Source organism: Amphiura filiformis, chromosome 5 (genome assembly GCF_039555335.1).
Source record: "Amphiura filiformis chromosome 5, Afil_fr2py, whole genome shotgun sequence".
Classification (NCBI taxonomy): Eukaryota; Metazoa; Echinodermata; class Ophiuroidea; order Amphilepidida; family Amphiuridae; genus Amphiura; species Amphiura filiformis.
The window spans coordinates 8123976-8196064 of NC_092632.1; the positions used below are offsets into that span (position 1 = coordinate 8123976).

The 72089-nt window shown below is 36.2% G+C and overlaps 4 protein-coding genes across 4 annotated transcripts; 2 read left to right on the forward strand and 2 right to left on the reverse strand.

The window, feature by feature from the left end:
- Positions 1 to 7799: 7799 nt before the first annotated feature.
- Positions 7800 to 13382, reverse strand: LOC140151796 (E3 ubiquitin-protein ligase TRIM56-like). Its single transcript, XM_072174133.1, has 4 exons — positions 13219 to 13382; positions 10545 to 11471; positions 9937 to 9978; positions 7800 to 9183 (listed from the first exon to the last, which is right to left on the reverse strand). The coding sequence occupies exons 2-4, from the start codon at positions 11451 to 11453 to the stop codon at positions 9001 to 9003; spliced, it is 1134 nt and encodes a 377-aa protein (XP_072030234.1). The 5' UTR covers positions 11454 to 11471; positions 13219 to 13382; the 3' UTR covers positions 7800 to 9000.
- A 9938-nt stretch (positions 13383 to 23320) lies between these two features.
- LOC140151768 (uncharacterized) lies at positions 23321 to 24469 on the reverse strand. The gene has a single exon (XM_072174105.1). The coding sequence runs from the start codon at positions 24467 to 24469 to the stop codon at positions 23321 to 23323; it is 1149 nt and encodes a 382-aa protein (XP_072030206.1).
- A 1391-nt stretch (positions 24470 to 25860) lies between these two features.
- On the forward strand, positions 25861 to 33831 carry LOC140151769 (BTB/POZ domain-containing protein KCTD1-like). Its single transcript, XM_072174106.1, is given in 4 exon segments — positions 25861 to 25949; positions 31814 to 32222; positions 32225 to 32247; positions 32302 to 33831. Coding segments are annotated over 3 exon segments (852 nt in total). The 5' UTR covers positions 25861 to 25949; positions 31814 to 31999; the 3' UTR covers positions 32908 to 33831.
- A 22665-nt stretch (positions 33832 to 56496) lies between these two features.
- Positions 56497 to 61212, forward strand: LOC140151770 (cAMP-regulated D2 protein-like). Its single transcript, XM_072174107.1, has 4 exons — positions 56497 to 56802; positions 58163 to 58352; positions 59022 to 59158; positions 60103 to 61212. Exons 1-4 carry the CDS (start codon positions 56497 to 56499, stop codon positions 61210 to 61212), a joined length of 1743 nt encoding a protein of 580 aa, XP_072030208.1.
- Positions 61213 to 72089: the final 10877 nt, after the last annotated feature.

A 72089-nucleotide genomic window follows, 5' to 3' on the forward strand; every position in this document is an offset into this window, starting at 1 on the left:
AGGCCAAAATTCACACGAATGCACAACACAAATACACTGTTTGATTAAGGGGGTACTACACCCTCGATAAATTTGTGCCTATTTTAGCATTTGTTTCAAAAACTAATAACACAGTGGTAACAAAAGTTATGTATATTATAGGGGCAATGAATCCAATTACTACACTGGAATTTCAGTGACCCAAGACAAGCGGTTCGTTATTTATGATAAGAAATAAGGTACCACCGGGGTGTACCTCATTTCCTATCATATATACTGAACCGCTTGTCTTGAGTCACTGAAATTTCAGTGTAGTAATTGGATTCCTTGCCCCAATAATATACATAAGTTTTGTTACCAGTTTGTTATTAATTTTGAGAAAATGCAAAATTGTCACAAATTACCACAGGTGTAGTACCCCTTTTAAGCTAACAAAATCGAAGTCTTTAATTGAAAGTAAAATATGATTGGTACATATAACAACAATTGCATATACAATGTAATAATCACACAATCACAGTTTTAATTATTCAGTACTTAACCAGCAGTCTTCTTGTTGGTGATCACAGAGTTCTTGCAATGTTCTGGACGCCACGTTCCCGGAACCACCGCTAGGTGGCAGCACACGACTAAAGCTTTGAAGGAACACCTGAATTGCTTTTATATGCTCAGACCTGGTAATGCTCAGAGACGCCCGAGATATCTATGATGTAGCCACAATTTTGACATTGTAGCGCATGGAATGCCTTAGGATGGTTTCCAAAGGGTTGGAAACGCTGATAAATGTACGAAACAGCATAGATCTGGGCCCAAAAAAGTGCATTTAATCAACAGCTCTACTAGACCCGTGACGTCTGCGCGACGTCACGGGTCTAGCTGGGTATAGCCGGGTATAGCCCCTTCACCTGGCCAGACGCCACCAACGGCATCTATCTCTAGTTCCGAAAAACTCTGAGCTACTCTGGATGGCTGTTCCTTATTCACTTGTCCTGCGAAAGTCAGCGAAGTCCATTGTACACTTGCATTTATATCTCCTTGCGTATAAAAATCCTCACACAGAAATGGTGCTGCTCTCTCCAAACACTTAACTCCTTGCGCCGTTCTCCTAACACTTAACTCCTTGCGCAGTTCTCCAAATCTCTTAACTGCTTGCGTAATTCTCCTACTTGACAGACTTTAGAAGCTTTGAATCAGTTATCAGCATGACGACGAAGATTACAATAAATCCCTCCTTTTCGGGATATCTCCACACTATCTTCTCCGTTCAGCGGATAAATACTTAAATATAGCGCCTTCGCTATAATTCCAATGCCGGTTCAATATTCAACTTTGTGAATATTTTGCTGCACCATACACACAGCTCACTGCTTCATAATAATCAAATGTCTGTGTAATAAACTTGTTGACATTTGCTTTTATAGCAACCAAAACCCATATCTATTAATAGCCAACTACTTCATTCACCTCTTCACAACAAGTCGTGCAATCTGGGAAAATCCCAAGAATAATTATACACATTAACCTTTCACATTACATCACTTCCTGGGGGATTTTCCTTTTATGGTGCAATACAGAGAATGTTCTGGAAAAGAAGAGGGGTTTCCCCAAATAATCTAAATTTAGATATGATTCAATTTGTTTTGATCACTTGAAAGGGAATTCCCCTAAAACATATCATGACACACAAACTTTTGCATGATTACTTCCAAGGTGTTTCCCCTTGTCTCATTTCAGCTTGTAAACAAAGTTAAATAATTAAATTAAATTGAATTAAATTACTCAGGGCACATCACAGTATTGTGATGGAAATACTAAGTGCACCTCTCCACAAAATTAACTTGAAATCTAATTTGGTTTCTGGTCCTGTAACCATAGCCAATTAAAGGAGTTTCCATGCTGCCAGATAATGATTTGCCAGGGGTGGTTTTGTTCTGACCCAATAGTCACAGATAAGCCCTGTTTGCAAGATGACAATAGTGAGGAAAAGGAAATATGTTCTGTTACACGAGCAATGAGTAAGAAGGCCTCCTAAGAAACAATTGAGGACAATGAAAACCAAATTGATGATTTAGTCTAGAATTTGGAAGACACATTTGTGTCAAAGTGGAATGAGAAAGGAGATGAACTTCCTTCTCTATAGGGGATAACAAGACCCCTAATAAAAATGACACAGCTTCTGAGCATGAATAAGGTGTTTTTGGTTTTGAGTCATCAACGACTCGTAATAAATGGCCCAAGTATGCTACCTTGAGGAACAGTGGTATCAACAGGATGTTTTGTCAGATAAAGATCCTTTAAATAAATGACACTTTATCGCTTTATAGTAATATCAGTTTTACCAGACCATGTTATTTACTCAACAACATAAGCATGATTGACTGTGTTAAATCCTTTATGCAACTCAATATAAGTCGAACTAGTTATTTTACCTAAATTAGCGAACCTTCTGTTGAATAAAAATAAAAATGACTCAATATTCCTCCTGTAATTGACACGTCCCTGAGTCTGTGAACTTCACAGCGATCCTTAAATAGACCATCTTGGATCGTGTCGCTTTCCAAGTGTGTTCGTTTGTTTTAAATGATCCTCCAGAAGGAACTTAGCAACACCCTGTGTGGGTAATTAGCATCTCCTGGTTTTAAACTAAGACACACTTTGCACATAGCTAAAAAGTCCATGGAAGTCCAAGGAAGCAATCCTAATTTCTTGGTCACGATCAACTTCTTCTGGATCAACTCTGCACTGGATTTATCAAGCGCAAATTCAACTTCGCAAGCAATCAGTTCTTGCATACAGAACTTGTCAAGTACTCACCTACTTGAAACTGGTGTACCGCAGGGTTCAGTATTGAAAAATTTAACACCATCTCCATGATTGAAAACAATATGCTCAAGATTTAAAAAATGGACATTCTTAAGGGGGTACTACACCCCTGTGGTAAATTTGTGACTATTTTTGCATTTTCTCAAAAAATGATAACACACTGGTAACAAAAGTTTTGTATATTATTGGGGCAAGGAATCCAATTACTACACTGAAATTTCAGTGACTCAAGACAAGCAGTTCAGTATATTGATAGGAAACGAGGTACATCCTAGCGGTACCTTATTTCTTATCATAAATAACAAACCGCTTGTCTTGGGTCACTGAAATTCCAGTGTAGTAATTGTATTCCTTGCCCCTATAATATATATATAACTTTTGTTACCACTGTGTTATTAGTTTTTGAGAAAATGCAAAATAGACACAATTTATCGAGGGTGTAACCCCTTAAAGCAAAAAGAAACCCTAATATCACAATAGTTGGTCCTTAGACCAATAATTGTTTTAAAGCGTTATCACAATCGTCAGCTTTAATAAATTCATTACCCTCAATAATAAATTAATAAATTCAATATTAGATTTGCCAAATAAAACAATGACCAATAACATGCATGATATGGATTTGTATGATGTCAGTAAATGTCATGTCAATAAAGCTGTGTCATTAACAGATCATTTTGCTAAAGTGGCAGAATCTTTCATCACAGACTGGTTAATGAATGACATTGAACTGCAAATTGATGAGGGGCAATTTGGGAACCGTAAAGGGAGATCCACAACTCATTATTTAGTCAAACTTATGAATAACATTACAAAGCATGCAGATCAACCAAAAAGCATGTCTCGTATTATTATTACTGATTTCAGTAAAGCGTTCGATCGCGTAGATCATAATATTGCCATCCCTAAGTTGCTAAAAATGGGTGCTAGACCCGCAGTCCTACCATGGATATGCAGTTTTTTGTCTAACAGAGTCCAATGTGTTAGGTATCATAATATATTATCTGAGTGGAGTGAACTCACGGGAGGGGTCCCACAGGGCACTCTGGATGGCCCAACCATTTTTCTTGCCCTGGCAAATGATGCCGCTATAATGAAAGATACCAACAAACTTGCGCTCAAATATGTTGATGACTTGACTATGGTTGAGAATACATTTGTTGGCCAGAACAGTACCATCCAGTGTGACTTGGACAAATTTAATAATTGGGCCACTGACAATCATATGAATTTGAACGCGTCTAAGTGCATGTTTATGGATGTCACCTTTGTGGCAATCCCACCAGTGCTACTCCCACTTCGTTTGGGTAGCGAGCATTTACAAAGCACTGATGTGGTTAAGATCTTGGAAGAAAAAATTGCTAACAACCTCAAGTGGGACAACCACACTGATGACATCATTAAACGTGCAAATGGACGCCTTTTCATGCTCAGTACACTCAGGCGTTATGCTCTAAGCATACATGATCTGGTCACAATATATGTCGGTTTTATTCGCCCTCTTCTTGAATACGCCGTGCCTGTATGGCACCCCGGTCTTACTGAGAATCAACATTATGCTTTAGAGCGTATACAGAAGAGGGCGTGTAAGATCATCATGGGTTCTCAATATATTTCTTACCAAGATGCACTTATCACATGTGACATTTCTGAGCTCCGATTACGTCGTGACAAAATCTGTTTGGACTTTGCCAAAACTCTTTATAATTCAAATGAGTTTCGCGATTGGTTGCCAAAGTTAAGATCTGAGCAAGTCAGAAGGACTCTCCGTAATGCTAACACGCTGACTGTGCCAAAAACACGCACTAAAAGATACGCTCAAAGTGCAATTCCTTTCATGATTAAAATGTGGAACGAAAAATGTCACATGTGATGGGTGCCTCAAGAGTCACATTTTCATGAAATGCTTGTAGATATAGTTCTTAATGTGTTTTTGATCATGCTATGAAATTTAAGTTTGGATGGGGGTGTGTGGGTGTGTGTGACGTGTTGGGTGTGTGGTTGTGTGGTTGTGAGGTGAGGAAAGTCAATCTCTTTGCATATATTGTTTGTTGTACTAATTGTGGTAGTTGTAGGTCAATTATTTATTGGTGATATTTGGTGAGTGTGATGGGTGTAATTGGGTGTGAATGTGTGTTGCAGTTGTGTTAATGTGAGTGGCAGCTTGTATGAGCGATCAAGGAAGGTTATTTGCATTTGAAGTGTCTTTGTTTAAAAATATTGTCAATTTATATTTATATGCCATTTATTATTTAGCTTATGTATTTTTATATGTGCAATGTATGTATTTCAGCCTTTGGCTGCGAAGTGCATTTTTTCTAATAAACCTTGAATAAAATAATAATAAGCTGATGAACACATCCAAGAGCAGAAAAATTTACCTTCGTGTTTCCTTGCCAACAGCAGATTATAGTGAAATGAGCGAAATAAGTATAAATATATTGTACCCGCGCAACATTTATCCACAATCGCCTTGTTGGTTCTTATTCAAGGTCACTATTTAGCAACAGAATGCAGACGTCGAATAAAGGATGAGTATCGTATAGTTTCCAAACAATTAGTATTATACCTGCTATTATACATTATATATTCCTGCAAACATTCTATTTCGAGCATTTTTAGCCTAGGATTAAGTTAAATAAGAGTGGGAAATGAAAATGAAAGTGAATTCGTGTTTGTATAACTAGCCACTGTGTCGAAATAACAATTTACCGTTTTGAACAAATGAAGAAACAGAAATTAAAAAAAACGTCACGTCTTCTGTCGAACTGACACCAGGAAAATTTCGAACGATTCTCAATTCTCTACAGGCGCAGCAATGGAGCAGAGGTTGTTTTCGTGAGGTTTGGAACTATAGAGGAATCCAAATACACGCATTCCTACACCTGACTAGCAGCCTTTAGTTGGGTCCCCGTCGGCTACAATGCATCCAAAATGTGAAATGATTCGGCCTTGGCGGAAATTTTAAACTGCATTCCATCACCCGTTTTACACCTTCCGCGAAAACACAGGTAGACAAAAAAAATGATTTAAGTTTACAACACAATACAGTTCCAACAGTTGTGCAAATAAAAGCCGCCTTACACCTAGAGAAGGTCGAGGAGGGTTAATAGAATAATACAATAGAGATAATTCCACAGGTAATCCCTTCGCATCTATTCATAGATGTACAAATGGATGAATAGACGCGACAGGATTACCTCTATTGTATATATTATTCTATTAACCCTCCTCGTCTTTGCATCTTCTCTAGGTGTTAGGCGGCTTTTATTTGCACAAGCGGGCGCTCAAAACCCCAGGTTGGTGCTAGCGGGAAACCAAAGATGGCCGACCAAATCCTGACCATGACTTGGCTCGTTGGATTCGTCTATAGATGAGTTGACATCAACGTTTATCAACAAAGGCAAAAAAATGTGCAAGTGGAAAGCGCCATCTGTGGCAATTAGAAAATATTAGTGTGACATCATGCTTACATCAACGTCACGGGAGCAGTCCTAGCTTTTAAATACCGCTTGTTTCATTCATTTTGGTTTCGGCAATCCAGAGATCTGCTTCACTGAACACAAATGTATGAAAACCCTTTTGTGCCACTTTTCAGAAAATTGACTGCAATGTTATATTATCCAAATACCTGTACAGTACAGTTAATAAAAGATCATTCATTTGTATGATAAGAAATGATTATGTAACAACTGTACAGTATAAATGTATTGAAGCAGGAGGGTGAAAGTGCATAGGAACAATGCCGGAAACTACGTCACGCTATTGTTCGACCTAGGCTACATATTTTTAACGCATGCGTGTTCGTCAATACAGCTTTAGACTCCTCCACCTTCGCAACACGGTACGTGGAGTGACTGGAATCACACTGACGGCGGAGGAGAATACTAGCTGGTCAAACAGTTTAATTCTATCAAGCATATAATACCTAAACAATCATCGTCATTTGATCTATTTACTACAGAATATACTCAAAATATAATTTTAAAATAGTAAACCTGTTAACTTATATATTTGTGTACTAAAATATAAGGACACGTGAATAAAATCATGTCGAAGACAAAATGGCCGCTAATCCGCCTATTGTGAGACCTAGGATACATATTTCGAAAGAGGGCAGCAGACTAGGATGCCTATCCCTTTGTCTATTATTCCTGATTGAAGACGAGGGCAGCAAGATGTGTTGCTACAGGTGACGGTCATGGAAGGGGGCTCTGAGTGACCCATGTACACGAACAATAATGTTTAAGACCAAACTGTAAAATGGACTAAACTATTGATTTCAAGCAATGTCGGATTTAGCTGCTGCACACTCGGAAATGTGCTTATAATTTGATGAAAACCATCAATGGATTTTAAATCTTTAGTGTAAAATTTCAAACATATAATTATGCATTACGCATTATGTGCAATATTTCGTTGACATGATTTTGATTTCACAAATATTTTGTCTGTATTTTAACATGTCTTGAGTGACAAAGAGAACGGTATTTACCATGACAACATCATTGACATGTACATGTATTTAACTTTACAGCAGAATGTGAAATATTTATTTATCTTTTAATCTGTTTTAAGTGGAAAAAGAGAATAATTATACCTGTATCATGATAAAACAGTAAAAACTATTTTGTATTGTTGTATAATCGATGCATTCTTTTGATTTCACGAAGGAACTCTTGATTAACTTGATGCTATCGTTGATTTACATGTACAGCCCTCTTCCCTGGTAAAAGTGGCACAATTGTGATTTTACCCTTTCGTTGTTAACTAGACATATCTCGAGATTAAAACAAGCAAATTGAACAGAACAAACGGCATTAGAGAGCTAAAGCTCCGTCTTTGACGTTGATGTAAGCATCATGTCACAATAGTATTCCCTAATTGCCAATGAGGGCGCTTTTTACTTGCACAATTTTTTTAGACAGGCTGTATCGGCACGGAACAAGACAATGATCAATGACAATTCTTTATTTTCATCATTACTGTACAAACACATTAAACAAAATAGTAACAAACCGATAACTACTGACAAGCTACTGACTTTGTATTCTTGGCCTTTACACTACGTTCAATTTACAATTAGCATCTACTCTGCAGAACTTTTTACTTATATAATCATTTGTCAATAAATATATATAATTTATAAATAGCTTTTTATTCAACTGATTCAATTAGATTTAAACATTTTGATGGCTTTATTGCCAAAAATATTGCAAACACACTTTATGTTGCCCATGAAATCGTTTAATACAAAACATTTACTAATATCATAAAACACTACACTGCATACAAAACAATAAACTATATTATAATATCATATGTATAAACAAATTAATTCGACAGACACTCTTGCTGGTTTCATACTTGCAGGCAGCAGAAAGTATGAAACCAGCATAACTCAAAATATGATCATAACTATTTCAATAATATACACGTGACTCATCATTAATATTCAAAATAACATAGTGCCGCATGACAGCTCCAAAGCGGATGTTGAATTATGTTTGCCCAAATCAACTCTGTGCTATTAACAAAAATAGTGAAACTCAACATAACTGAGGATTTCAGTAATTTGTCAATGTGTTTGATAGCTATTAAACATTTTACGTTATTGGAGGCATGAATTATTGGCAAGCCAAAAGAGGGGGCAAGCAATTATGGGCAGGTCGAAAGGGGACAAGCAATTTTTGGCACACCTTTATGGCACGCCTTTTAAATAAAACGCCCTTAGGAAAACAGTACGGTATCGTTCAAATAAAAAAATATGCACAATTTCCTGCTCGCATTATACTGTGTATCCACATAAAATTTAGAAATTCCGTTCCCAAAATTATCATGCGCAAAGGGCGAAGGATTGTTTGGCAATGCGAGAAGGGGACAAGAATTTTTTGGCATACTGAAAGTTGTGGTAAAAGTAATTGTTGGCACGCCGTTTTGAAATTTTACCCTCCCGGGGGTTATAGTTATTATGGCTATTACACAGACAGTCAGAGATACTTATTGTCTCAAGGTGGGGCACATGTCGTGAGTAAATGTAAAAAAAAGTAATCAACAGGGGTGTGTTGGGGCACACCTTTATCGTGACAACCTATAAGCAAATGCGAGAACCGTCTCAAGCATTGAAGTGAGGTGGAGAATAAGTCCATTTTATATTTTCGTATGGGAATACATAAAGACCAGTCAATGAAAGCACATCTAGACATTACGTATACTTTTTGTATTAAATTCGACGTGAGAGGATATTGGTCTCTTGGTGGAAGATAGTTGTGCAGTATTCTTCTTGGCATCTTTCTCGGTATCATCGTTGAACAGGTGCTGTAAATCTTCAATCCTCACATTGGCATCCCTTTCTATTAATTCTTTCATCCGCACAGTCACCTGTAACAAGGATTCCAAATAATCAGATCAGGAATACACGTAAACAGTTATGTTGTCTGTCAATTTGCTTCAATCATGTATTTTATTTTCTAGAGGAGATCCAAACGAGCAATCAAAATGATTATAGAAGTCAACAATGGTGTCTTGCAATTACTCAATCATTTGGGGGAACGTCTCAAACAACTCTATTATCATGGGTCTTAACAACAAAGGAAATATAGAATTATCTGTTTTACCTGTTCCTGTATTTTTAATTGTACTACTTTTGATTTTAGCCTGTAGAACACACGTCATTCAAGAAACTTTCAATGATAATATCACACCAGAACTGACAGTTTCAAATTTACTATTGCTACAACTTTCTCTCGCCTGTGGGCTGGTCTGCCAAATTAAATTATGAGGAAAGGATCATTTTATCTTAAACATGTTGAATATGGACAAAAAGTCTTGTATTTTGAAAATACACTGACTCTTGGGACGTTTTTTCCATGATATCAACTTGAGTTTATGCTGGGCTCTCTAATTAAGCAAAAAAATTAGTTTGATTCAGAAATAGTATTTATATATGGTCATTTATAGTGATTACCTGCATTTTGGACGCCATCTTGGAAAAACCCACTTGGGGCCAGTTTATATTTTTGGGAACATCCTGATTATATTTTGGAGTCATCTCAGGTACCTAAAAAGTTAGTTTGGTTTATCCTGGGGGATGCACACAGGATGTGCCTCTAGCTCCCCGAGTACTACACTAACCTGTTGCTGAAGATTCAGGTGTTCCTCTGAACCGGAAAACTTGCCCAGCTCAGGGGGGGCCGGCCAAGATTGGCTGAATTTTGACGTTGTCATTGGTTTTACACGTAAACACAAAAATGTCTCAAATTATTCCAAAACTGTACGTATGTTATTAAGCACTATTTTATCAGTCTAAATCCGTTGAGGTTCGCCAGTGAACCTCATTGTAAGTACTGTTTTTTGAATGTTTTGTATGAATAACGCACGATATGTTTATGATATATACCTAATATTTCCCCTATTGTGTATCACGGTTCGCTTGGTCTAATGGTAACGGGTCTCGCCTGCGGTGCATAGGGTCCCGAGATCGAGTCCCGCTCACTCCCGGCTATAATTTTTTTTCTTCACATTTATTTTGAATCCAAAAATATTTATTTTTATGTGAAAATTTATACATTCACTGAGAAATATATTTTGTGCATTTTTTTTCTGTAACGGGGCCAATAGAGCTAAAAACACAACTCAGCACGGGGGGCGTCCAATGTCCAGGCAGTGTTGCCGTCATATTGTCTGTTTTGTTTACGATATTGGCTGTTGCCACAGTGAATAATGTAGTCCACCATCGTCTGGCCCAGCTGTTCAGCAAACTCAATAGCGCCCTCTAATTCAGCACACATGCTTATAACTTGGCTCTTCTGATCTTCCAGATCCCGTTTCCTTGCGTCACATTTTTTCTGTACCTCAGTTTTAACTACCTCGCATTGTTCGTATAATTTGTCTACAAGTGCTTTGAACGTTTCATCGATATCTTTCTCTTTTTCCTCACGGTGAATATCGACTTTCACGATGAGTTCATTTAGCGCTGGCAACGAGGCTTTGTGTGCACGACTTCGTTCTCTGCATTGTTCTGCTACAAGTCCCATCAGTTTGTTGTGATCCTTCTGGTGTCCCTCCTGGTTATCAACAGATACATTTATCCCTGTGTGGATCTTTGCTGAACATTTTGAACATGCTGCCATCTGACTTTTACGAGTAGAATGGAACATTGTTAGGAATCGCCTTTTCTTTGATGAAGTATGCTGGCACTTGTTTCTTAGAGTAAGTTGTTTGTCCAGAAACTCATTCAAATGGTTTTCAACCTCACGAATTCTGGTGATATTTATGAGGTTATGTAACTCAATACAGACTTTACACACATTCATACCCCAATCCTCACAAAATGCAACAGCTTCATTGCAGGAACAGCTTTGACATTTACCTTGATGCCGAGGACTAGGCGCGTCCTCCATATTTTGTAAATAATTCAATACCAGTTCATTGTCAGGGAAGCCGTCTGAGGGCATTTGACGCATAACTTTACAGATCGTACATTTCACTTGAGATTGCTGGTTCACTAGTGTTCTGACACACTGTTCACAAATGGTATGAAGACAATCAAGAAGTTTAGGAAAACGTTCCTTACCATCAAACAACTTCATGCAATTTCGACATGTTAAAATACTGGACACAAAAGCGAGCCTTGATTTCATAGTCGCCATTCGATGTGATAGCCCGATCTGAAAATGAGTAAATGGTTGTGTATTACCAGGGAATAAATAAAGATTGGTATTACCAATGAATCAATTGCAAGCATCATTACTGTTATCAGAGAAGATGAGAAGAGATCTATTCTCATCTTCTTTGCTGTTATACACTCTAAAGGATTAATTCGGGACCAATCAATTTTAGATTTAAAATTAATGTTATAGATTTGATTTAAACCGGTTGTCTATAATTAAATCTAATACTTATGGTCCTTAATCACAATCCAATAAAAATTTAACGAGTGTAGCTGAACTTGAACTTGGGGAATAGCTCAAAGGGGAATTGCAGCCGAGAGATACAGGACTTGGAGTTCAGAAAAAGGCCGGGATGAAATGATGAACTGAAAGAGAGAAATATTTTACAACTAAATTAAAACAAGGGGAAACATGAACTTAATTTTTTATCAATATTCAAATGACACATAATGCAATAATTCCATGATGGTATAAAATGTAATTTACCTTTTGAGTAAATATCAGCTACAACATACAGGCCTACCGTAATGTCATAATGTGTATATATAATGATGAAATTATAATAACCAGAATACTCACAAGTAAAATTGAATAAATTCTCAGAAGTAAAATTGTTTTGAAATGACATAATTATTTTGATACAAAGCTAAACTGGAATTAGTGAATTATGATTCCATCACCGTCAGATAATTTTGACAAGATCGGTTTCAAAGATATTGTGCCAAATAAATTGTTGGGTACATTGTTAGAAATGTTACGTAAATTTTAAGGTAAAATACCTGGCAGCTCTATTGCCAACTTTTTCCCGTAAAAACGATGATTTTACAAGTATTTAACCGTAAAATTAGCATATTTACGATATATTGCCGTAAAATATAGGCCCTACAATATGCGTATTGCCAACGTTTTCCCGTTAAAATTACAGTAGCGTCGTAAATATAGGCCTACACGCTAAATTATATGAAGTAGTCTTTAAACACAATTTGTCAAGACAAATACGGCTATTTCCTATGCAACACATTACAAAATAATCAAGTTTAAATATACTAACATGCCTATTTGTAGAGAAATGGTAATTCAGTTTAGCCGTAAAAAAACGGTGATTTCTAAGAGTGTATGGACAGACAGGACAATACAAGACAGGAGAGGAGAGCCCCAAGTAAAGCAGACAGTTTTTAAAACTTTAAAAAATTTATTAGTTGTGGTGTAAGAGCGCGATTAAGGTTAGCAACTATTTCATACTGTTGCGATTTGGTCGTTCACAGCATCTTGCGAATAGTAGTGAGCTTTGGCAAAAATTGCATTGCTTGTGTCATAGCGAGTGTGTAGAAGAATTCAAATATCACATAATACTTTTGTAGGCCCTGTGGTTCTTGAGTTATGTTGTAAAGAGGGCTGTAACAATAACACTTTGTAAAACGTACATAACTCATTATAACAACAACAAATCAAGCAAGTTTTCAAAGTATATGATTTGTAGAATGAACTTTTGCAAAACAGCAAAATTTATTTTCCAATAATATATTGATTTTGATAATGAAAATCGACAAAACATCGTGTACCCTTAAATAGAGTCAATGTCTGAAAATAGTCAAAATGTGCTGACCGTTTCAAGGATTGATGGAAAGAGTTCTAGGGCACACTGTTTTTGGTTATCATAAAAACGTCTTTCGATCAAGCGTAAGTAAAAGGTTTTGTGCAAAAGAAATTTATTCAGTTTGTTTACTTACTATATGCTACAAACCTGGTGAATCGAAGATGAAGTTTGGTGCTTCAATATTCTTGTTGTGGTACAGTCAGAGTAAATGCACCGTCCTTCTTCGTCACGTCAGATGCAGAATGCGACATACACATGATAGGCTACAGGGTATGATGTATGAGTACGCAATTACTTGAATTTACTACGGTCGTCGAAATACAGCAAGATAATGTAAGATAGTAAATGTAAACCTGTATTTTAGCTAGAGTATCTCGAGCTAACGGTCGTTTTATGTCAACACTTTTATCGGCAAAACAATACAAACCAATAATAAGAGTTTTGGTGAGGTCTGAATTCTTTGATGACCGATCGATGATAAAGCCAGTGATAAAGACAGTTTTCATCAGTGTTATAAACATGCACAACTTTAAATACACGAGCCATTAAGTTCATTGTACTTTTCGTTTTTTCATTGGTTTAATTTTTCTTGGCTGGTGTAATTGTCAATTGTACAGTGTGGTTCAAAAAGAAGTTTACCCAATTTGAAATGTTAATTTATCGGAGTAATAGAGCAGCTATTCTCAATATTGTTTCATATTCTAAATAAATATCATTCTAAGAACATGTGGAGACAAAAATGAGAGAAAAAGAAACTAAAGTAACAAAATGTCAGTAGTTTTAAGTCAGAGGGTTGAAATTCACTTTGTCCACATGTAATTCAACGGGATGTATCCGATTACCAACAGTATTGCGTTATTAGGCATGCATATTGGTAAACACCCTCGGCTCGTCATTCAAAATTGTACATGCATGAATGAATTACAATTTAAGATCTTAATCCTCACTAGTCATGATACCCGAATCAATGTACCCGAAATTAATATAAACATTATCAAATTAATGTAACAATTATTACATTTTTGAATTTGAATTTGTTTTTGTTTTGTGACTACGCAGATTTCTAAACATGATTTCAATTTAGATTGATTTTAAATTACTTGGATCTGCAGTACTTAAAAAGTATTTATTACACCTTTATTTGGCTCAGTGGCGATGGCAGTTGGCCTCCTTATATTGTTTTATATTTCCGTTTTTTGTTATTAGGTTTGGTAGGTTCACTTATTTTGTGGTTTTCGATTTTATGTGTGTATATATTTTAGTGTAAATGGTAAATCAAGATAAATGTGTCGTCTGTCTAAAGAATATGCAAAGAAAGCACATGGTGTTCTCATGTAAATTTTGTAATGGATATGTTCACAAGAAATGTATGAATCTAAGTCGTAAAGCCATATCTGTTTTAAAAACAAACGAATATGTGTGTACTAAATGTTCAAATGTCAATGTCAAAATAAGACTACTGTATATAATGATGATTCAGATGGCGAAGTCATGAGTGACCCTGAAGAAATTACAGATTTAATCTCGAATATCCAAATAGAAAAGTATGATAAAATGATGTTCAATCCTATTAGATTTCAAAATAACAACAAAGATGATGAAACAATAGAAACCATAAATGTACCAACATGTAATTATCTGACTCCGGATGAGTTTAGACAAAAACCATATGTTAATGATGACTTCTCTATTTTAAATGTTAATGTTAGAAGTATCGGGAAAAATTTTGAAAAACTAAAGCAATGCTTAAAGATATTAAATCATGATTTCAGCATTATTGGTCTATCTGAAACCCACTTAAAGGATTCGCCACCTGAATGCTTCAACTTGGATGGATATGATATAGAATACACAAATAGAACAGGAAGAAATAAGGGAGGTGTATGTTTGTATATCGCCAGTTCAATCAAATATAAGTTAAGGACTGATCTTTGTATTTCAAATCCAAACTTTGAATCCTGTTTTATAGAAATAGAAAACAAAGATACACGAAATATGTTAGTTGGCGTTTTTTACCGTGCCCATACAGCCATAGAGCATTTTATTAATGACATTAGTCCAATACTTGACAAAATAACGAACGAAAAAAAGGAATGCTATCTAATGGGAGATTTTAACATAGACTTGTTAAAGGATGATTGCCACAAACAAACTCATGAATATCTAAATCTTGTTTATTCATATTCATTTTTACCAACCATTTACAAACCAACCAGAATAACCGAACACAGTGCTACAATTATTGATAATATTCTTACAAATAACTATAACGATATTGACTCGGAAATAATTGTTACAGATATTAGTGATCATTTACCAACTATATTGATCAAAAAACAGGTAGCAAAGAAAACGCCAACTGAAAAGAGAAACTATTTCTATAAGAGGAATCACAATGAAAGTAATATTAACAACTTAAGACAAAAACTTTCGAATGTAGATTGGAAGGCAGAATTGGATAACGAAGATGTTAACGATAGTTACAATAAATTTATACACACCTTTAGTAAATTATATGATGAATGTATACCTTTAAAGAAACATAAGTGTAATAACAAAAAAGAACCGAAATCTCCGTGGATAAGTAAAGGTCTTCTCACAAGTATTAATGTTAAAAATAAGTTATATAAAAGATATATTCAAAAACCATGTGATGACAGGCTTGCAGCATTCAAAAAATATAGAAATAAGTTGAATGCTTTAATACGAAAATCAAAAAAAGAATATTATCAAAAGAAATTTGAGTCAGTTAAACACAATTTACAAAAGACATGGAAAACAATTAATTCTATAATTGGTCGTAAGAAAAATAGAAATGTACAAGCTCAATTTAAAAATACTCAAGGTGATATTATACTTGATTCTGAGAAGATTTCAAATGAATTTAATGATTTTTTTGTCAATATAGGACCAAAATTAGCCTCCAATATCAAATGTACTGGGAAAAATTATCATGATTATTTAGAAAAACCATTCAGCAGCAGTATGTATATGAAACCAATCGTAAGTGAAGAAATTATAAAAATCATACATAAGTTCAATCAAAATAAGAGTGCTGGTCATGACAACTTTGGTAACTACATTGTTAAAAGAATTGCTAAAGAAATCTCAGATCCATTAACAATAATTTGTAATCTCTCTCTCAGGGAAGGTGTCGTTCCAGATGAATTAAAAATAGCAAAAGTAATTCCTATCTATAAAAAGGAGAATCCTGAATGTTTTTCTAATTATCGTCCTGTTTCAGTTTTGCCATGTTTTTCTAAAATACTTGAAAGACTTGTATTTAACAGATGTATGAATTATATTGACAAATATAACATATTAAATGATAAACAGTTTGGATTTAGATCAAAACATTCTACATATATGGCAATTTTAGAATTTATTGACAAAGTCAGTAATTCAGTTGAAAAAAAAGAAACAACCTTAGGAATATTCCTGGACTTGTCAAAAGCCTTTGATACTATTGATCATAGCATATTATTATATAAATTGGAATACTATGGATTTAGAGGTAATGTCTTAAAATGGTTTGAAGATTATTTATCAAATCGAAAACAGTATGTATATTATAATTCATGCAAATCTCAATATAAAAATATCCAATGTGGAGTACCCCAAGGATCAATCCTGGGCCCATTATTATTTCTTCTGTATGTAAACGATATCACAAACACCTCATCGATTCTTGAATTTGTATTGTTTGCCGACGATACCACCATCACCTATTCACATACAGACATTTTGTCTAAGTATGATCTAGTTAATAAAGAATTACTTGAAGTCAATAATTGGTTTAAGGCGAATAAGCTGTCAGTAAATGCAAGTAAGACAAATTATATGGTACTTGGAACTAACTATAAAACATCACGTATATCAAATAATGTAAAAAAAGATATCATATTGGACGATACTACCCTAGAACGGGTTGACAAGACCAAATTCCTAGGCGTGACAATTGACGAAAATTTGACATGGAAAACTCACATTGATAATATATCAAAGAATATTTCCAGAGGTATTGGAGTAATAAACCAAATTAAGCACTTTGTACCAGAGAAAGTTTTATTTTCACTATATTGCACATTAATTCTTCCTTATATAAATTATGCTATTTTAGCATGGGGAAATACATGTAAGAAATACTTAGAGAAGATTTTTGTACTGCAAAAAAAGGCACTTAGAATCATTTCAAATAGTCATTATTTATGTCACTCTGCTCCTATTTTTAAAAAGTATGAATTACTTAATGTTTATGACACATATCATATGGAATTAAGCATATTTATGTATAAACATTTTTCAAATCAGCTGCCTGTAGTATTCGACAACTATTTCATGCAGCAGATAAATCGACATAAGTATCACACAAGAAATGCCGATGACTATAATATATGTCATACAAAAACAGAATTTGCTCACAAAACAATAAGAGCTGCCGGTCCTAGGAAATGGAATATTACTGATAAATATATAAAGATGGCAAAATCAGTAAACCAGTTTAAGTTACAAATAAAGAAAAGTCTAATAAAAAAATTACATCTAATATTTAGGCATTATTTAATGACCTCCCCCAACCCCAACTATCAATTTCTTGAATGAACTGTGGAATGTCTATTTATTGAAATGTTATAAATATTTATATTGGTTCTTTCTTTGCATGTTCTTCTCCTCTTTCTTTTTTCTTTTATTTGTTAATGTTGTGTTCTTTTACGTTGTTATTTTGGGTAGTGTAATGGGGTGCTCGCTTCAGGCCTTTGGGCCTTTTGAGTATCTCCTCATTCAAATTTTTGTGTCTTTTATATATATTTTGTATGTTGATTTGAATGAAATAAAATGATGATGTATGTATGTATGTATGTATGTGTCAAGATAAGGCAATTTACAACACGAGACAGGACTCTTTGGCAGAAGTATACCTACGAACGGGCAGGTTTATAGATCCAACAGTTTGCCTCACACACCACGAATACCACGAATGACGTTTTAAATTGTTGCATATTTTTGCAGAACATCTGCAGAACATCGTATTCGATCAAAAGGTTAGGCTATTCAAAAATAAATTGGGAATGATTTGTTAATTCCTTATTTGTTTGTAAATTACGGGAGTGAAGTTCGGGTACATACAACAGTTGGTACATACTGTATCTAGCATGAACAGTGAGTATTGAAATCTTGGATTGTAATTCATTCATGCGTGTAAACAGTTATCACTTTTGAATGACAAACCGAGGGTGTTTACCAATTATATGCCTGTAACGCAATGCTGATGGTAATCAAATACATCCCATTGAATTACGTGTGGTCAACGTGATTTTTGACCCTCTGACGTAAAACTGCTGCCATTTTGTTAATTTAGCTTTTTTGTCTCTAATTTTTTCACCACATATTCTTAGAAAGATGTAACAATAATATTTATTGGAATAGCTGCTCTAAACTCTGAGATTATTAAGCTTTCAAAATGAGTTAAGTTCTTTTTGGACCACCTTGTAGTCAAATCTTCTTACTTTGTTTATTGCTATTTATAGCATTTATCTGAGCAGAGATGATCATGTGATTATTGTTTGCCGGGCCGTAAATTATTTTATTTATTTAGTTAGTTACTTCATTTATCTGTCAGTAATAAAACTCCAATTACCAAGAGAAATTAGTTGGATCATAAACCACAGTGATGAAGAATTTGTTACCCTTTTCGCATTTTGCTCACCTGATTTAGCCTTAATGTTGATATTACATAGAAATAAATACATATGAAAAGGTTTGCTACAAAACGATTTTTCTTATCTACGCATAGTTTCCGCTTCGATACACAGCAAGTCTAGTCTCCACGTAGACTCGATCCTCCAGTCCTCGAATACTCACGCACGGCCGCTCCACTGTGTTCGAATAAGGCAACGTGAAGGATTGTGGGTAAAAAAGGCGCCGCCATTAGAGGCCAGAAGGATTCAGGCTAGTCTCCACGCACTCTGTGTGTCGGCCTTCACGGTTGAGTGCATAGCATCGTAAGTGTGAGATCTAGTGGAAAATAGACATCTGTGATTGGTTTTTGTCAAAATCTTAAGTGTTGCCTTCATCCAATCAGATTTTTTTTTATATCAAACGAAAGCTAATACTTCCCCCCTAAAAACACCTTTTTTCATTGCGTCAACAAATAACGCAATTCAATGTTTATAGCATGGCGAATGTGGTAAATCTGTTGAAAACGACCTATCCAAGCACAATTTTTTAAAAGTCAAAACTTCAAGTGTTCCTTGCAATATTTTTTCTGATTTTAGGTCATTAAATGAAAGAGCACACTTATAATTGTCCGGCTTCATTTCAATGAGCAATGGCCGATTCTCTTTAAATTGCAAATCTTGTGCAAAAAGTTACTATTTTCGCCTGTTTTGTCATAAATCAATTATGACTTTGCTAAATTAAGAGCGCTTGATATGTGTATGATGGCTGTTGGCCGAGTAGGCCTATGCATAATGCCTGGATTAGGGTAAGTAGGACAGTGGGACACATACTATATACTATTCTTCATTGCAGCACTAAATCCGCCAATACGATACCGAATATCCCACTTACCCCATTACAAATATGTAGGCCTATGTTATAGTTTCACCGCTCACTGGAGTTTATTTGAGCTGCGGGAGTTGAGACCAGCACTACCTTATTAAAAGGCCCATTCAGTGATTTGCTCATCCGGACGATCGTAAATATTGTAATGATTTACTCAGGGTGTGGTATATGGATGATGCGTGATTTCCTGATAAATAACTCAGAGAACGTAAAACATGGAGCAAAACGACAATGGAATTAGTACAATCACAAAATAACACGATTTATTAATAAAACACGAATCCTAACCATACAGAGACTGCCGCTTATATTGAAAGTCATGTCTCTAAACAAATGGTCAAGCCGTCTTTGCACAGAAACAAATGTACGTGTTAACTCAACAAGCTCCAAATCATAAGTGAAGGTGCATCGGATGACTGGCCCACGCGCACGCTCATGGCACGCTCCTCTCACATGCCAGTCGACCCAGCAACAGCACCAACCAATCAGGGAACGGCGACGTAAACGTGCGAAGCAAAAGTGCGTCGACATAGTCGCCGCATCTCTCCGTCCCCATTGCAGAAATGCGTCTACCTTCCGCTGCATAATGCATACCACAAATGCAGACGCATCCACAATGACGAGGAAGAGAAGTAATGGGACAATTAATATGCAATTAGCGTCAATTAATTAACAAAAGGAATAATTTGGGTTTCATTTATGAAAGTCCGAAAATACGCAAACAATCAGGAATGTGCGCCTTGTGCAGATACAGCAAGTAAACAAGTCAACAAACTCTCCTGGGTCAATGTCCGTTCGTCAGTCGAAGGCGACGCAAAATTACATCGCCAAAGTCATTACATTTGATGAAAGTTTCATACACAAGAAAAAGGTAAAGCCTGAAAAAGATAGGGAGACACCCGTAGGCTCAGGGCATTTCACTCTCCCCACCTATAAAAAAAAGATTTGTACTCAAATCTTGTACAATAAATCGAATTTAAAATTGATGCATATAATTTTGTGACAGTAAACATGCATTGAAAATTTTGTTCTACAAAAACAAGTATTTACATTTAACATTTCATTTCAATCAAAAATACAGCGGCGGCAAAGCCCCGCAAGTTTGCGTCTACTGATACTAAATTTGTTATTGTCATTCATTCAGTTCAACATGTTCAAAAATCAAAGAAAGTGCATATCAAAACAACATAATGCCGAAAACATTGCAAGGAAAACGGGCCTAAATTTGGGGTGCCTACAAATTTGGAATTTTCAATTAAAAATCTTATCAACTACGCCCTAAACTCAACCTAAAGGCCTAACGTTGAGTTGTGTCATGTCAGCGGTGCCTAAAGATTTGGATAGGTGTAACTCGCTAGCTGTTGTTCACGGGTTATTAAAAAAAAACAGATGACACTTTGGATACAATTTCACGAACATGACAAAATTTTACGTGGACGCATAAATGCGTCTACTCGGGGAATGAAAACAACAACAGCCGGGCCTAGGGAAAATACAACAATAATTAATTCAAAAGGGGAGCGAGTTACACTTACCCTACATACAACTTTATATACTACACGTCATAATAATTAATTTCAATCTCGTAAAATCCAGTCCGAAGAGTTCAAAAACATATAATAATCGGTGATCGTTGTCGTTGAACGTGGCATGGCGATGCTAGCCTAGGGCTTCGACAGATTGCATGCATCGTGCATGCATGCAAATTCACAACTTCAAGTTCATCGGTAGAAATACAAATCATTGTCCAAAGGCGGTGAAAGGTAGTTCAGCTTCAGGAGATTATATAAAAATTCCACGGCACTTCGTCGATATATCCATAGAGAGAAACTTACAAGCTCACGCCAGTAAGCTTGTATTTAAAAGTTCCCATCAGTCATGCAAGTTCAATGGCAATTTTGCGTCTCCATTCATGTCCATGTAAATGAATAGCAAATGTTCAAAATCCAATTGAAGCCACAGAAACCATCATCACAGCAGCGTCAGCATTTACCATAGTCATTCAGGGTCTTGTAGCCTCGGTGTCCGCACTTTTGCGTCGACATTTGCGTCAAATTCTTCATCACAAGTTGTTGTTTTCCACGGCGACATGCAGCTGTTGTCATCAATGTTGCAAACTCGCTCTGTATCGCCAAATTTCGCGGTACAGGAGCTGTTCGCTTCCGGGTTGACATTACTGAAAATGCGTAATTTCGCATGTAGACAGCTTTTGGTGCCTTTTTCTATAAACTTCATAGAAAACTTCAAAACTTCTTGTGCGATTTGTTTTGCATGTTACTTGTAGGTTATTAAAACATCTTGATTTGGCTTCAACTTTTCAATTTCAGATTCACCTCTCCTCGCTTGAATATACAACCAAACTTGCATTATCAATCAATTAGATTTCTTTTAAGTTCTCTCATAAAACTCGACCAGCAAGTTCAGAACTTTTTAATTAAATCTGATGAACATACATTGCATATGGCATCCAGAACATTTGCGCGCTTGCTCTGAATGCCAATTTCAGCAATACCTTAAGGCTTTCAAGTTCATCATAACAATCATATAGGCCACAACCCATTTCACTACAAGTTGGTTGTCATCTTCAATCGTTTTCATTCAATCAAGCAACTTTATCATGCGTTAAAGCCAACATCAATTTTCATATATACATGCATAGACCTATAGGCCTACAGGCCTACAAATTAGGCTATATTCCGACTTGTTTTCACGGAATGATCAAACATCCACGCACATGAAGGGTCTTCTGAGACTTCAATTCAAACCCATGAAATGGGTATAGGCCCTAATGGAGAAATTTTGTCTCCATTCTGGCATGTTCTTACGCATGCTGCTGTCTTTCTTTTATTCTCATGTAAGACCTATTTTTAGGCCTTTTATGTCAAACCCGGTTTCTTGTAATTTTCATGAGATCGACTTTTTTTTTTGGCGATCAATTTATTGTTTGTGCCATTACAATCTTGGTAGGCCTATATCATTGTATATAGGCCTACTTTTGTAACTTGCAGGCTACTGTATAATGACACGATTTTTGCTATATTAATTTATATGCGACAACTTCCTCTTCCTGTTCTGGAAGGGCATGGTCCACGAAGGATCCATTTTTGATTCATTGTCACAATCAGGCAAAAGTGGCATAATGGCATCAATTATAAATTGACGTTCAAGCGGTAGTTCATCATTGTGATATCTACTTTTTGTGGGTTTTCTGGCATTTAACTCGCACTTTTTACTAATGCGTTTCACATCTGCAAGCCATTTCACCCACCAATACCGCTTGCCAATAATTTTTGCTAGGGTTATAGGCCTACCTTCAGAGTGTTCTTGGTGTTTATTTGTATCTTCAAACACCTTCATACGCAAATGCTGTGGAACTACAAGTTTCATTGAAACTTTGTCTCCACAGTCTGAGTCGCAACGTTTGTATAGAACACCGTTGGCAATTTCAATTGGTCCCAAAATGACCAATATGTTTTCAGAGTTAGATTTTCTTGTGAAATGTCTTCCCATTTCGGGCGATCAGAATCTAACTCTTTCCAAGACATAATTTGGTTCAGGACTTGGTCTTCCATCTGTTCCTTCCTCAGGTCTTTATCAGACCATTGATAGAACTTTTTACTGGTATCTTTGTCCTGGTCTTGACAATTTTGACTGTTGCACATGAATTCATCATGTTTCACATGATTTACATAAATGGATTTTCAGTGTCATCCATTTCTTTTGGTTCCTCTGATGCACTTGTCAGTTCATCAAGGCCATTGCAACTGAACTGCCAAAAATCTGTAAGATTTTCAGGATCGTGCATCAAGTTGTCGTGACTGTATTGTAGGCCTACAGTCTTCATTTCTTCCACGTCCGTGTTTTCCTTGACCACGTTATTAGGCATCACCATTTTCACGTTTGACACTCGTTTTGAGTTGTCATCATGATCATGTTCATCGGACGTGTTTGACAAAGTTGGAGATGTCGTCGAGTTTATAGGCCTACTCACTTTGCAGTGTCTTTGGAAGTGACCAACTTCTCCACATTTAAAACAGATCAGATCTTTTCTGTGTCTTTTGTTTTCATAGTTACCATGGTTACGGCGTTGGTTTTCGTAACTTTGGTTTTTATTTTGCACAGACTCGATCTTCTGGAGAATTACCCTGAGAATTTCCAGCAGGGACTGTAAGACTATTTGGTCCTTCGACATGAGCGAGTCAACTTGTTCAGATGACTCCAATTTGTCCGACTGTAGGTCTAGGCCTACTTCAAGATTGCTCACAGATCTGACGTATTGACATGACCTCTGATTTTCGGCCAATTTGAAGGCCTCGCACTCGATAGCAACATCAAGTGCTTCATCCAGGGTCTTAGGCCTGGTTTGAAATATGCTCCATCTCATATCAGGGTCCAATGCGTCTAAGAACTGATCTTTAGCCAGAATGTCTTGCATACTCCTAGGTGCATTTGGGTATGCATATTTGGTTAATCTACGCAAATTTTGTGCCAGCTCTGGAAGTGACTCGCCCTTTTCACGGGTTCTTTTCTTTAATAGCGTCTTATTCAACTCTGCTTTATTTTCAGAGTTGAAACGCCTGTCCAGTGCGTTTATCAACGCTGGATAGTGATACCTGGAATGTTCTTCCAAATCACTCAGAACCGCAAGAGCAGCCCCTCTAAGGCTGGTAGCCAAAAATGCTGCTTTGACATCAGGCCAAGCATTTAATTCACACACAATTTCAAAGTGTGCCAAATAATCCTGTAGCGGTGTTGAGCCGTCATATTCTGATGGCTTCATCAATGGTTTTGTCATTGATGTGCACCTCGTCTCATCAGGACTTACAGGCAACATCGTACATGTTTTGTACGGGTAGGCCTATGGCCTCCTCGTTGTACACAAGGGACTTTGTTGTGTGCTCCCTTCTGAATCAGAGAGGGACGGCAGTTTTGCCGGTTTACTTTCTCTTTCAGACTCAAAGTCAAAATCAAAATAACCTGTCTCTGTAGGTCTAGTAGGCCTACTACCACAAGCGTAGTCGCTCGTATACGAGACACTGTTACGGCTTTTTATTTCTTGCAGCCGGACTTTGGTCTGTTCCAGAAAATCACGCATATTTAATTCATCCTTACCTCTGGTTATACCAGTGGGTTCACTAACGATTTCAGAAGTCATATCGAAATCGCACCGCTGCTCACCAATGTAATGATTTACTCAGGGTGTGGTATATGGATGATGCGTGATTTCCTGATAAATAACTCAGAGAACGGAAAATATGGAGCAAAACGTCAATGGAAGTACAATCACAAAATAACACGATTTATTAATAAAACACGAATCCTAACCATACAGAGACTGCCGCTTATATTGAAAGTCATGTCTCTAAACAAATGGTCAAGCCGTCTTTGCACAGAAACAAATGTACGTGTTAACTCAACAAGCTCCAAATCATAAGTGAAGGTGCATCGGATGACTGGCCCACGCGCACGCTCATGGCACGCTCCTCTCACATGCCAGTCGACCCAGCAACAGCACCAACCAATCAGGGAACGGCGACGTAAAAGGGCGACGCAAAAGTGCGTCGACATAGTCGCCGCATCTCTCCGTCCCCATTGCAGAAATGCGTCTACCTTCCGCTGCATAATGCATACCACAAATGCAGACGCATCCACAATGACGAGGAAGAGAAGTAATGGGACAATTAATATGCAATTAGCGTCAATTAATTAACAAAAGGAATAATTTGGGTTTCATTTATGAAAGTCCGAAAATACGCAAACAATCAGGAATGTGCGCCTTGTGCAGATACAGCAAGTAAACAAGTCAACAAACTCTCCTGGGTCAATGTCCGTTCGTCAGTCGAAGGCGACGCAAAATTACATCGCCAAAGTCATTACATTTGATGAAAGTTTCATACACAAGAAAAAGGTAAAGCCTGAAAAAGATAGGGAGACACCCGTAGGCTCAGGGCAGCAATATCATCAAAATTCAGATTTTGGTACCTTCTTTGTCATTGTCATAGATGTACTAACATAGCCTGTGAGTGGTTTAGCCGAAAGCCATGTATGATAAGACATACACGAATCTGTAATTTAGATACTGACAGTATCTAAATTATATTACTACCCTGGTCGTATTTAAAGCCTGGGAGCCAATTAGGCCTATAGTATTTAGGGCACCAACCTCTGTCTGAACTTCATTTCCGCTAACTTAGCGCCCTCTTTCAATAATTAGCAGCTAGGACTACAAGCTGTAAATAACCCGAATTGAGGCGAAAACGGTGGAAAGTGGTAATTTTTACCAATTTTCTACCCTTAATATCTTCTTTTACAAGGTAATTTGTATGCTAAGGTGTTTATGTATCTCTACTTAATACTTTATTTATAACATGGTTTGCATAAATATATCAACATTTTATTATAATGATTGCAAATAATGATATGGATTTCATGCAATTTGTATAAACGTAACTAAAAATGGGATATAAATTAAAATTTTATATGGGGACATTTAATCATGATTATTGTTTTGTTCTAATTTACACTAGCTTCCAGAGAAGTACGGTAATCTTTTACTCTGATTGATACGAGCGCCATGTTAATGAGCGAGATACACATATGATCATATCTTGGTGTTCCCTGCATGTACTCTCCGCACTGACCATGCTGACCAATGTTTTGACGCGTAATCGGCCAATCAGATTTATCGGATTGTTGTTATGATTGTCAGACAATTGAATCAGCCAATTAAATCCATAATGTACGATCTTATAATATGAAATTGTTTTTTTTTTCAAAGCTGATTTTTTGGCATATTTACACTTACTCGAGAACTCTAGCTTCGAATTTGCACGTACGGTAGTTACGCATTCGATGCTAGAGTACTTTACTATGGTTTTTCGGTCGGACAGTGGTGCAATTTTTTACACCGGAGGTTATTTATTCTGTTAATGTTGAAATTTGGATGAAAGTTATTTCGATGAGTCAACTGTATCTTTTGAGCAAGATTTGTGTATTTTGATGCAAATTTACACATGTCCCAACTAGCTCGAGAAGTCTAGCCAAGAATTTGCTCACCGATAACTTCACATTCTAGGCTAGAGACCATTGCATTCAAAATCTAGTCGGATTCGCTGAAGCATGACACCGTGTAAAGCAATGGAAGTTCAGAAGTAAACACAGCCGATCACGACAGGCGATTGCATCAAAAATGTTGCCAAAATTACACTTCAGCAAAATTTTAGACTGTCCAAAATAGGTAAAATCTTGCTCAAAAGATACAGTTGACTCATCGAAATAACTCTCTTCCAAATTTCAACATTAACAGAATAAATAACCCACAGTGCAAAAAATTGCACCGCTGTCAGACCGAAAAACAATAGCAACGTACTCTAGCATCGAATGCGTAACTATCGTGTGCAAATTCGAAGCTAGAGTTCTTGAGTAAGTCCCAACTTGCACTTAAAGACCCATTCAGTGATCCCATTCCCAGCGCATAAAATAAAATTGTTTATAAATTGCTTAAAAGTGAGGGATAAGTCATTCAAAATGTCATTTGGTATTTTTAAAATGACAAATTTGGCAAAAAACAAAGAAAACAGCAGTACTGACGAAGTTTAAGCCCCGTTGAAATACATGTAGCTCATTTAGATACTGTCAGTATCTAAATTGCAGATTCGGGTAAATCTTATTTTGTCTTTACACAGCTTTCGGCTGAACCACTTGCATGCTATGTTAACACATCTATGACATTGACAAAGGTACCAAAATCTGAATTTTGATGATTTTTACGATCGTCCAGATGAGCAAATCACTGAATGGGCCTTTAAGAATTACTACACCCTGCCCAATTTTGTGCCTATTTTGCATTTTTCTCAAAATTATAGCGCATTGGGGACAAGTAAGATATGTATATTATAAGGGCAAGGACTACAAATACTGCAATGGAAATTTTATTTCAGCACAGACAACAGTTGTGGAGTTACAGTCAAAAATGAGGGAAAACCAATATTTGATCAATAAATCAATAACTACTTGCTTTGACTTGCTTAATTTTCAGTACAGTAGGTGTAGTCCTTGCCCCTATAATATACATATCTTACTTGTCACCAATGAGCTATAATTTTTGAGAAAAATGCAAAAATAGGCACAAAATTGGCCAGGGTGTAGTACCTCCTTAAATGGAATCAGCCAAATTTGTTGTGTTTGTAGGTCAACAGAGCAAAATTCGACATAATGTCATAATTCAAAGATTTGAATTATGACATTATGTCCTCCTATAGACTTGTGTGTTAAACTGCCAAAATAACCAGCAGGGTTTCTTTCTTTTTATCTTGTTATTTCTGCTCAAAATGGACAGAAACCCTTCCTGGCGATTATTACTAGCATTATTTTAGCATTTTGAGTTTATAATAACAAATTTAAAATTTGAAGGAAATCGTACATTAAGGCTTTCAAACCCCACATCCGTGTTTAGGCTCTGCTTGCTCTCAAAATGTAAACAACTGCCGTTTTTCTCTGCCAGAAACCGTAAACGATCTTCATACAAAATGTACACTGTGTTGCTCGAGAAGTCTAGTCTTGCTCAAGAAGTTTCACATTCGAGGCTAGAGACTAGTGCCGTACCATTACGCTGCCTTTCGTATTCGCAGAGGAGGATAATTTCGACCTCCTCGTTTGTTTACAAACAGAGAGGTAGGCAAAGGGCCTGTCAAAACTGTTCTGCTTGTCCAAATACTCAAGTATCAAAAGGATGGTCCACAATAGAGTGATTCACGCAACATGAATAGGGGATTAAAAAACTGTGAAGTAGGACCATGTGCTTCTTTTGTCCAATTTGGCATCAAGATTTAGAATGGAAACAGTTCAGACCCAGAACATGATCATGTCAGAAATTAATATTTTGTTCTGGGTCTGATTATTCGGACTAGCTAGGGACCATTGCATTCAAAATCTTGTCGGATTCGCTGAAGCCTGACACTGTGTAAAGCAATGGAAGTTCAGTTCTAAGTGATTCACGCTGCCTTTCGTATTCGCAGAGGAGGACAATTTCGACCTCCTCGTTTGTTTACAAACAGAGAGGTAGACAAAGGGCCTGTCAAAACTGTTCCGCTTGTCCAAATACTCAAGTATCAAAAGGATGGTCCACAATAGAGTGATTCACGCAACATGAATAGGGGATTAAAAAACTGTGAAGTAGGACCATGTGCTTCTTTTGTCCAATTTGGCATCAAGATTTAGAATGGAAACAGTTCAGACCCAGAACATGATCATGTCAGAAATTAATATTTTGTTCTGGGTCTGATTATTCGGACTAGCTAGGGACCATTGCATTCAAAATCTTGTCGGATTCGCTGAAGCCTGACACTGTGTAAAGCAATGGAAGTTCAGTTCTAAGTGATTCACGCTGCCTTTCGTATTCGCAGAGGAGGACAATTTCGACCTCCTCGTTTGTTTACAAACAGAGAGGTAGACAAAGGGCCTGTCAAAACTGTTCTGCTTGTCCAAATACTCAAGTATCAAAAGGATGGTCCACAATAGAGTGATTCACGCAACATGAATAGGGGATTAAAAAACTGTGAAGTAGGACCATGTGCTTCTTTTGTCCAATTTGGCATCAAGATTTAGAATGGAAACAGTTCAGACCCAGAACATGATCATGTCAGAAATTAATATTTTGTTCTGGGTCTGATTATTCAGACTAGCTAGGGACCATTGCATTCAAAATCTTGTCGGATTCGCTGAAGCCTGACACTGTGTAAAGCAATGGAAGTTCAGTTCTAAGTAAGTTAAACACAGCCGATCACAATGGGCGATCGCATTAAGGTGATCAAAAATGTTGCTAAAATTACACTTCAACTCAATTTTGGACTGTTCAAAAATAGGCTGTCTTTACTGAAAAGACACAGTTGAGTCATACAAATAATTTTTGTCCAAATTTCAACATTACTAGTAACAGAATAAATAAAGCTAAATAACATCCTTTGCAACAAATGTCAACGCTGACGGACCGGAAAACGATAGGAACATACTCTAGCATTGAATTTGAAGCTAGAGTTCTCGAGTAAGTTTAGCCACATTTTGCTCACCAATAAGCTTCACATTTGAGGCTAGTGACCATTGCAAGTTCAGAAATAAACGCAGCCGATCACAATAGCGATTGCATCAAAAATGTTGCTAAATTGCACTTCAACAAAATTTTGGACTGTTCCAAATGGGCAATCTTTACTCAAAAGATACAGTTAGAAATAACTTTCATCAAAATTTCAACATTAACAGATTTAATAACATACGACACGTTGCAAAAATGTCAACGCTGACCGACGGAAAAACGATAGCGTACTCTAACATCGAATGCATAACTATCATGTGCAAATTCGAATCTAGAGTTTGCGAGTAAACACTGTGTTAGTAGGGGGGTGAGACACTGGATATACTAAGTCTGAAGTACCAGTACAACACTAAACTCTGAGACTAAACATACTAACCTGCTAATACTAACTACATGTAGTACGGTAATAATATTAGTGTCCGACTAAACTAGTATATAGCAACTTAGCAAGCAAGCCGGGTTAGGTTATATTTGTGTATAATTTGCGTTGGCGCTATATCTATCAGTAGCAGAACCTCCTCATGCAGAGGCAATTACCTGTAGGTAATTGTAGGTGTCTCTAGCCAAGGGAATGTGGAAAAATGATGAGGCTTGTAATGTTTGGACTAATTACATTTAAGTTACATTACCTTTCCCAACCCCTTGTATTCTGCGTGTAGACCTTACATGCCCCCACAATCCCATTGTTTCTATGATCCACATTCCCTCGTATTTCAGGGTTTGGAGATTACACATGTCACAAAACGTTGGTCACCCCTACTCCTGAATTGCGCCAATGGGTTAATGTAGTCGTAGCGTACAAGCCTTACCACATTTTCACAAGTTGTCCATCTCCAAACAAGTGTCAGAGAACCAAAAACGACAGTAAGATTAACCATCTGACAACCAAATACTTGCAATGTAAATTTATTAACAGCCCTTCACATGGAGCTGCAGGACAGTGTCTTAGCTAGCCACTCGTTTGCCCATCATTTTAGACTGGGAGTTTGCTCCTGGGACAGGCAAAATGAATGCCTTTGACAGATACTACATTATAATTGTAGGTGAGAAAGGCTATTGACCTTTTTAGTGGACCAGATTTGCAAAACAAGGCCATAGCAACACATATTTGAACTCTTTGAGCCCCCATTGGGCTGTAGAACTCCATTGGGGGTTGTAAAAATTGTAGGTCTTTTGGGGGGGGGGGGAGGGGGAAATGTATATCTTTTAAATACGAAAGGTCAAAATTTTCAAATGATGGACAGCTTTTCCTCCCAGCTACTTACACTTTCATATATCACTAGATGTACATTTTGTATAATAGTGTACTTCAACAAGGACTGCTAAATATCAAAAATTGAAAAATATAAATTTTTAATAATTTGCCATAAAATTTGTATTATATCGCAAATTTCGAAATAATCAAAATTATTTGATATCAGAAGGACATTCCTCATACTCAGAATGCAATTTGATATGTCTGATGTGCTCTCATGTCCCACAAAAATACTGTGCAAATGTTGCTATCCGTTCCCTTATGAGCAGCATTACTCATCCAAATTTTTCAGTTGATGGCGATATTTTATGGCCAGGAGGGAATCAGTGAATGTATTTGTGCCTCAATCTTAAATAGGATCGGTGGCATGTTGCTGGTTACTTGTTTGGTTCATGCAAAGAGAATCTTTGGGAGCATGGATGGATGGATTCTTGAATTCTATCCATAACCTTGATTGAGCTATATTATGAAGGCATCGCCGTCAAGGCAATCAGAATTGCAATGTATCTATAGGCTACTCCAGGCTTTGAGTGTTGAAAATACTAAGTGTGCATTCTGTGCAATAAATTATGTTCCTTGAAATGTTAAGGCACGCTGTCAGGTGTGTTATAAACTGAACTTTGGAAGAAGTTTAGAGTCTGACATATTTTATAAAATGAGTGAGCTATAAATACTCGGATGGGCAACTTCAGGTGAGCCATCCGCGAGCATTGCACTTGCTCACTTTCAAACTCAAAGCCTACTACTCTATAAAAAACATCAGATATAATTAACCTCAAGTCATTTGACAACTAATAATCCAAATGGTTTTTCTTTCTGTTACTCATTGACAGATCAGGAATGGCAAGTCACCAAGACCCAAGACTCCCGAAATAATTACAGCTTATATTGGAGATTGACAATTGGTTTACATTATATTCACTTCAGATGATATGGTTTGATGAATACAACAGTACTACTAATAAAGCAGTTGTAAATAAGTGACAAACACTTTGCATCCATAGGCAAGTGAATATTTTATGAGGAGAATGGATGAGATTATCACACTCAACGTTGGTGGCCATCTCCACACAACATCTCTAACCACCTTGACAAAATACCCAGACTCTATGCTTGGTGCTATGTTCAGTGGTCGTATGACTTCAGCAAAAGATCATCAAGGGAATTATGTCATAGACAGAGACGGCACACTCTTCCGCTTCATTTTAAACTTCCTACGCACATCAACACTATCACTGCCTGAAGATTTTCGGAAATTGAGTCACTTGCAAAGAGGCTGAATTTTATCAAATCAATGAAGTGGTTGAAATTATACTGAGAGCAACAGAAGATGGACACTTCATTACCTGCAATAGTCACACTAAATGTTGGTGGCCATCTTTATACTACATCATTAACTACTCTCACAAAGTACCGTGATTCCATGCTTGGTGCAATGTTTAGTGGACGCATGCCCTCAGCTCAAGACCACCGTGGTCACTATCTTATTGATCGGGGCGGGGTCTTATTTCGTTATGTTTTAAATTTCCTCCGAACTTCTGCACTAACATTACCGGATGAATTTAAAGAAATAGATCTTCTTGTTAAAGAGGTGGAATTATATCAATTAAAAGAGCTAGTTGAAATAGTGAGAGATCTACAACGCACGCTTAAAAATAGCATCAAGAAGAAAGACTACATTGAAATCGTAATGGAAGACCCGGGCAACTGGCCTTACTGTACATTTCTTGGTCGAGAAGAAATTTTGGGTCAAGTACAAGAGATATCAAATTACTTAAATTCCCACACAAAGATTGATAGGGTTAAACTATTTGAAGAGTTGCAACAACTTGGATTTGCTCTGGAATTTACGAACATGTCAATGTCAACTTTTGAAGAATCTGGTAGTCAAATTCGAAGCTACACAAGATGGGTATATGTCCGGTGAACTTCATGTAAAGTTGTATTTTGTCTGTTTTCCTATACTATTCATATAACTATAATCAAGCATACATGTATAAGATAACCAAGATAATTATTTTAATTAGTCCCAAGTTTTCTTGTTTATAAGACACCCTGGTACATGGTTATGGAATGAGATGAATATACTAAGTAAATATTTACTTTTTATAATGAATTACGTGCAATTCTATTTCTATACTATAATCAGCTTGTAATATTATTTAGGTTTCATTACTGTGAGCATTAATAAAGTGCCAACTTGCACCCGCATAAATTCACAAAAGCGGACATCAGTCTCACAAAGCGCAGTTTGCGTTCATGTAGATGTTGCGCCCAGATGTGTGTATGCAGTTCTATATCAATCCACAATGTTATGAGTCCTGCCTATATCAAGCTGATCGTAGTATAAGGGCCACTACAGACTCTGAGTATTTGACATAGAATACTGGATGTAACATGTCTTTGTTATTTAATATATTCCCATTCTATTAACTATTTCCAGTAATGTTCTAACAAATGTTTGATGACGGATAATTGATAATATGCTAAGTAGAATGTCTGGTGGAAATATATTATTGATTTTACTTCATCAAATATTCGTTGGTACATGTATTACTGGAAATAGAATGGGAAAAGATTAAATAATGAAGATGTTGCATCGAATATTCTATATCCACTAAAAAGTCTGTAGCAGCCCTAATTTTAATGGACTAACTATTAACTAATACAAAATGGACAGTGGGCACTGACCTCACAACAGCAAAAACAAATAAAGGAAATCTCTCATATCCCATACCGCACATTGAATATTTACTATCTTGCTAACTATAGATAGGCATACAATTTATTTGCCACTTCAGTGTACAAACTTTCCAGACAGTATGTTGTGGATGGTGAAACATATTGTAGATTTATACCCTTTCCTTTTACAATCGGTTTTCCAATTTGAATTTGAGAAATGTACTTCTCTAGATGTTCGATTGAATATGTTGACATATTACCATGACAGCATAGAGCTATAATGTACTCATAACATTTTTAAAAAATCCATTATCATACTTACTAGCTGGGAAATGTCTGTAACTGAAGTCTATCTATCAAGAAATTCAACAAATCAGTGATCATGTACATGTAATGTATGATGTAATCATATGCATTAAATCATAAAATGTGCACAGCATTTGCAAATTGATCAAAATAAAACATGTATTTAGTTAGATATTTATGACATACATATTTCTTGCCATCAGCTACATTAAAATACGTAACATAGGCCTATTATTCAGTATCATATCAACTGCATAGCAGGCTGTATATTATTTTCTGTACCATAAAGTCCCATGAACCAGAACATCCTAAAATTTGTTTTGAACAAACACAGATGTGCTATTGCTATTGGAGTGGACAAATGAAAGCAATCTGGTAAAAATAAAATCTTATGTCATGAAGATGGGGAAAAGTTCACACATACTTTTTTTCAGTTTTTTCTTATCGGACAAGGCTGCAATATTCAGCATGGTATGGCATTAGCAGTAAACATTTAGGATAGCAATTGACACTTTCAGAGTGAGTTATTTACATGTTTTATGCAATAGCCATGATATAGTGTGATCAAATCAGCCGATTTATCATTTGGTATGGTGCAGTATGATAGACAAAATATTTTGTACTGGAAATTTTAAACGGTTTTGTAGCCATTATCAAGAACACACTTGTAAATACAATGTATATGTACACCATCCCTAGGGTCAAACATGGTCATCTGTGAGGACACACCTCAGTTTATGCATTCATTGATACACCTTTATATGCATGGTTACGGTTCGCTATCTCTAAGGTTCGCTATCTCTAAGGTTCGCTATCTCTAAGGTTCGTTATCACTAATTACAAAAAAGGTCCGCTATCTCTAAGGTTCGTTATCACTAATTTCGATTAGGGTTCGCTAGCTATACCTAAGGTTCGTTATCACTAATTTTAAATAAGGTCCGTTATCTCTAATTTTAAAAAAGGTCCGCTATCACTAATTTATTGAAGGTTCGCTATCTCTAAGGTTCGCTATCACTAATTTAAAATAAGGTCCGCTATCTCTAATTTTAACAATCCCGGTATCCCTAAGGTTCGCTATCTCTAATTTCAAATAAGGTCCGCTATCTCTAAGGTTCGCTATCTCTAAGGTTCGCTATCTCTAAGGTTCGCTATCACTAATTTTAAATAAGGTTCGCTATCTCTAATTTCAAACAAGGTTCGCTATCTCTAATTTATAATAAGGTTCGCTATCTCTAATTTTAAATAAGGTTCGCTATCTCTAATTTCAAACAAGGTTCGCTATCTCTAATTTATAATAAGGTTCGCTATCTCTAATTTTAAATAAGGTTAAGCTATATCTAATTTTAAATAAGGTTCGCTATCTCTAATTCCAAATAGGGTTCGCTATCTCTAATTTTATATAAAGCCCGCTTCATATCTGTAATTGAAAATAAAATTAAGCTATTTTAAAATAAAGCCGCTATCTCTAATTAGAAATAAGGCCCGCTATAAGGCCCATCTAATTTAAAATAGGACCCGTTATTTCTAATTTACTGTAAGGTTCGCTATGATCAGTAATTTTATTTTAATAAACATGATAAAGTTTGCAAGATCGCTAGTACGTATACTGGTCCTGTCCGAACAACCCAGAAAGAGATTTGAATCAGTTCACCGTCGCGTACCAGTATAGGCCTACAATTGATAGCCGATCGCGTTGCGCTCAGGTGTTGGGGATATATGTTGTGTCCCCTAAGAAGTGAGAAACCTTTCCAAAATGAAGACCTAATTAAAGTCATTTGGTGGACCATTTTGGCACAAGTTTTTTCTGTTATAATTGTAGGCCTATAAAATAATTGTGTTAAACATAAAGTACCGGGTGACAAAAACGAAATCGGCGACTTGTTTATCCACTATAATTGTCTATGCAGGGGGAGGTGTCTGAGGAAGTTGGAAAATTGGAAAATTGTCCAAAATTAAGGAAATTAATTCCAATTGAAGCCATTTGATGCATCATAATTTATTCACACTATTTTACTTGATAAAACCAGAGAATATCTTCTCTGATCCAGTGGCGTAGCTGCCGGGGGGGGGCAGGGGGGGGCAATTTCCCCCTGGCAAAAATTGCCTATTTGGGCCCCCCCCCCAGAGACCCTGCGCCCTAGCGCTATTTGGGCCCCCCCCTATAGCGAAGGAAAAGAAGGGAAAAGAGAGGGGGAGATAGGGAGAGGAGGGGAAAAGAGATGGGGAATCCATACGATATGCAATACCATACGATTATTGTCAATAAGCCTGGCAAAATTGTCTATTTGGGCCCCGCCCCCCTAGTGCGGGGAAAAAAGAGAAAGGATGGAGAAAGAGGTAAAAGATGGGGAAGAGAAGAAACAGAAAGAGGGAATCCATAGGCCTACGATATGTAGGGCCATATACGATTATTATCAATATACTCGACAATATACTTGTAATGACTTCTTGAAGACAAAGAAATATAAATCTTTTGAAATAAATCTTTTCAAAAGGACTTGTAGGAACAGTATATTGACTAAAACAATAAAATGGTCAACCCAAAAAGAAAAGTCGAAAAAGGTGGTCAAGAAGGCTGTAGCATGCCCCAACCGAAAATTTTCAGTATCGACACAAAATTGGCCGATTAAGTCATTTACCATTGAGCTATTTCAAACTTGATTTACGATTAGACCAGATGGGTACCGGGTCCAGACCCTAAAATAGCCTAAGGTATGTTCCCAAAACACCATGTTTTGGACGAAATATGGTAATATTGCTAAATCTTTAAAGGCTTGGCATACTTTACTGGCCTTTTTATGTAAAATTTACCTTCATTTTGGGTTAAAACCCTGGATAACCCAAGAAAGCCTCTATTGAAGCTTATTTCCATTGGGGTCCATTTGAACACCGGGACAGGTTGGGAACAGTCAGGGGTTAACACCCTACTCTTTTCGAAACTGGCTGCGAAATATATATACATGCAGGTATGGCTCTCTGCACACGGGACTGACGGCTTAACGTCCCCTCCGAAGGACGGAGTACTTTCATGATTCATTTACCCAATTCTAAATGAACCATGGGGAGAGCAGAAGTCTGAATTTAATCTACAGAAATTGCCAATTTATTTCAGACTTTTTCCCCTAAATCTACGTGCTAGCTAAATAGGGGGTCGCGTTTTAGGACATTAGTCGAGTTACCTCCAACTTTATAATAATATTGTTGATATCATAAATCAGAACAAAATTCCGCATATCTGAAAATGACACCACATTTTTAGGTATAGGCCTACTTTTTAAGAAAATTAGCGACAGATTTTCCCGTATTTAGACCCTACATCTGACTGCTAGCCACGTTTTGAACCCGTATGTTCATGCGCATATAATCGTAAACATTGCTCAAATTTTCGCATTTTATTTTCAAATTTATAGAGATCACATTCACAAGATCTGTAAAACACGATTTTATGCAAAGTTGGGACTATAGGTGTGATAAACTTTTGCCGGAAACTGCTTCACAATCATTAATTTTTGGGTTATTTTCTTTTATATATATACTTTAGACACGCTGGCGAATTCAACGCATTATAGTTGCTGATTTGCAATTTTCATGAAGATATCAATAGATGTTAGGAATAAAAGTCGTTTGAACATCTTTTACAAGTACTATATCATCAAAAATTGAAACACAAACAGGCCTATCCCACCCATCCAGCATCGGATTCAACCCGTTTTGTCCAATAAGCAAATGTGATGATTGACTATTTGAAATTAAATTTTTAATATAAATTCAACTTTGATTATTAGTAGTAATTTGGAACACACTAAACATTGGTATAGATAGAGCAAACTAGAAACCTATATGAATCATTTGCACATGCTTGTGGATGTCCTCATTTTTTCACGTGCATTTTAAATAGATAAAGACACGAAAACGCATGGAAATGCTCCTTAAATGGTACATACCACCCAAAAAACACTTTCCACAGACTTTAGGTGCTAAATAGGGGTCGCATTTTTAGGCCATACGTCAATTACTTCCATCTTTAAATATATCATTGATATCATCAAAATCAGAACAGGGGGTCCTTTATGCAATTTATATCTTCCAAACAACATGTGATGGAAAGGAAAACAAGGATTTTTCCCAACAAAAGGGGTCACTTTGGGGTCAGTGTCATTTGGAACATCCTACCATAAAGCAGTTACATCAATAACACATCAGGCTTCAGATCGGCAGCTTTACCAGCCATCCGAAGACCGCAGCCTCCTGCTTCCATCAACAGGTGGTAACTCCCACATCAAGTTTATAGTAGCAGGCCATGAAAATATACATGACAAAATTCTCTATCTATTGACTACTTTATCTTGTAGGGGAAAGTGGGGTAACCCCGGGCACCTTTCGTTAAGGCTACACAGGTACAAGATTAAATAAAGTTCATCAGTAAAAATCATATCAATGCAAAGTAGGAGTAATGTTCTAACTAGTAACTAGTTTTTAATAACTCAACATCTATGGTTAATAAGTTATAATTAAAAAACAAAATGGTAAAAAATGATGGGGTAATGCCGGACACGGGGTAATCCCGGACACATGATTGTTGCTAAGAGGGAAAGTGGATTAGGATGATAATCCTATTGAATGTATTAGATACTTCTGTTACCTCAAGCATACAACTATGGGGGCTGTTGTTGTTGTCTATATTTTCGAAATAACAAGTGTCCGGCATTACCCCATCTGTATAGAGACGCATGTGTGTCCAGGATTACCCCTCAAGGTCCCGATTTAATTTTTCAGTGCTTGTTCTACTAATCCATTTTTAAGATACCAAAATTCATACATCCAGCTAACATTCAAGTATCAAACATAATTTTCATCCATACTTCATGTGTGTCCCTTGTCGCATTAACTGTTACCCAGGTAATAAATCACTTTTCAGATAAAAAGTCAAAAATAACAATTTCTGTTTTTTAGTAATTTTCACAAAGAAAGACGAGACCCAAAGCGCTGGTAGTAGTACATGTGAGGTACACCTTGAGGTAGCTAATACCCTAAGGTAGTATAATAGTGCCACCCTTCTCCGTTTAGTTGCAATAGATGTGTCCGGGATTCCCCACAGTCCGGCATTACCCCACTTTCCCCTAGTATACAAGAGATCAGTGGGCTAATTTAAATTAGAAAGAGCGAACTTTATTGAAAATTAGAGATGTATAGTGGGCTTTATATAAAATTAGGAATAGTGGGCGCTATTTAAAATTAGAGATAGCGGACCTTATTTGAAATTAGAGATAGCGGACCTTATTTGAAATTAGAGATAGCGGACCTTATTTAAAATTAGAGATAGCGGACCTTATTTGAAATTAGAGATAGCGGACCTTTTTAAAATTAGAGATAGCGGACCTTTTTTAAAATTAGAGATAGCGGACCTTATTTAAAATTAGTGATAACGAACCTTAGGTATAGCGAACCCTAATCGAAATTAGTGATAACTTGAACCTTAGAGATAGCGAACCTTAATTAATTAGGGATAGCGAACCTTATTTAAAATTAGTGATAGCGAACCTTAGGTATAGCGAACCTTTATTGGAATTAGTGATAACGAACCTTAGAGATAGCGAACCTTCAATAAATTAGTGATAGCGGACCTTATTCAAAATTAGTGATAGCGAACCTTATTTTAAATTAGTGATAGCGAACCTTATTTAAAATTAGTGATATCGAACCTTAGAACTAGCGAACCTTATTTTAAATTAGTGATATCGAACCTTAGAAGTAGCGGACCTTTTTTTAGGTATAGCGAACCTTTTTCTCTATTAGAGATAGCGGGATTCTGTCCCATAGACTTTACACGTTAGTGATAGCGAACCTTAGAGATAGCGAACCTTAGAGATAGCGGACCTTAGAGATAGCGGGATGTCACCGTTTTGGGTACAAGGACTCATATCCTGCAGCTTGAGGTCAGATTTTGAGATATCATTGTTGAAAAAACTTGAATAGTGGTTTAAAGGAACTGGGCCATTGAAATTGAGACTATTTTTGCTCATAGTGTGACAAGTGCTTTAGTGTATTTGTTATTACTCCATTGTCAATGCGCCTGTGCAACTAAATTCCAGTAATGTCTGAAAAACATTGCTTTCTAACCCTACAAAAAATTTGGATTGTGATTATTTTGACTTATGACACTATAATATGAATATTTATGCATGTAAATTCCCAATTTTAATAAGCACCCTCTGAGAATTACCGACTTAAGCACCTGGGGCTAATTATGTTGAACACAGTAAGTGTGGGATTTAGCATGATGGGAATACACACACTGTCTATCTTCATCTGGTTTCAATTGTCATCATTATTTTGATGGTGAAAAATATCCTTGACGACAGGCTGCTTTTATGGTTGGACACGATTACCGTATACAAAATGTACTTTGAGAGAACATTGTGGATTACTTTTTCAGTGTACAGCGATATATCATATGTGGTGTGCTATTCATGGTTTTCAATATAAACCAGTGAAATCACAAGTTAAAAAATAATCTGGGAACCAGTTTCACTATGCTTTACATTGAGAACCATCTGAATAGTACTGCACATGGAAAATAGTAAGCTTGTCCTTGTATTCTCAACTAGAAGGTCTGTACCAAGTCCTCAACATTTGTTCAATTTAATTTTGACAAGCATAATTGGTTTCTGAAGTTTTTAGATGGTTCACCAAAATTGCAAGTATTAAAAAAATATGTAAACGTCTTCAGATTGGCTCAAGGATCTTATGATAGTCCTAGAAATTTTTGAGTACATGTAAAGGTTTTTATCTTATGTATCATAACTCTTGAGCCACAAGGTCAATAAGATTGGTTCTTGGTTCATTAATTTCATACATGTATTAGTAATCACAACTCAAACAAAAAACTACACAAGCAAACTGAAAACGACAGTTAAAATAAAATACTTTGGATTGAACCTGAGTGTCATAATAAAAGTTGCTTCAAATTTGTTGATACAATGTATCTCAAAAATAAATATGTTGATCGATCTAATTGATAGTTTTATAAATGCTGTTAAGTATAATTCAAAAACTTCTGAATTGTGGAAGGTATACTAAAGGTATAGTTTCAAATACAAGGGGGCTGTATTGTCAGCAGCGAACCATGTTCCCAGAAAGCACAAAATGCTTCACAGAAAGTGTTAAATGTCAGGTTATACAATGGAAACAAAACGTTTAATAACATTCAAAAACATCTTTGAAAACTTAATTGCAAAACATTCTAACATTTAAGTGTTGACAAAATATGTTGCAAACAGTTTTGCCAAAATTTTACAATTTTATTTTGACAACATTTTTTAAACTGTTGTTGTAGCGTCTTTGCATATAAACCTGACATTTAAATGTTACTAAAATGTTTTTACCAAGACCAAAGCATGTGTATGACACATTTATAACATTTTAAAAATATTTTTTGTGTTTGCTGGTTTAATTGACTGAAATTGGGCCAATGTATCATCCAGGTACTTTGTTAATATGAAAATAACTGCTAACAAATGTAACATTTTGGCTATAATATCTCATCACAGGTATCAAAAGGCATAGATTGGGCCAATATTTTTCAAAAGAAATTAGTGCATTTTTTTATCTGTTCCGGTATATTGTACAAGCCAAGTGTTGATCTGTGAATTGTCAATATGTCAAACCCAAATGGGCTCCCAAACTCAAAACTTGGTGACTTTCCAAAATTAACAAAGGGACAAATCTTGAATCATCTTGGAATTGTGTACAGTCTGACTTTCGAAAACATGAGTTCACATTGCAATGAGGGGCTGCAATTGAGAACACCTTCCTTCGCCATTTCATCTATATATGTTATTGTTTTTTATGTAAAGCTGTCTTGATTGACCATATTGGTGAAGGCTTTGGGTATTACACATAGTTATCCTCAAATAGAAAGTGTGGATGAAAAGGTAGAAAGAATTAATTTTGCTTTTCAAAAGTTGTAACAAGTATAAAGTTAACATAAACTAGGACTGTGTACAAGTCTCACTAGTTATTAAGTGACTGACACAGTGAGGTTTTATTGGTGCAAAACAGTTATGCAAATCACTGTGAAATGTGTAATGCATTAATTCACTTTTAATATCATGCATTCATTTTATACATGTGTACATATTTGTATCTTTTACTTATCTTATTTATTAATAATGCAAAATATGTAAAATGCTGGATGTGCAAATAACTTGCTGGGTATGTAACAGGCAAGGTGCATAAACTTGTGGTAATCTAGTATTGGAACTTACTGGGTTTTGTTTTTGCAACTTGGTATTAAGTTGTGTCTGATACTTCTTCAGGCAACTGACCTACTAAAGCTGGTCATGTGATACTTGGGTCAACATACTTGAAGAAGTCTCATGGTATCAGATCCAATTTAGTAAGTTGCCAAACCACTATTAGATTAAATTCAACACATTTGTGATTTCATTATCTGAATGACAGAACTATTCAGGCAAGGTGCATAATGTGATTTCAGTTAATCAGTGAATGAGTAATTCAATATTGATTCAATCATGCAATTATTCCAAATTCCAGAATAATAGGCTACAGCACTAATTTGTCAAAAGGTTAAGATATGAATGAGAATGTAAAAACTTACGATTTTGCAACAGCACAGTAAAGCAAACCTTCAGACACTACATTTATTTTGGTCCTACAGGGCTAATATCAGTGCCTCTTGCTATTGTACCCTAAACATTTGCATATAGTGCTATCATAGTTTGTATAAATTATAAAATGATAACACTATGGAAATATTTATTATTATGCTTGACATTTTCAGGGTATAATAGAAAGCCATCGGTGTTTAGCACTAAAGGACCAAACTAAATGTGATGACTTTGTTAAAATGGTAATGAAAGTTTAATTTCAATATTTGGTTTGCATGTCTGGTATGTTTCAGAAAGAGGTAAAGCCGCTTATGTAGTAGAGTGGAAACTGAAAATTTCAAATATAAACTCCTCAACAAAAGTTTTGGAAAGTTCTTTCAAGCATCATTGTAACATGTTCATATCATGTTGCATATCAATGGATAGCTACTTTATTCCCTTTATAATGACACCACTTTTGAAACAATCACTTTTTTCGTGGCTGAGTACATGTCTTGTGAATAAAGTGGGGTCCAAACGAATGTGCCGAATTGACCATTATTCTGTGCTCAAGTAAAAGTAGTAGTCACTAACCACAAAAGCAGATGGAAACATCATTAACAGCCACAACAGCCAGGTACTTCTTCCTCATGCGGCTCACCAGTCTGGTCATACATTGCTGTGAGATGTCATTTCATTTTCACCAGGATTGGTCGCAGGTCATTCAATGTGGTTACATTGGCTACTTCGGGCCGCACAGAATGACCAAGCTGATCGCACAAGTGTTCAATTGGGTTGAGGTCTGGGCAGATGGTAGGCCATTGTATTCTCTCTACTTTCATATTCCAGCCGTTGACTAACCTGGCTCTGTGGGAGCGAGCATTGTTATCTTGGCTTGAAGGAATGCATTAGGTCTCGGATTGTGAAGACATGGGATTGCAGCTTGCTGCACGGAATAATGGTCAATTTGGCACATTCTGTTTCAGATCCCAATACCGGGGAATAAATTAGCTATCCATTGATATGCAACATACAGTGTAATATGAACATGTCACATGAGATATAGATGCTTGAAAAAACTTTCCAAACTTTTGTTGAGGAGTTTAGGTAAATATAACTGGTCAAATATAAAGAAAATGTGTGTTACTATTGACCAGAACTCCAAAACTTCTATCTTGGAATTTTTATAACTAGCTTTATAGGGCAGATGTTGGTGGTTGTAACTCAAAAAGTTTGAAAATGGCATTGATGGGCTTTTACATCTAAACTCTTTGTGTAATTGTGCATTTTTTGTAACAATGAAATTCATTAAATTCAAAGATACATACACAGTATAATTTGTAAGAATTTAGGCGTAACTATAAATTAATCTTTCATCTTAATATTCAATATTGAGTATTAAAGAGAAAAATAATACATTTGTGTACCATGATACAAGGCATACTTCAAAAAGGTTAGTGCCATATTTTTCTGACAGGACATACGATGACACTGATGATATGCTACTTCATCAAATTGCAGAAGAAATGTAACAAATGATTTATTTATTCATTCAATAGACCTTTTCAGTGTCTGATCGGAAACATTAGTTCAGATAGATGAGCACTGCACACACAAAAACACCGCAACCAATCACAAACTTGTGACAGTGCATTTGATGAGCATGTGGCATGGCATGATTGTTAACAACAATCATGTACTGTGTTGCTCTTATATGTACTTGACACAGCAAATTAAATACAGTGTCTACTGACTGCAAGGTCAAATATATACAGTCAAATTGCCACAAATTGATTGGCTGAATTTGTTTCTCAGCAGTCATGCATGATCAATGTTTTTTTAAAGGCCTATAATGAAGAGTCAAATGGTTAGGGTGCATGTCTTATGGGTGTGGCAACAGGAAAGAAAAGAGGGCGCTTGTTTCAGGCATGTTGAGGGGGAGTATGAGGCAGTTGGGCCAGGGTAGAGTTGCTGGTTGTCAAATGGCAAATTATCTGAACTGTATTCACATATGACTGATAACCTCATGGTGAGTTATAAACCTTGGGTGTACAGTCATTTACAGCAAAATAGATTCCAAATTTGACATCTGAAATGAAAACCACACTCGCTGTACATGGACTGTGCATTTATATGGCATGTTCATCTCTTCTATTTTCAATATATCATATTATAGTATTTCTTTATCTAATTACCATTTTTCATTACTGTGTATTGTCTGAAATGAAAACAAACATTTTTTTTGTTGATTTGAAATATGAAACTAAAAATAAAAGAAGTTTGACTCAAATTCAAGGATCTCTGGCAACATCATCTTGTCACAGGTCAATTGCTACCAGACCAACAGTCAGCCTCAACATATCATAGCCACTCAAAAATGGGAGTGCTGTTGAGTAGTTTTATGAGTCCAATTTAACAAACCTTAGAGGTTTTCAAAACAAAACGTTTCACAAGTTCAATTTAGGTAAACAATATTCAAAACAGAATTGTAGTGTATGATGGTAGCCCTATTCGGCAATTGCACTGTCATCTCAAAATGAGGTTCTACCCGCAAAGCGCATGTTGCTTGTGCATACGCCTTTCAAACATGTGCTTTGCTTTAATTGCCGCATATGCTTTGCAAAAGCCTTCTGGTGTGTTGCTAGAAAAGCGCGAGAGACAAAAATGAACTTCTTGCCCATGCATTTTCAGGGAGAATCTCATTTTGGTAGTAAGATGGCAGACCCGTGTAAAAGGTGAATACTTAACACAATTACGACTTATATTATTCTATCAAAAAATATTGATAAGCCAACTATTAATAACACTCAGGGTTATATCAATTGTAAAGTTGCTCTGTATCCGTTTAGTAAGTTTTAGACAATTTGACCATGATATGTGATGCAGTCAAATAAAGATAAGTTCGATAGTGAACATATTCAGTTTTTCTACACTTTTGTTTACAGCTTGGATGCTTGATAATATTGCTCAAGTAAAAAAATTACACATTTTTACAATCTGACTTATTGTGCATGATTACATTACACACAAGTATATGTATATATATATGTAATATCCATAGTTAAATCCATGCCCCATTTATCATATCATATAATGCATGATATACATATTCATATGTCAAGAGATTAGTGCAATAAAGTCCCATCTACAATAGCTGCCACATGTCATATTTTTTAAATGTGTACACTGTAGAATGTAAAAATTGTCAAAAAAGTGGCAGCTATTGCAGACAGCCATCTTGCACTAGCCCCTCAATATGAAAGCATACGTATTACTGATTTCATTTTTTCTTAATCAGGACAGTTACAATTTTTTTTTAAATAAAACTTATTTCAGATACAAGGTATTGTGAAGTGGATGGATTTTGGCAGATTAGGCAGGTGTCTAGTGCTTTGTGCGATTAATCAGTTATTATTGTGTGTGTGTGTGTGAAACTGCTCACTATGTTGTACTCTTACAATACATGTAGGTATACTGCTTTACAAATGGTTGATGTCACCCACTTCTTGTATGGTGGTTAATAAAAGCAATAATGTGTGATTTCTATTTAAAAAAATAGATTATTATTTGTTTTCCAAATAATTAATAATAATAGTTTTTACTGATCACATTATGCCCCTTTTAATTCCGAGCTAAGCAAATGAGGTAAAACAAAGAAAATTGCCATTTCATTCCAGCACCTATAATTATCATCAATGCATGTATTAGCTCTCCCATCAATATTGAGCAGAGCAACTGGGACATATTTATAAATAAGACGTAAACTAAAGACAAATAATGCTATATACACACAGTTTATACGTCAATCATTTATAATGTGTTTATTATAAAAACTTCAGGCTTTCAGCAGGTATTTTAGTACACCTTGGGTATTACAATCATACAAAAAGTAGATATTCAAGAAAAATTGAGGGCATCGCTGTGGAATAAATGGCACATTATGGCTATTAGGGCTTATGCTCTGTGCATTTTTCATTGGGTAATTTTTCATTAGGTGTGATACATACATATTGCACTCTTGTGCAGTATTAATGCATCATATGCAATGTATTCTTGTATCACACTCAAAGCCATTCAATATTATATATCGGGTCAAATTTTTGAAAAGTAGGTTAAATATGAAACTTTAAGAAAAAAATATAGATTGATTTTCAGTAAGATTTCACCATGTTTGTAAAACCACTCTGAGAAACAAAACTTGAAAGTACAATGTATTGTTGTTTCACATATAATGCATGATAAGATATTTTTCAGGCTTGAACATCTTTTGGACGACATTTGGGGGAATTCAGATCCTGCATTTTATTTCTTGGGAACAATCTCCCTTCTTGTTGATGAAGGAACCAAGGAACTCTATGTGGACTTCCTCAATGATATTTCCATCACATGTGAATCTCTCCTCTTCATCATCCCTCTCCTTGGATTTGGTCAATAATTACCTTGTCTTTTGTTAATCCCCATTCAGTGCTGTGTTGTTTGAGTATTGCTTTGACACTGAAATATCTCAAGAACTATTTACTAATTCTCACAAGTTCTTAGATTTGTGGGAACATGTCACATTGATGCTATTCATAATTATGAAAACAATGATCATTATTTTGTACTGAATTCATAGCAATCATGTTCTATGAATTTTAGCATGTTATATAAGTTATCTATTTATTACTCAAGCTATTTTTTCAATTCTGCTGTAGCTGTTGCTTTTACTGAAGGTTGACCTTTTACCCCTAATTGACCTTTGACAAAAGTTTGACCTTGCATCATTTTCACATGGTGCACATTCAGCTTGATTATATTATAAAAGTTGAGTTACAAATAAAGTGAAATCCTTCATTAACTTGACGAGTTTTATTGCTGATCATTGACACTCAAATTAAGGTCTTTGAAATGTCACTTGAAATATTAAAAGTTCAAAATTTAAATTGTTTGTCACAAAAAGTCCATTTTAAGTACAGGTCAATTCAATGGAGCCACATAATTCTATTGAATCAAGCCACTTTATTACACAGATACCCGTAATATTAAAAGCGTTTTAAAGGAGACTCTGAATATTCGTTCAACAAGTATTTGTTATTCAATCTATTTCATTTATTTGTTATCATCTAACGGATTGACGGAAAATCAAGGTTATGTCGAATGTCTGGTGGAATATGATCGATTTAACGTCTTCAAGCACTCAATTTTAAACATTACTGGGAATGAATTAATAACAAAGACATGTTACATCAAATATTGTACATCCATTAAAAAGTTTGCAGGGGCCTTTATGCCAATTTTCGCATGAATTAAGTATTTTGCCAATGACCTTACGGGGACATGCTGCAAAATGAAAGTGTCTAATTTCGGCCATATTTTTGTTATCAATAATTTTTTTTTTTTCGTATTCAGTGTTGGTAGAATGAGTCGCATTTTGTCAAATATTTCTGACAAATAGCTCAATTTGTCCCTTTGGAGTAAACAAAAAGGCCTCATTTGAATTTGGAGGAATATTTGGGTTTTTTTTAAAGTGATGGACCACTTTTTACCAATCGTTTCGAGGAGGTACCGGCCTACTGAAACCAAACTTGAGTACCTCCACCTCCAGGCTCCCAACCTGTGAATCATAACCCCATTTTGGGGTCAAGCTCCAAACATATAGGTTATGAGACATTGCGTCATGCTAGTGGTCAGACATTTAATGTTGGCAACTCCTGAGAAAAAGAACTTCTCAAGTATCAGTTTTCTGTGCATACCGTAGGAATAATCTCAGAATTGTCTACTCTGTCGTTGTGGCTGTTGATCACTCACATGTTCCATAACTATACTGCGTCAAGAAAGTATCACAATAATCACAATTTCAAAACTGAACCATATTGGAATAAATTTGTTTTTTTAATACATGCACTTTCTAATCGGGCACATTATGACACCCCATTGAATCCAGTGCGACTTCAAGAAACAAAGCTACAAGCATTTGATTAGACGCAGGTCCAGTTTTAAAAGTGACAAACTGGCCTAAAAAACGCCACAGACTAAACATCTGGTTTGAGAGTGGTGAATGGCTAATTTATGCGTACCTTTAATTTAAAACAAAAGGAACAAAAGAAAACTGAAACAAAAGAACTGACAAATAAAATGAAAGTTATGAAAAGTACAGAGAAGTAAAACCTGAAATAAAAACTGCTTTAAATAAAGCTTCATTGAAGAAACTGTGTTGTCTCTTTGCGCTTGTTGGAATCTTTTTGCGCCTTGTATAGGCTAGTTTGTCACTTTTAAAACGGAACCTTTGTCTATTCAATTGAATACATGAATACAAAACCCACCCAAGTCCATGGGAAGTGATTTTGAGAGAAAAACCTGTGTATCATTTTAATTCCTTCAGTTAGATTTACCTGGTCAATATGGTAAGTTTTACGTGCAAATGAGTGGATTAGCCTGTATTAGGTATGACGATTAGTATTTCAGGGACTTCGTGGGGTTCATTTTAAATTTTGGACTTGGGTGGTTTTTTGAATCATATACAAAGACAATGTTAGAATGAGATTACCACTAGTAAGATAATACAAAATAAAGCACATAGGTATGTATAATGTTGATAAGCATTCTGCCATGTAATATAAACCACACACTTTCCTTTATTAAACCCATTTTTTTTTTCAAAAGTCACTCTTTGGCAATGAATTTGTTAGAAGTGGACTTTTATACATACTGGATTTCAATCAATGTGTTACAAGACTCAAATCATGGAATTGGGTGGTTCTTTCATACATGCTATTTTTCACATGCTCAATAGACACAGAGGATGAATTTGAGTTGTTCTTTCATACATATGACAGGCCTATGTATAGCAACAATTTCCCATGCTTAACTCAATTTAGACAACGTATGGACTTGGGTGGGTTTTGTATTCATATATTCAATTGCTTCTAACTTTACTTCTTGAGGTCACATTGGATTCAATGTGGTGTCATAAAGGATACTTTTTTGGGGTTGGCGGGTGAGAAATACATTTATTTTCACCGGCAAAGGGCGTATGAGGAGAAATCCCACCGGCCACCAAACACTCCGCTGCTTAAAACATGACAGCGAAGGACGCATGGAAATATTGAATTCATCGGCCATCATGCTCTCAGGATAGGGGCAAACTATAACCTATTAAGTAGGTATAAAATAGGCCTATATACTTAAAAGTAGTATCGGCTGCTGTTACTTAACCAAGCTCATCAGGGCCTGTGATCACATTGTCTTCACCTACAGCTTGCTAGACACGATTGAAACAGTTCTGGCACTATCTTTGATAAAGAAAATTAATTGAAGGCGTTGGGCGTCCGTCAGCTGATGACTACGGCCAGGGGAAACTCGACACATCACGAACTGCTGGTCCTGAGAAGTATCGTCTGCCTGTCTTACCTCTTATTGTATCTATAATATACGCACATTGTACCAACGTGGAAAGGCTCACCAGCTATTCACGGGCTGTGCCGACGCAGGAACCGACATCGGCATTCAAGGACATCTAACTACAACCAACCCCACTGAAGAGTTATGGTCAGATGATAAGGAATTGAGAGTTAGTTTACAGCTCAGTAGCAGGATCATCACTGCAAGTTTCCATGGTAGCCCCAAGCAATAATGTGACAGCCATCGGTGCCCCCATCGAGTGTGCGTCACCTGAAAAATGAGTTATACAATAACCTCGAGCTTGGTCAAAACACACAACATCCACGTGGTTTGGGGGGGGGACTTCAATGCTAGAGTTGAAATTAACAGCCATCAAGCACACCCTGAAATAATATAAATTGGACGCCACTTTCTCTATGACACTACAATCAATGATGAGAGAATGGTGGGCGTGTGTGAGGAACACAAACTTAGTCCAGCACAAATGAATCATCAGTTGGATCACATCTTAATTAATAGCAAGTGGTTTACCTTCCTAAGAGACTGTAGACAGTCTCTTAGGAAGGTAAACCACTCTACAGTGTACAGCTTACAACTCAGTGAAATGAGCCTCAGATCACTGGATCGTCAGCATATTGTTCGTCTACAGCCTAAGAACCACCAAAGGGAAACCCTGCAATAGACCAAAGTTCGACAAAGCTTCAAGATGCTTCCACAAGACAAGTATCAACTTGAATTGTCAAACAGGTTTGCAACCCTCCAGTGCAACGATACGTCTACTCCAGTAACGTGCTGAGATGCGGTCAGTTCAAGTTGCAAACACTGTTATAGCAGTGGGGAGATAGTTGGTAAACGCAAACCATGTGCCATGCCGAGCTGGTGACTGACAAAACCAGGCAGCTAAAAACGGAGGTGAATGAAGCCAAAAGGATGAATTGGTCATGCTAAACAACCCAGCAAACACAAAACGTTTTCGACATCATTCGCAAAAGGTTATAAAAGGTTGTCGGGTCATATAAAGGGTATATTAAGGGTATAAAACGTTTTCATAACATTGAAAAACATTTTTTGATAATCTACTGCCCAGCAAACACAAAATATTTTACAGAAAACGTTTAAATGTCGGGTTATATAAAGGGTATAAAAACGTTTTAATATCATTCCAAAAACATTTTTGAAAACCTGATACAAATCATTCTAAACAGAATGTTAATTTTGGGTTGAAAAAATATTTTGCGAAAAATGTTTGCCCAAAATATTTGCAATAACGTTTTTAATACGTTTTTATGACCTTTATATAACCCGACATTTAAATGTTATTAAAACGTTTTGAAGAAAACATTTTAAGAACATTTCTGTGTTTGCTGGGGGCAAATATTTTAACATAATGTTATTTAAGTGTTGGCAAAATATTTGGCAAAAAATGTTTGCAAAAATAGTTTACAATAACATTTTTGAAAACATTTTAGAAATATTGTTGTAGTTTCATATAAAACGTTTTAAAACGTTTTCATATAACCCGACATTTTAATGTTATTAAAACGTTTTTCATCATATTACTTTATTAACAAACAAGGTTAAAAAGCACACACAAAACCCAGGTCATGGCCAACATGCCAGTGCAAAGCAACAGCATGGACCAATGCAGGGAAAACGAAGCAAAAACAAACAATTACATACAAGAAATGCATAAAAATCATTTAAAAGAGCCAACAAACATGATTAAACATTGTTCAATTTGAGGTCATCCCACAAGGGCTCTTTCCTACAATTCCAAATACTGTATGAGCCCAACAAAGCTAGTTTAGAAATGTCTTTGGTGAATGTAGCTTTGCAAAATTTGAAAATGGAACGCACACGAGAAACGTTATCTTTACTGACCAGGCCACGAGAACCAACCTCAAAACAAACTAGATTTGTTTTCACACACCCCATGTTAAGGCCAGAAAGAAGACCGGCATATTTGTTTTGCTTACGATCATGAGATGTTTTTATATTTTGTTCAAATGGAACAGTGAGTTCGGCAATCAAAGCCTTTTGGGCAGATTCATTATACAAAAATATGTCCGGGCGTTGAGATGTGGGAAAAATATTTGGAGGTATTGTACACCCGGAAGAGGTCATGCCCTTGATGTCCGCAAAAACCTTCACATCGTCATTTTTAGAAAGGGAGATCAAACACTGAACAATGTAGTTCAGGATCGAATCGTGTCTCCAAGTATACCTCCCTTGCTTAAGGGCCTCGGAACAATTATTGAGGATATGGTGTAAAGTCTCTTTGTTTTTGCAGAGCGGACACCGAGCATTACTCCGCTTGCCCCAAGTTTTCAGATTGGAAAGGGTAGGCAAGAAGTCGATGGAGGAGCGGACAGCAAATGACAAGACCCCTTTGGGAAGATCATAAATTATAGAACGCCAGTTAAGATCAGATTGTTCAGCACATATAACCTCAAGCATTCTCCCTTGTTGTAATAAGGGACGGACATAGTCTCTCCAATAGTCCGTGCGATATTTTTTGAGAATGCTTTGAATGGTCTTTTTGATGGCGGACCATCTATTTGAAGGTTGAATCTCAATAGCCTCAGCAACAATTGAATTGCTAGTCCGGATACCATTACGGGCCATCTTTTTTTTGTCCACTTCGAGTGAAGTGCATTCTGCACACGATCATCAGCGAAGGTGACTGATCTGCCGTATAGGAGAGTATGGCTTTCAAGATATATGTCCAAAATATAACTTACTTAAAACGTTTTAAAAACGTTTTTGTGTTTGCTGGGAAGTATATAGATGCACGATCTCAGACTGGCTGACTTTATGGGTGATGCTATACTATGCTCCAAACACATGGAAAAGCATCCAGGATATTCCAGTTCCAATGTTAAGAAAAGACTTAATGACAAAGCGTTCTTGGAGAATGGATGGAATACTTCAGGCATGGTAGGTATTATAGACCTACCATGCTTCAGGTCTCTGCTCAACAACAATATAAGGGCATCGACCTTCTGAACTGCCTCCACCTGCTGTTCAGGACTTCAGGTCCAATCCAGGTCAATCCCCCAACACGTAAGGAGACACTGAAAGTAATACATGAAAAACATTCAAGAACAACAACAAGGCTACAGGTCTTGACTGTGCAATCACATCTGAAGCATTCTGAAATGGCTAGTCTACATGTAGTTCCATCAGCCGTCTACACTGCGCATGTACTGTGTTATGCTTCGTTGAAGGTTGACGAATGAGAGCAACAGTCAGCTACGAAATTTCTGGGGTGCAATGGTGGACGTATTGCACCGAAGTGTATTATAGTACTCTATACAACACCCAGCCAATGGACATCTAGCGTCATTGTTCCTTTACCCAAGAAGGGTTAATCTTCTGACCGTGGAATATCTCTCCTGTCAGTTACAGCCAAAGTTTACTACAAGATCCTGCTAATATAGAATCCGAGAGTCAATTTAGAATCCAAGAGTCAATAGATGTGGACTGATTTCTCTTCATGGGTTAATTAATTAAAGACGTAATGGAAGTATAAGCGTGGAAGTATAAAGCGCAATCAGTGTGTGGAATCTAATCAGAAACTTCATTAAATGTTTTTTGACAATGTGATTTACTACTTTGAGGAACACCGGTAACATGAAGTTCTTTGGACAAAATTGTTTCAGTTGGTAATGTGTGCATGTCAATACCAGTAAGTTTTTACTTACTATCATATTTCGTCCATCTCGTTGGAGGACTTCATCAAATGTGAGCAAATGATCCACTTTCCCTAGAAACTGGCTTCCGGTTGTGTGTAGTCTCATTTCCAGTAAGCCTCATCATAGCAAATTTCTTTATGGAATTCTGGAACAGTAAGTTTTGGCGTCTCTATGTTGATGATGTGCTCGAAATCATAAAAACAGGGTAAGTCCAAACCTAACCGATCATCTCAACACAGCTGACAAAACAGACAGAGTACAATTTACATACGAGGAAGAGAAAGAAGTTAAAATAATACCATTTCTCGACACGCTAATTGTCCGGAAAGCTCCTGGTATACAGGAAACCAACCCACACTGACCAATATCCCATTTTTAACTCAGAACACCCCCTCCATCAAAAAAAATGGGTGTCATTCGAACTCTATTTGACCGCATGTACAGCTTGGTCACGGTTGAAGCAGATAGAGCGAATGAAGAAAAACATGTGCCCTTAAAAACTGCGGTTATCCCAAATGGGTAGCGGATCAAGTGAAAGTAAAAATGCAAAAAAAAATTAAGCGGCTGAGAAACCTAGCGCTAAGAAAGATCAAAAGAATGAGGACTAAAGCAAGGGGATGGTAGTGCTCCCTTATGTCAATGGAATTTCTGAACGAGTTCACAGAATTTTCGAAAAGCACAAAATCGACACTGCAATGAAGCCCCAGCAAACCCTTAAAATACTGCCCCCCTCCTAAAGACAAGAGAGACAAGCTAAAGACAGGCAATTGCATTTATGAGATCAGCTGCCAAAATTGCGATCTCAGTTATCATGTTATGTTGGTGACAGCTCTCGGTTGCTCGGGATTAGGCTTGCGAAATATCAAGGGTTAGGAGGATTGGGAGGACTCCAAGATACTTGGCAAAAAGCACGTCACAAAGTCCGGAGCGAAACACTGATTTCCAATGCAACAGACTGGTGACGTCGATATATGAACGGAAGTGGTTGTATCGCGACCCGGTAACGAACAAAACAACTCTAATGTCCAATCACTGAAAAGATCTCAAATCAACAAGTGTCAAGCTTCAATAAATGAATAAATGTTTATGTGAATTCGATATCAAAGTTATGTAATAATCAAATTAACTACCATAGCAATATTTTTGAATAGATCGCCCTGCACTACAAGCAAGTTGCACCCATCACCTGTATGTCTGCAATCATAGATTGAATATTATACGGCTCTTTGATAAGATACTTATCTTACAGTGCGAGTGATTAGCATTTCTTTGACATCTATGTTCCAATGCATATGTACCGCGTGAACGTTGTAGTGAAGGGCGATCTATTCAAAAATTGTATTCATCTATTGTTATGGTAATTAATCATGTTACATCATCACTTCGACAGCGAATAAATTTTGGAAGGCAATTCGCTGAAGTAAAAAAAACCAAACACACACACACACAAAACGCCATGATTGGCTGCGTCAAAGGCTTTGCGTAAAACAATTAAGGTTACAGTAATTTTACCTGATATGAATTCATATTACTCAACCATTGATCAGTCGTATCAGTAAGAAACGTTTGTCGAATGAAAAGGACAAACACTTGACTGATGTTGATTAATCAAATTGCATTCACTGACAAATGAATACACACTTTATGAACTGCCTTTTCGATGAAATTACTTGCACATACAATGGAAATATGCCTACAAATATGCGTTTGCAAGCCAACGTTGTTTTTGCGTTTCTTTTGTTTCTTTGCTTTGTATTTGTTTTGCCTTATTTTTAAGAGACCACTATTTTTACAAGTCTCTGGAACACATTATGCCCTAATATAAAGTATTTCAGTAATGTTTTGAGAAGGAATATTATTCTGTCGGTCGGACATCCGGGCTATCTCTAGTCTCGGGCCCAAACTGCATGTGGCTCACGGTTTGTTGTGAACAACAGAAACCGGCTGTGAAGGAGGCTACATAGCGATGTTGCTGGAGTGACATTCAATTTCGGAAAAAACGACACTCGACCATGGAATTTAATTTTAAGTTTGTCAGTATATAAACGGTAAATCAAGCAAGTTTCTTTCACTCTGAAGACTTAGAAACGGTTGTTTGATTCCACTGACTATTTGCGATCGAAATTTACATTACACCAATGACAGAAATCATCAACAAAAATCGAATCAGGGACTTGTTTTCACTCGAACATCATCAACCGGAAGTGACGTGACACGGACCGACAGAATAGTTTTGTTCACCTTTGATAGTCATTTGCTTTACAGTATAGTTAGTTTGAAGTGTTTATGAAGAGGGCTATTTTAGTTCGATATTGCGCCATCTGTTGCAGCTCCAATGACACCAGACGTATTCCACGATGACACCTCCTGCATTTTGTCTTTCATCTGAGGGACATGTGCTGATAATACCTAGCACTAAAACGAGCGTTATATTGATTTTTCAAAGTAAAAATGCTATAAATACCTATTCTAAGCACTGGAGCTGCAACAGCATATTTACTGCAATGCCCATGACCATTTCAATATAACGGTGTCGTATCAACAAAGTTATCAACTACTCAAACTGATAAACAATTTTATCAATTTCAGTTTGCGATCAGATTGATAAGATCGTTCCACGTGACACGTGAGCTTCATCGGCGCGCCGATATTCCATATTGTTATGATTACAGTATGTTGTTTCTAATGACGATTCATCCATTTTAGCGTCAGACGACCGCAGTAAGTCATCGGGGATTCCTAACGATTCTTTGGCGATCAAAATTATATAGTCCTACGTTTTCGTTAAAAATTGACAGTGCTGCAGTGCAGCCGTGACTGCTGCACCAACACCAAATCACTACCATGAGAATTAGAATTGGTGCTTTGTTCATTGTAAGCTTATACCTGACTACTTATGTGGCAAGTCAAGAAGCCGGACCAACAGTAGATACTAGCTTTGGTCCCGTTGAAGGAGTTTACTTAAATTCAGACGGAGCCCAAGCATTTTATGGCGTTCCCTTTGCTGCTCCTGCTGTAGGAGACCTAAGATGGAAAGCGCCACAAGATCCTGTACCATGGGCACCAGAGGTACGTCTAGCAACGGAGAATCCACCTGGCTGCCCACAAATATGCGAAGGTGTCAACCCACCCATTGATTGTCCAGCTAAGGTATGTCGGAGGGCCGTCGTCGGTAAGGCTAATACATTATCAATGATTATAAAAAAGATAGATTGCTACAATATTTCGGTCGTAATTTAACAGATCACCAAAAAATTCGGAGTGTGCCCGATTCAAGATAATCATCACACAAAAGTTGTCGCAACAATGTGGTTGAAGTGTTGTCAAAACGTTGGTATTAACTGCCAAATACAGCTAAGTACTGTATCTCTGTCATAAACTCCTCAACGAAAGTTTGGAAAGTTTTTTCAAACATCTATATCTCAGATTATTTGTGACCTGTTCATATCATGTTGCATGTCAATGGATACCTACATTGCTCCCCTTTACAATGACACTAAATTTGAAACAATCACTTATTTTACGGCTGAATACACGTCTTGTGAATGCAGTGGGGTCTCAAACCGAATGTGCCAAATTGACCATTATTCTGTGCACCAAGCTGCAATTCCATATCTTCACAATTTGGGACCTAAGGCAATCATCCCAGATGACAAGGTTGCCCCCACAGAGCCAGGGTAGTCAATGACTACCTGCAGAATATGGGAGTAGAGAGAATGAAATGGGTTGCCATCAGCCCAGACTTCAACCCGATTGAACACTTGTGTGACCAGCTTAGACGTGTTGTGCGTAACAGAGTAGCCAATGCAACCATATTGAATGACCTGTGACGAATCCTGGTTGAAGAATGGAGTGCCATCCCACAGCAATGTGTGAGCAGGCTGGTGAGCAACATGAGGAGGAGGTGATGGCTGTTCTGGCTGCATATGGCTTTACCAACCGCTATTGAGGTTAGTGACTAGTGTTGTTTGAGCACAGAATAATGGTAAATTTGGCACATTCTGTTTGAGACCTCAGTACATTCACAAGACGTCTACTCAGCCGTGAAAAAAGAGATCGTTTCAAAGGTGGTGTCATTGTAAAGGGAAATAATGTAGCTATCCATTGATATGCAACATGATATGAAAATGTCACAAATAATCTGAGATATAGATGCTTGAAAAAACTTTCCAAACTTTCGTTGAGGAGTTATAAAGCAAATGTAATATATTGGTACGATGATATTGGACTTTATTATTATTAATCATGATGAACGTATTCAGTTGAACTCGAAATTGACAGTATTTTTTATTACAACAAATGATCATAAAAACGTTTATATCATATATTATGTAGTCACAAAAATACCCTTGGCATAATTATGTAAATAAGGCCTCACTTATTGAACAATTCTGATTTTGGGATCGACCGGCTTATTGACCATCTATTTGTTATCACTAAAGATCAATAATATGAACCTCTTAAAACTTGCCAGTAATAAGTACTTTTCCTATGCAATTACTCAATGCAGACATCAGAAGATTGCCTTTACATGAATATCTTCACTCCACTGGAAGCTTCTCCTGCATCTAGACTTCCCGTATTGGTCTTCCTTCATGGTGGTTCTTATTATGTCAACTCTGCGGCATCTCCTCTTTTCGATGGACGATATTTGGCAGCGATGACATCAAGTGTCGTAGTTGTCCCAAACTATAGATTAGGTAAGATTATAGGGCCATATTCTGATGGTGTCACATCGTCCACACCAGGTAAATTATTATTTTGTCTGAAGCCAGGCATGTATCTTTGTTAATTGCCCACCGGCTGCTGCAAGATAAGATGAGTTTATACTCAGCGCTCGGTGATCGATTGGTTAAAAACCAATCATTGGCTAAAAACCAATCGCTAATAGCTCAGTGATGTATTAAATTCAGCTATGAGTTGTCTTTCAATATATCCAGGCAAAATTCAATGTCTCTATAGAATTGAATAGCATTGAGATGAATTAAGCTAGTGACCACCACTTGACTATTATGTACGGTATACATTCTTGTGATATTAAATTTATGATTATATCTCAAATCCTTGAATATATTTCGTTATTTTTTGGTATTTGTAAAAACCTATTGTTGGACTTGCAGGTGTTGAAAGAGTATGGTAAGCTGCTTTCTGTGTTTAATGAACCTCCAGTCTGTGTATTGATAACAAAAACTAACAAAAAAATTTGATAAAAATACAATTTCTTTGAAGCGCCTTTTTAGGCAACTTCAAAAACCGTGCGATTGCATGGACAACAATTTAGAGCAGTTGAGCATGACCTGAGTATTGACTGTGTTATTCTAAAGTCGTCGATCCCATTAAATGGTTTCTCATTTCCCCCTTTGATTAAGGTGCTCTTGGTTTCCTGGTGCTGAACGCTAATCATACATCAGATGACAATTACCTTGGCTACGGATTCCAAGATCAACGGCATGCATTGAAGTTTGTACAAACAAATATTGAAAACTTTGGAGGTGATCCGGGAAAGGTAATCATTGATGAAAATGGTGAAAGAAATAATCTTGAACTTTTAATGGAATCAATGAAACGCTTTAGTGAGTGTTAACATGGTATTTTCTTTGGTCTCTTCCCCAGGTTAACCCCTATTTCACTGCCAAACGGACAATAATTATTGTTTAGAGTTTATACACATTAAACCTTGAAAATGCCTAAAGATCATCCCATTTTCCATTCAGATGCACACAAGACGTATTACAAACATTGGGAATACTTTTGTATGTAAATGTATTTTAAAAAATTCCCAAATATACACTTAATTTTTTGGGCTGGTAATGATTCCCACTGTTAATGTTATATGCAGGTAGCTCGTGATGTTATGTTAAATCATCCATTGGAAACCTCTTAAAGTCATAATGTACGATCTTATTTCAGAATTTACCTTTATTTTTTTCAAAACCGATTTTTTGGCATATTTGTAATACTTACACATGTTCTAACTTAAATCTATGAGCAAACTGTCAAATTCGTCCTATTTGTAGTAAAACGGGACGATTTTCTGTTGGTCCGACATAAAGTCATAAATTTTTAGATTATGACTTTATGTCGGCCACGATCGCAAACCGTAGTCTCGTACAAAACAAGCTTGGTTACGCTCCTCCACATGTGGAGGGAGCGTAACTCAAACTGGCCGCGTAGGAGACTAACTCTGAGGCCGCACTTGTTGTCCTAATCCAAATAGTGCGAGATGTTTCGAGTGATAGAGGTGAAGTTTATGATGTTGTTTCTTTGCAAATTCCCAATGTTTTTCGCGTCCAAATGTATTGGGAACTTTCATAATGATTGCATTATTGTCATTTTAGAAGAAAAAAAGAAAAATCTAAAAATTTAAAAAGATCGTACATTAAGGCTTTAAGTTTATTTTCTCTTGCTAACAAAACCCCAATTTAGTTTTTACTTTCCCCTTTTTTACAGGTGACCTTGTCTGGACAAAGTGTCGGTGGTGAATGCGTTGCCCTTCATCTCACACTCGATCAAAGTGCCGAATTATTCCATCAAGCTATTATACAAAGTCCGCCATTGACATTACCAAAGGCTTCGTTAGATAAAGCACACACATTGGCCAGGTTGGTTGCAGAATATCTTAATTGTGAGAATGGAGATATAGAATGTTTAAGGTCAAAATCGGCAGACGAAATAGTTTCAGCTCAGACATATGCAGCAGAACAGATATTCCAGTTTCTAGATAATCTTTTCTTGTATTTTCAACCTTGGGGACCAGTGTTAGACAGAAATGAACTCAGCGTATTAGATCGACTTGCCACGGGTGATTTCCAGAAGAAGCCAGTGGTTTTAGGTGGTGTTTCTGAAGAAGGAAGATGGTCTGCGTTTAGTTTCTTACCCACTGAAACACCAAAAATAGCTACTTTGCCGTTGTACCTACTTCTGTTTGGCGTCAAAAACACTCTCAAAGTTTATTGGAAGTATCCCATAAATGAGAACCCCGACGTAAGGGATACTATATCTTATATATTGGGGGATTACATATGGACATGCTCTACCCGCAAAGCAACTCGGGATATTGAATCTCATGAAACAATACCTATATACCATTATGTATTCGATCATGCAATCAACGACTCGGCTGTTTGGGATTTCGTTGAGGACTGGTGTCAAGACTACGCTTGTCATAACGCTGACTTGTTCTTTTTGTTTTATACTCTCCCTTTGGAAGGCTTCAGCTATACGGATGAAGAGAAAGAATTAGCCAAAAGTTTGATAAGGTTCTGGAGTAATTTTATTCATACTGGTAATCCTAACACTGAAGACTGGAGAAATCATATCTCTCCAGTGTTTCAATCGTCCCAGACCTCGTCGATCGTAAAACATCTGGAAACACCTACAAAGAAATTGTCTTTCAAGGATATCTTGCATCGCGCAAAGCGTGGCGTGCATGATTGGCCTCCATATCAAGCCAGTACTGAATGGCCAAGTATGTGGTTTAAAACACCCACAAATGATATTTTGCACAGGTATAGAGCAAAATACTGCAACATGTGGGACAGAGTAGGTTACAATACATAGTTATTTCATGATTTACATTATCACTCAAAATCACACATAAGAATCATTCTGAATGATGAGAGTACACATCTTTTCGGGTGAAATTTCCGGAAAAGATTTGAATCAATGAGATTAGCAGCGGTAGCCGTGACCAGCAAGTTTAAAAAAAAAAAAACGACTGACACGTAACATATTAACTCTATTATTCTATGATATTTTTCAGGTACAAAATATATCTAAGACCATGCTAAATCTTATTTACTGTCCCAAGTGTAATATTTTAGCAACAATAATTTGTGCGGTAACTCACATGTTTTTCCCTGTAATACGCTCTATAGGATTAATCTTTTCGCTCTTTAAACATCGCCATCTATCGGTATAAACGATTTACGTCTAATTGCCTTCAATCTATAGTTAGTGGTCGTTCATGATTATAACCGCGTAGAACCTTTTGTTACTTAAGGAAAGTGCTCTATAGGCCTAGATAGATAGATAGATTTATTTGGAATCTTCACTTTTACAACAGTGGCACTCATCTACCCGATGGTGCGTCCACATCAATATTACAGTACATAAAAAGTTTAAACATATAAAAGATAATAACCATCACAAAATAAGTGGAAGTACAAGGTCTCCATCAAAAACATAAGAATTATTTACAGATATTAAATTAAACATGTCATATTTATGTACCTTTAGGCCATTCATGAATAAGTGTCAACTTCATAATAGTGATTACTTGCTTGAGTTAATTATTTCTGTTCTTAATCTCCAAGCGCGCTTGATATAACTTTTACTGAATTTATCAAAAATGTACCCTAACGTTCTATCAACAATATATATTTTTTCCATCATTAGAAAATATTTAACATCGTAATTATCATTACTTTGAAAGTAGAACCATTGCCAGAAAGAAGAAAAGTTGTGCGTGCTCAGTTCATTTTTAAGTTTATCATATTCTTCATTTCTTACGTGATTTAATTTCTGACATGTGAAGAGGAAATGATTGGTACTTTCAAGATCGATATTACATAATTTACATATACCCGTGTTATGTTCATGCCAAGACTTAATGTTATATTCAAGTGGAAGCGTATTAGTACGAGCTTTAAACTTAAGCGAACTTCCATAAAATCTGTGGAATCAAGAAGATAATCTTCTAAGCTTGGTTTTTCCTTATATTTACAGTAATTTACCAGAGTTTTCTTCGTTGAAGCCATCTCTAACCATAATTTATCATCTAGTTCTTTTTTAATATAATTAAACGAGTTCACCCAGTTACTGTTAAAAGGTTCTCTGTTTGAGAACATATGATCTAGACCACAGTAAGTGAGTGCCTCTTGGATATGTGTAAACCATTTCCATTGAGTAGTTTTACCTGTAGTATCATACATCGAGAAGAGAGTGTTAAACATTACTTTTGGAAATCTATCGTTACTCATGTTCAGAAGTCGATCAAAATACTTAATTCTATAATTAGTCTGTATTGATGAAATTGAGTCCCAGCCTAATTCACCATATAACGCCTCTTTTGCGGTATTTCTGCTTGCGCGTAGTATCGATCTTGCCATCTGTAGTTGGAGGCTTTCAATCTTTTTAAGATCAGAGGCACTCGCACAGGTCCAGACTGAGCATGCGTAATTGATGGTTGGTAGCGCAATAGTTTTCCATAAGAGATCGCCATAATACACCCGATTAAAGTCGTCTTGATTATTGATTATTGATTTTATGTAACCTATAAGTCTATTTCCTTTACGAATAACATCATCAATGTGTACATGATCTGATAGATTTCTACTTAAGTACATTCCAAGATATTTATATTCATTTGTTTCTTTAATATAACTATCACCCAGCTTCCAATTTTTGTTGTGATCGATTCTCTTACCAGTTATTAAAACATTTGATTTCTCATAATTAAACCTTAGTTTGTACTTCTCAGAAAATTCACCAGCCACCTCCAGTAACTTGTTTAGGTCTTTTTCATTATCACCCATTAATACAACATCATCAGCCCAAAATAAGCATCCAATTTGGAGGTCCTTTATCTTAATACCAATATTCTTTTCCCTTATCATTCGTGCGAGTTCATTAATATAGATGCAGAAGAGGACCGGAGATAGCCCACAACCCTGTTTAAGGCCTTCATCGATATCGAACATATCAGTTTCAATATTTGCGAATCTTACTTTACTTTGTACATTCTCATAGATATTTTTAATTACATTAAATACATTTCCTCTTATTCCAATTTCCCATGCAGTGATTAATAACTTATCGCGCCATACACTGTCAAAAGCTTTTTGAAATCTAAAAACGCCAAGTATGTCTGCTTACCTTCCATTTTTCTAATTGAAGTAATACTTTTTATTGTGAAAATATGATCATCGCAGCGCCTATCTGATCGAAAGCCACCTTGAATTTCAGATAGAATATCATTGCATTCCAGAAAATTTGAGATGTTTTTAGTAATCAATTTTGTGTACATTTTTGAGATGCATGAGTTAAGAGTGATACCCCTATAATTATTTAGGTCTGTCTTGTCACCTTTTTTATAAATTGGTATAATGATACCTTTATTCCATTCATCTGGTATAGATTCAAGTTCTATGAAACGTTTAAGGGGTACTACACCCTGCCCAATTTTGAGCCTATTTTTGCATTTTTCTCCAAAATTATAGCGCATTGGTGACAAGTAAGATATGTATATTATAGGGGCAAGGACTACAACTACTGCACTGGAAATTTTATTTCAATACAGACAACAGTTGTGGAGTTACAGTCAAAATGAGGAAAACCAATATTTGTTCAATAAATCAATAACTACTTGCCTTGAGTTGCTGAATTTTCAGTGCAGTAGTCGTAGTCCTTGCCCCTATAATATACATATCTTACTTGTCACCAATGCACTATAATTGTTGAGAAAAATGCAAAGATAGGCACAAAATTGGCCAGGGTGTAGTACCCCTTAAACATGTCAAAGAGTGTATTGATTACTATCATACCACCATTCTTAACTAATTCATTTGTTATGCTATCTATACCAGGGGATTTGTTATTTTTACTTTGTGATATAATTTCGGTTATGTCGTCAATGGTTATATTAATCTTATCAAGGATTTCTTTGTTACCGTGATCCGTAGTTGAGTGACTCATTTTAAGCTTGTTAACAATTTCTTTAGTTTCTAAAAGTTCATCCCCTTTCAAATTCAAAGACATCTTGCCAAGTGTATTCCAATATTGATAAACGGCTTTCTTAATAACATGTTTGTCATCTGTAATGACATCTGAATGAGGGATTTTGAGGGTACTTGTTTGTTTCTTTTGTGTTGAGCCTTTTAAAATGTTCCAGAAGTCTTTACAAGATTTACCACCTCTTCGATTTATTTCTAAACATTTATCAATTCTATTCAGCATGGCCTTTTCACGGATAAGCTTTTTAACATCCTTTTGTTTTGATCTGTATTCATCCCAAAGATTATCAACCACTTCCTTATTGTTTTCCCCGGATTTCAAGTATTGACGATGTCGTCGATTTGATTGACGTCGCATTTGAATAGCATTATCGATATCCTTGTCATACCATGGCTTTTGATTGCCAGTGAACTTCTTCACACCTATTGATTCTTTGGCAGCACTTAACAATCGCCCTTTCCAATTGAGCCAAACGGAATTTGCATCATGTGAATCATCAATATTGAAGTCCTGGAAAACATTTTTAGTACATGTTTTGAAATTGGTAAAATCATGATTTGGTTTTATATCCCAATATATTCTTTCATTACAAGACTTTGAGTTACTACCTGATATACATTTCTTAGCTTTTAACTTAAACATTATAATGTTATGATCGCTACCAATATTATACAATCTATCATCATCAATAAACATTTCATTGACTGAGCAAAGTACACTATCAGATACAAGAATATAATCTAAGATTGATTGAGATTCATTTCTAAACCAGGTCCAACGTCCTGAACAAAGTGGAGAGCAATTAACGATGGTAAGGTCACCATCGTCAGCCAAATTTAGTAGCCCTTGACCGTTTTTATCTATTACTTTATCCCCATTCGGTATAAAATGACCGATTTTACCATTAAAGTCACCTAGAATAATAATTTTGGCATTTTCTTCAAGATCATTTATTTGAATAATTTCAGAGAGAATTTGGTTATAAAGTTCATCAGAAAGAGCTTGGTTGGTCCCTTCAACGGGAAAATAGGCTACAGCACAATACATTATATCATAATTAGTACGGATTTTAATCCAAAACCGCTCGAGATCATCTGTTTTTGAGTTTCCAAAGTTATCATCAATAATGGTAACATCGTTTTTAACTAGAAAACCTACCCCACCACCACCTTTTTTTGTACCTAGAACACGGTCTTTACCTACCCACGAATAACCTTTGATCGTAATTTGAGTATTATTCTTTAACAATGATTCTGCAAGTCCAAAATGCTGAAATCAAATTTATGACAAAGCTGTTCAATTTCGTAGATTTTACTTTTACAACCTCGAACATTATTGAAACCAATATTGATGGTATTGGTGTTATTATCATTACCTTTTTTCTTACCTCTTCTACCTCTTCTCTGTTGTTTTCTTTTCTTATTATTAATTTCATGTTTACCTGATAATTCATAATTTACACAAGGGTTTTCATTCTGTTTACAGGATTCATTACACATTTCATCTTCAAGTACATCAAATTTGTTGAAGTGACAGTATTTCGAAGATAGGCCTTTACTAGAGTCCTCGGCACTATCTTTTTTTTTTTTTTTTTTTTTTTTTTTTTTTGTCATTATATTTTTTTTATTGGAAAAAGCAAACATAAGAATAATATAATCACAGAGAATCACAATTACAGCTGCAAATGTGTGTATACATACATGGCATAGTGTACTACATAATGCACAAATAATGAATAATGAGATACAATTAGTATATCATACAGAGTCAACATACATGTACATGTGACATAATGGCAAACCAATATTACAGTGCTGATGCACCTTGTACATCAAATGTCAAAGCACCACTTTTTAAAGTGATTACTTAATTTACCCTTTTATAAGCAATATCATATTCCATTTTTCTTTTCATCAAAATGAAGTTTTTCAAAGCAGTAAAGTTTGGGTTCACTTCCTGAAATCTACATCTGTAAATGTAGTATTTACTGCATAATATTAAAAAGGAAAGTAAATTATCATTGGCAATACCAAACATAAGGTCAAAACTATTAAACTGAATATTCAGGTGAAGTTTGTCATTTAACATGTTAAATAACTCATTCCAGATACATTTAACTTTATCACATTCACAAAAAACATGAACCACAGTTTCGGAAATTTGTCACAAAAGAAACAAAGAGGAGAATCTTTTCTTCCAATTTTGTGGAGAAAGCTGTTGAAAGCAATTGCCTTATGGAATAGTTTAAAATAAAATGATCTTAATTGAGTCTCAATGGTACATTTGAAATTCCGGATATGAATTTCTTCCCACCCTACATTCCCCTTATCACAAAAATCTTCAAAGATATCTTCCCAGAATTTTTGAATTCTTTCCGGGGGAAGCTTGTTTAACATTATACTGTAGGTGTAGCGAGGGACCCTGGGGACCAGGATAAGATTATTAGAGAAAATGTCGAAAGTGTCAAAATCCTGGTCCTCAAAATCATCCAGCATCCCACAATAATGAACAATGCTATCCATCAACACATTATATTTTCTCCTATCTCTGTAAGAGATATCAAATTCAATTATTAAGTCGTCAAAAGATTTTAAGACTGGTGTGGGAAGATTATCATAAAGAACATCAGATAGAGTACAAATCCCTTTAGTATACCAAGAATCGTAATAAAAATACTGTTTTGATTTGGATCTAATACTTCTATTGAACCAAATACAAGTGCTATTCTGACTCCTCATTTCTCGGATCTCATAACCAAGGTCTTCAGTGGCTTTATCTCTAAAAGAATACCACGATCTTATTGAATCAGCCAGCTGCACATTCTTCAGACGCGAAAGAATACTTTCAGGTGCATGAGATTTCCACAGAATTTTAACATCAGAATGAAATTTTTGAAGAAAAGAAATCTCAAGAGATTTCCACATGCACTCATAGTTGTCATCAAGTAAATATTTTACCCAAATCAATTTTTGAGCCTCCGCAAAACACTTTACATTAACCATACGTAAACCACCCAAAGAATAATCAAGACATACAAAATCCCTCTTCACTCTGTCATTTCCCCCATTCCAGATGAAATTAAAAAATAATTTATTTAAATTTTTGAAAAAAGTTTCTGGAATTTTTATACAGAGCACAGAAAAAAGATACAACAACTGTGGAAGCAAAAGAGATTTTATGACACAAATTTTACCAATGAGTGACAAACTTCTAGCTTTCCAACAATTTAAGGTTTGTTCAATTTGTCCTCGGCACTATCTTCTTGGCCAACACATTAGTAAGAGTTCGGGCATCCATTGGATTTGTGGCCTGAAGTGCCGCAAGCGAAACATGTCAGCGGTTTGTCGTATTTACAGTTCCTTTTCATGTGGTTCGTTTCTCCGCAGTAGTGGCAGCTTGGCTTCGCGTTTCCGAATGTCTTTACAGTCTGTTGTCTATGTCCATGTCCGTTCGCGAATGTTCGTTGTCTATTATTATGTCCATGTCTAGGATAACCATTTGAATGTCTTGCGGGGTGCGTGTGTCCATTTGAGTGAGTATGGTGTCGGTTCTGTCTGCGATCATTAACATTCTTCTGTACGCCGCTGTCCTTGGGTTTTAGAATTTTGTGGTTCGCGTCAATGTTCTTTAGTAGTCTCGAAGTACCGTTTCGCGAGAGGTGCAGTTTACCACCGTTTAGCGTTGTTTCATCTGCCTCGTCGTTTTTCATCTTGAAGTTACTGTCATGGTCCACGAAAACACACCCTTTATCGTTGGCTACTACGCGTAATTTTGCATTGAACTTGTCAGCTCGCTTCTGTTTTGATGTCTTGTCCGTGTCTGCGCGAGGAAGCACTGAAGAGACGATCTTTACGGTGTTTGGTGCTCGGCGGTTGAGATCTTCTACCATAACGGCGTACTCGGAGACGCCTTTCTCCATATCGGATTCCGAATTACAACAGTCATTTGTCCCTACATGTATAATAACCGCGTCATAATCAGAAATATGAGTATAAGTGTCCAGAGACTTCTTGATATCTGCTACTTTTGCTCCAGGGATGCATTTTGTAGAGGTCGCGTTTAGTCCTTTGTCGTTGACGTCTCGTAGTATCGAGTCCCCTATCAATAGAGTTCCCTGCTGGCGATGAGACTTTTCTGATGTTTCAGGTTTCGTCAACGTTTTCTTGGAGTCTTTCTGAATTTCCTTGGTCTTTGCAGTTGTAGCAGCGTTTTCCAGCGTGATCACCCGTGTTTGTAGAGCATCGTTCCTTTTTGCAAGGGCAGAGTTCAATGTTTCTTGTCTCTTTATGGTATCAACGTGTTCACTGACTTTAGCTTTGAGTTGCGAGATAGTATCATTCATGCTTCCAAGTTGTTTGGGGATGTCCTTACAGCTAGGGCAAAACCAGATAGCTTGCTTTCTAGTTATACCTACACAAGAGTAGTGGTATAACTTGCCACATAGAGTACAGTCTTGTGTTTTTCCAGAATCCGGCATATTACATTTGTTATCATTGCATTCCAGAAAATTTGAGATGTTTTTAGTAATCAATTTTGTGTACATTTTTGAGATGCATGAGTTAAGAGTGATACCCCTATAATTATTTAGGTCTGTCTTGTCACCTTTTTTATAAATTGGTATAATGATACCTTTATTCCATTCATCTGGTATAGATTCAAGTTCTATGAAACGTTTAAGGGGGTACTACACCCCTGCCCAATTTTGAGCCTATTTTTGCATTTTTCTCCAAAATTATAGCGCATTGGTGACAAGTAAGATATGTATATTATAGGGGCAAGGACTACAACTACTGCACTGGAAATTTTATTTCAATACAGACAACAGTTGTGGAGTTACAGTCAAAAATGAGGGAAAACCAATATTTGTTCAATAAATCAATAACTACTTGCCTTGAGTTGCTGAATTTTCAGTGCAGTAGTCGTAGTCCTTGCCCCTATAATATACATATCTTACTTGTCACCAATGCACTATAATTGTTGAGAAAAATGCAAAGATAGGCACAAAATTGGCCAGGGGTGTAGTACCCCCTTAAACATGTCAAAGAGTGTATTGATTACTATCATACCACCATTCTTAACTAATTCATTTGTTATGCTATCTATACCAGGGGATTTGTTATTTTTACTTTGTGATATAATTTCGGTTATGTCGTCAATGGTTATATTAATCTTATCAAGGATTTCTTTGTTACCGTGATCCGTAGTTGAGTGACTCATTTTAAGCTTGTTAACAATTTCTTTAGTTTCTAAAAGTTCATCCCTTTCAAATTCAAAGACATCTTGCCAAGTGTATTCCAATATTGATAAACGGCTTTCTTAATAACATGTTTGTCATCTGTAATGACATCTGAATGAGGGATTTTGAGGGTACTTGTTTGTTTCTTTTGTGTTGAGCCTTTTAAAATGTTCCAGAAGTCTTTACAAGATTTACCACCTCTTCGATTTATTTCTAAACATTTATCAATTCTATTCAGCATGGCCTTTTCACGGATAAGCTTTTTAACATCCTTTTGTTTTGATCTGTATTCATCCCAAAGATTATCAACCACTTCCTTATTGTTTTCCCCGGATTTCAAGTATTGACGATGTCGTCGATTTGATTGACGTCGCATTTGAATAGCATTATCGATATCCTTGTCATACCATGGCTTTTGATTGCCAGTGAACTTCTTCACACCTATTGATTCTTTGGCAGCACTTAACAATCGCCCTTTCCAATTGAGCCAAACGGAATTTGCATCATGTGAATCATCAATATTGAAGTCCTGGAAAACATTTTTAGTACATGTTTTGAAATTGGTAAAATCATGATTTGGTTTTATATCCCAATATATTCTTTCATTACAAGACTTTGAGTTACTACCTGATATACATTTCTTAGCTTTTAACTTAAACATTATAATGTTATGATCGCTACCAATATTATACAATCTATCATCATCAATAAACATTTCATTGACTGAGCAAAGTACACTATCAGATACAAGAATATAATCTAAGATTGATTGAGATTCATTTCTAAACCAGGTCCAACGTCCTGAACAAAGTGGAGAGCAATTAACGATGGTAAGGTCACCATCGTCAGCCAAATTTAGTAGCCCTTGACCGTTTTTATCTATTACTTTATCCCCATTCGGTATAAAATGACCGATTTTACCATTAAAGTCACCTAGAATAATAATTTTGGCATTTTCTTCAAGATCATTTATTTGAATAATTTCAGAGAGAATTTGGTTATAAAGTTCATCAGAAAGAGCTTGGTTGGTCCCTTCAACGGGAAAATAGGCTACAGCACAATACATTATATCATAATTAGTACGGATTTTAATCCAAAACCGCTCGAGATCATCTGTTTTGAGTTTCCAAAGTTATCATCAATAATGGTAACATCGTTTTTAACTAGAAAACCTACCCCACCACCACCTTTTTTTGTACCTAGAACACGGTCTTTACCTACCCACGAATAACCTTTGATCGTAATTTGAGTATTATTCTTTAACAATGATTCTGCAAGTCCAAAAATGCTGAAATCAAATTTATGACAAAGCTGTTCAATTTCGTAGATTTTACTTTTACAACCTCGAACATTATTGAAACCAATATTGATGGTATTGGTGTTATTATCATTACCTTTTTCTTACCTCTTCTACCTCTTCTCTGTTGTTTTCTTTTCTTATTATTAATTTCATGTTTACCTGATAATTCATAATTTACACAAGGGTTTTCATTCTGTTTACAGGATTCATTACACATTTCATCTTCAAGTACATCAAATTTGTTGAAGTGACAGTATTTCGAAGATAGGCCTTTACTAGAGTCCTCGGCACTATCTTTTTTTTTTTTTTTTTTTTTTGTCATTATATTTTTTATTGGAAAAAGCAAACATAAGAATAATATAATCACAGAGAATCACAATTACAGCTGCAAATGTGTGTATACATACATGGCATAGTGTACTACATAATGCACAAATAATGAATAATGAGATACAATTAGTATATCATACAGAGTCAACATACATGTACATGTGACATAATGGCAAACCAATATTACAGTGCTGATGCACCTTGTACATCAAATGTCAAAGCACCACTTTTTAAAGTGATTACTTAATTTACCCTTTTTATAAGCAATATCATATTCCATTTTTCTTTTCATCAAAATGAAGTTTTTCAAAGCAGTAAAGTTTGGGTTCACTTCCTGAAATCTACATCTGTAAATGTAGTATTTACTGCATAATATTAAAAAGGAAAGTAAATTATCATTGGCAATACCAAACATAAGGTCAAAACTATTAAACTGAATATTCAGGTGAAGTTTGTCATTTAACATGTTAAATAACTCATTCCAGATACATTTAACTTTATCACATTCACAAAAAACATGAACCACAGTTTCGGGAAATTTGTCACAAAAGAAACAAAGAGGAGAATCTTTTCTTCCAATTTTGTGGAGAAAGCTGTTGAAAGCAATTGCCTTATGGAATAGTTTAAAATAAAATGATCTTAATTGAGTCTCAATGGTACATTTGAAATTCCGGATATGAATTTCTTCCCACCCTACATACCCCTTATCACAAAAATCTTCAAAGATATCTTCCCAGAATTTTTGAATTCTTTCCGGGGAAGCTTGTTTAACATTATACTGTAGGTGTAGCGAGGGACCCTGGGGACCAGGATAAGATTATTAGAGAAAATGTCGAA

Coding starts and splice junctions, on each gene's coding strand:
- LOC140151796 (XM_072174133.1), bottom strand. CDS start 11,453: ATGGCGACTATGAAATCAAGGCTCGCTTTTGTGTCCAGTATTTTAACA. Junction 9,979..10,544: donor AGTTTGCTGAACAGCTGGGC/CAGACGATGGTG, acceptor CCTGAGCTGGGC/AAGTTTTCCGGTTCAGAGGA. Junction 9,184..9,936: donor ACCTGAATCTTCAGCAACAG/GTTAGTGTAGTA, acceptor TCCTTGTTACAG/GTGACTGTGCGGATGAAAGA.
- LOC140151768 (XM_072174105.1), bottom strand. CDS start 24,469: ATGTTGCCTGTAAGTCCTGATGAGACGAGGTGCACATCAATGACAAAA.
- LOC140151770 (XM_072174107.1), top strand. CDS start 56,497: ATGAGAATTAGAATTGGTGCTTTGTTCATTGTAAGCTTATACCTGACT. Junction 56,803..58,162: donor CCATTGATTGTCCAGCTAAG/GTATGTCGGAGG, acceptor TACTCAATGCAG/ACATCAGAAGATTGCCTTTA. Junction 59,159..60,102: donor TTGGAGGTGATCCGGGAAAG/GTAATCATTGAT, acceptor CCTTTTTTACAG/GTGACCTTGTCTGGACAAAG.